Below are 72,089 nucleotides of genomic sequence, written 5' to 3' on the forward strand. Positions count from 1 at the left end.
GCTTATATTTGGAGAAGTGAGATCAGGTGAGAAAACATCACTGTTCACGAAAATCATTGAAAATTAAGAAAAGCTTTCTTCGACCTGTTTTCTATCACGTGATTTTGGTTGAGATTGTACATTCATTCTGTATTTCAGTGTCTCCATCGCGTTTATACAACATGTTTTTTGCATCTGCTTAGACTTAGACTTACAGTGTGGAAACAGGCCCTTCGGCCCAACAAGTCCACACCGACCCGCCGAAGCGCAACCCACCCATACATTTACCCCTTACCTATCACTACGGGCAATTTAGCTTGGCCAATTCACCTGACCCGCACATCTTTGGACTGTGGGAGGAAACCGGAGCACCCGGAGGAAACCCACGCAGACACGGGGAGAACGTGCAAACTCCACACAGTCAGTCGCCTGAGTCGGGAATTGAACCCAGGTCTACAGGCGCTGTGAGGCAGCAGTGCTAACCACTGTGCCACCGTGCCGACCACCTTGCTGTGGTCTCTCAACATTTTTGAAGGTTTGTTTTAACAATTTGTGCAACAGTGGGCTTTTATTCTCAGAATTTACTTCCAATTCAAACGAGATATGAGAATATAATTTCATCTTCTGAACTTTGTCTAGAATGTGCCATCTAATTGAATCTTTATCCTCATCACACTCGTTCAGTCAACAAACAATGAATGAGCCTGTGTCCATCTTGACAATGACAAATTTCTTCAGCTCTGACTACTGCAGCAAAATTGACAAACAATTTGTATGTAAAGTACAAATATCGAATTGCAAGGTGCCAAACCCCAGTCCATCCTAAATTATTTACAAGCTTAATGAATACAACATGCAGTGGGGCACAGTGTAAAAGGTGAATTCAGCTCAATGTTAGAAATGCTATTTGTGGCTCCCTTATAAATGACCTTAACTACTCACTCTGTAAATTCACCAAAATAAGAACAGCAAGAGACTGGAATTCTTAATTCTTCTTCTGTGAATAACAGCTGGAGAACAGGAAGGAAATAAAGGCATGCTTGTGATGTTCATAAATGAAGATATTGATAATGTGCAAGAGGGGGACAGTAGAATGATAAATCATGCTGTAGATGCCACAATGATCAGCCGGTGGATCGCAGTGAGGAGGGAAGTGTTAGCTTACAGGACCGAACAAACCGATTATTCATATAGCCAGATCAATGACCAATAAAATATAACGCTGATAAATGTCAGATGATGCACGGCAGAAGTAACAAGACAAGACAGTACTCAAACTATGAAGGGGAGGAGAGTTTGCTTGGCTTTTCTTTGCAATAGGGAAGGCTGAGGAGGTGTACTAAAGCAGAAGGTCTAGGGATGGGCTGGACAGACAACAGCTGCTTCCTTTAGTCGAAGGGTTAATAACAAAGGAACACAGATTTAAAGAAAGAGGGATGAGATTGAGAGAGAACATGTGGAACTTCTTTGGAACCGGGAGGGTGGTATGTGTCTCGAATGCACTGCCTTGGAGTACGGTTGAGGCAGCTACTTCACAAACTTTTCAATGCCTTTGGATATGCACTTGTTGGTGCAGACTCAATAGGCCTCTTTTTACATTGTATGATTCTATATAGTTTCAGCCATGAACATTCTGGTACATTCTGAAGAAATAACCAATGACGCTTGCTGGTTTGTTCCGTTGACTGCAATCAATCAGAGACTATGTTACAAACTAGCATAAACTCATGAAGCATCAGTATTTACTCAATCTCTGGGAATATCCAGGATAATTCACATGTTCAGTGCAAATATCGACCAACAACAGGACTAACATTATTCCAGATGTTTCCCCCCATTATTTTCACAACAGCAATTTCATGGATGCAGCATTTCCTTCATTATAATCGGATTTCCAAATTTAACATTGTTATTTCTTTGAATCAAAACAAATCCCTTCCCAGGCATTTGCTTCGACAAGCAGGATGTTTTCCTGTGTCTTCCTGTTCATCACAGCATTCACTACCCCACTCCACCTCAAATCCAAGACCAAATCATTTTGCGAACTGTTTCTTTCATCCACTTCTACGTTTCTGTTACTTGAAAGTGTGATTCCAAATAGAATGTTAGAATTTGTGACAGACCATATTGAGACAGAAGCGAAATACTAGTGTCCCAATTGAACCCAAACCTATTCTTCAGCACCATATTACAGTCCTCAGGTACTGCAGCAGGCTGTGTCCCTATTCTGAAATATGTGGACATGATATAGATTTTGCTGATGACCAGCAAACAAGAATAGCTCTTTAATTTGGCCAGGCAGTAAAATCTTTCAAAGAGAAGAGAATCCAAAAGCCTTCCTTTGTAATCAGTGGCATAAACAAACTCCAACAATAAATATCGTGTGTGTAACTATTGATCAGAAATTTAACTGAACCAGCTATGCACAAACAACATTTCAGGTGTTAGTAATTCTGTTGTGAGTAACTCACCTCCAAAAGACCCCCAAAATCTACCCATTATCTATGTGGCAACAGACAGGGAGAGAAAATAAAGACACCCTGGTACCTGGAAAAACTGTTATCGAGGAGAAAGCAGGCGGCTTGTTTAAAATTCCATTCATCACCAGTGATACTGACTCACTGCAACATTGACACACAAGATATACTGCTATGACTACATCTCAACAGCACTGTAGATTAACAATGCCAACTTAACTGGAACCTCTCTTGGGCCATTAATGCTGGTCTAGCTCTATTAAATTCCCAAATGCATGAAAAAGAAAACTCACTTTTCTAATAATTATTGAAGACTGCAGAGATAGTTCATTGATCTGATGAACCTGTCACTGTCTCCGAAGTTGTGTGATTTATTTGCAGAAACCATTTCGTGCAAAATTCAAAGGGAAGACCCGCTGACAACTCAGGTCACAGGTTCATGTTTCAACTGTACAAAGCTTTCGTGTGGCCGCACTTGGGATATTGTGTAGAGTTCTGATTGTTGCATTATAGGAAGAATGAGGAAGGTTCGGAATGGGTTCAGAGAAGATTTGCTAGGATGTTGTCTGATATGGAGGGAAGATCTTACGATTAAAAGCTGAGGGAACAGAGGCTATTTTCGTTTGGGACAATAAGTTGGAAAGGTAACTTAATTGAGACATATAATGTAAATTTTAATTTATTGAGGAGTGGCACGATGGCTTAGTGGTTAGCCCTGCTGCCTCACAACGCCAGGTACTCGCGTTCGATTCCTGTGTGGAGTTTGCAAGTTCTTCCCATGTCTGCGTGGGTTTCCTCTAGGTGCTCCAGTTTCGTCATTTCAGGTTATTTGCCCATAGTGTTAGATGCATTAGTGATGGGTAAATATAGGATAGGGGAATGAGTAGAGGTGGTTTACTCTGTGGAGCTACGGTGTGAATTTGTTGTGCTGAAGGGCATGTTTCCACACTGTAGAGAATCTAATCTGATGATTGGATAACGAGAGCCTTTTTCTTCAGATGATGATAATTAGCACGAGGGGTTATAACTTGGAATTGAGTGGCAATAGATATAACACAAATGTCAGAGATAGTTCCATAACTCAGAAGTAATTAAGGCATGGGAAGCCCTGTCTGTAATAGTCGTGAATCCACCAAATTTAACAGCATTTATATGGTCATTCGATAACTATATGAATGAGATTGGAATAGTGTAGTTTAGATGGGCTTCAGATTGGTTTCACAGGTCAGTGCAACACAAAGGGCCGAAGGGCCTGTACTGTTCTATGTTCTGTATTCTATAATACAAGGTAACAGAGCATTTAAGAAGCAGCTGAATAAGCAATTAAAATGCCAGTACTCCACTTCTCGAGGTAAGTGGGATGAATGTAGTTTGTTGGTTTTTGGCTGGAATAGATATGTTGGGCCTAATGTTATGCTATTTGACTCTATGACCTTCAATGTTAAAATTGAAAGATGTAGTCTCACTATTTCCATCGCTGTTAGCAGCAATGTTGAGGAATACAATCTCCATGATCACACAGCATCCTGGCTTGAATTGAGATAATTGTCCCCTCACTGTCACTTGTACAGAATCCTGTGCTGCTCTTTGAGACATATCTGTTAATGTCCCTGCACCACGAAGATCACCGCGATTCACCAGCATATTCTGAATGGAAATTAGACACAGGCAATAAATGCTAGTCTAGCTGATTGAATTTACAACACAAAAACAAAGGAAAATAATCTGCACTTTTAAAGTCATCCATTTGACCTGATCTGATTCTTAAAGCAGTTTTAATAAGGCTTTTACTTTGTCCTAAGTCTCTGACCTTCTGTAACACCATGAAACTTCCACAGGTGATTTCCTAGTGCTGTCTAAAAATCACATTTAGAAGTTGTGCTCATCATTCAGATAGGGAGAGTCATTGTGGCCAAGAGAATGCTTTCATTATTTGTTCGTATCTAACAACAATAGAAACGTAGAAACTAAGATCAGGAGTAAGTGATTGGACAACTTAAACTAAGTCCGCCGTGCAATAATATCGTCGAAGATCTGATTGTGGTCTCCATCACACGTTCCTGCCACGCCTTATAACGTTAGTGCATCATTCTTAGTCAATAAACTGTCTGCGTCTGTGGAAAGAATATTCAATATTCCCTCATTCTCTGGGAAGAGAGTTTTACAAAAGCACGACCCTTTGAGTGGGTTAAAACAATCACCATCTCCTTCACTGGGATATTCTCCAGTTTCACAGTCCATCCATTTCTGGAAATCTCTTGCACGAATTGAAATATTGTTTCAGCATTCAACTTGAAAATACTGCTTAGAATATTATGGATTTCAAAGGGATCATGTGCCATTTGTCTGAACTCCAATACCCTTATGTTTGTAAAATAGTTTGTAAATTATCTCCACTTGTCCCTTTCACAATGTCCTGTTCACCCAATGAATTGACTGCTTTCCATTTCACAGATGCTCTCCCATACGGCATTATACACAGTGATGCTTCCTGAGCAAGTACAGTTCTCAATATCCTTTGCATCATGGAAGACATCAATGCTTTCATGATGAAGGGCTTATGCACAAAATGTTGACTCTCCCGCTCCTCGCAAGCTGCCTGACCTGCTGTGCTTTTCCAGGGTCAGAGTTTTCTCATCTGACTCTCCACCAACTGCAGTCCTCACATTCTCCATGACTGAGGGGTGAGTCAAAGTGAGCTGTGCTGGAAAAGCTTAGCCGGTGAGGCAGGACCTGAAGAAGAGGAGAATCAGCATTTTGAGCATAAGCCCTTTATCAGGAATGAGGCATGAGACCCATGGGGGCTGAGAGATAAATGGGAGGGGTATGGGGCTGGGCTAAGGTAGTTGGGAATATGATAGATTGATGAATATCGGTGTGAATGTGATAGGTCGGAGAGGAGGGTGGAGTGCAGAGGTAAGAAGGAAGCTGAGCATTTCAAGAGGGCATTGTGTAGATGGAAGTTTGGAAATGAGGAATCTGGTGAAACCTGCAATTATCCCGTGTTGCAGGAGAGCCCCAGGGCGGGCGTTGAGGCATTTTTCTTCCAGGCATTGCATAGTTGGGGTTTTGAGGTGAAGCAGGCACAGGACTTGCATGTCCTTGGCGGAGCGCGAAGGGGGTTTAAAGTGTTCGGTCACGGAGCGGTGCGATTGTTTCATGTTTATGTCCCCCAGGTGTTCTCTGAAATGTTCTACAAAATTGGCGTTCGGTCTTACCAGGGTAGAAGAGACCACACTGGGAGCAACAGACACTGTTAATGACGTGTGTGGAACTACAGCTAACTCTTTGTCGGATGAGGAAAGATCATTTGCTGGCTTGGATGCAGGTGAGGGAGGAGGTCTGGGAGCAAATTTTGCACTTCCTGCATTGGCCGGCAAAGGTGTCAGGAATGGAGGGTGGGTTGATCGGTGGTGTGGACCTAACAAGGGAGTCGTAGAGGCAATAGTCTCTCTGGAACATAGATAGGGTTGGGAAAGGACAGTAAGGCCCAGAAATATAATGATGTTCAATTAAGTAATGCAAAGAGGAGATATATTAAAAAAAAAGGAAAATTCAAAGAAATGCAAATATTATTTAAACATAGAAGGCCGAGTAGTGGGATCCGTTTGTAATTGGCAGAAGTGGTGGAAGACTTTGTAATGACGCTAAAGTTATGTTGGGTGGAAATGAGTACCAGTGGGGTTTTATCTTTGTTGTGATTGGGGGGCTGGAGTTCAAGCGCAGAGGTGCGGGACGTGGAAGAGTTGAGCAGAAGTGGACCATCGACCATGTGGGATGGTAACTTGCAGTCTTTAAAGAAACAGGTTATCTGGGATATTCTGTGGTGGAATTGGTCCTGCTGGGAGCAGGTGCTGCAGAGGCTGTGGAATTGGGAATTAGGGATAGAGTTTTGATAGGAGGCAGGATGTGAGGAGATGTAGTCCAGGTTGTTGTGGAAATTGGTGAGTTTGTAGTCCATGAATATTCGATCACTGGAGATGGAGATTAAGAGGGCTGGAAAGGGGTAGGAGGTGCCCAAGATGGTCCTGATGAACTCAGGTTCGGGTGAAAGGTGTAAGTGAAGTTAATGAACTGTTCAATATCCTCTTGGGAGCACGGGGCGCTCCCAATACAATCATTGACGTAGCGGATGACAGGGTGGGGAATGGTAGCTGTGCAGCTTTGAGCTTCCTGAAAGACAGCAACTGCCCCTCCTCCATGGTCGATTACGCCTTTCAGCGCATCTCTTCCATTTACTGCACATCCACGCTTGAACCCCACCCGTCCAATCACAAGGACAGAAACAGCTTGTCCACACATTCCACCCGACCAACCTCCCCCTCCGCCATTTCCACCAGCTACAAACCAACCCCACCACCAGAGATATATTTCCCTCCCCAATCCTATCTGCATTCTGCAGAAACCATTCTCTCTGCGCCTCCCTTGTCAGGTCGACATAACCCCATTAAACCATCTCCATTCCCAGCACCTTCCCATGCCAACACAAGAAATGCAAAACCTGCGCCCACACCTCCACAATTACCTTTGTACAAGGCGCTGAAGGAACCTTCCTCATTCCAACCACCCACCTCTCCGACCTATCTCCTTCAACACCACCTTCAACTATGTATCTCATTCCTACCTCACACATCCCTCTAATGTATGTCACAGCCCCCTTGGGGTACGAGCCACATTCCTGTTGAAAGCTTTATGCTTGAATCATGGATTCTCCTGTTCCTCGGGTGCTGCCTCACCGGCTCTGCTCTTCCAGCACCACACATTTCGGGTCTGATCTCCAGCATCTGCAGTCCTCACTTTCTCCTCCACTAGTGGTGTTTGGCACAGTGGCTCAGTGGTTAGCACAGCTGCCTCATAGCCCACGGGACCCGGCTCCGAATTTCAGCCTCGAATAAATGTTTGAATTTGTATATTGTCCCTGTGTCTGTGAGGGTTTCCTTGTATAATCGAAAGATCTGCAGGTTAGGTGGATTGGCCATGTTAAAATTGCCGGTATGTTGGGTGCATTAGTCAGGGTAAACGTAGAGAAGTAAGGGAATGGGCCAGGCTGGCGTACTCTTCGGAGCGTTGTTGTGGACTCTCTGGGTCAAAGTACCTGTTTCTGGACTACAGTGTTTCTAAGTAGTTTTGGCTGTCGCTGTTGCATACTGAGTGGAGAATTAATCACCAGAAATTTATGGTATATTGAGGTGATAGCTCAGTTCTGGAAAGTTACATTTGATGAACACGTTGCTTTAATAAAAGGAATTAGAATTCAACAAATTTTCATTCAGTCTTAGATTACAGTTTTGGTTCATGGATTGAACACCCTGATAACAAACAGAGAATGTGTGTTGAACTCCGAGGTACAGAGATTCGGGGTGCTATATGCCAGGCTGGATGCCCTTTACCTTAATGTCGGGAGTATTATTAGGCAGACAGATGTGGTAAGGGAATGAGTTTACATGTCAAACTGTGACATTATTGCCATCACAGAGATGTGGTTGAGGGACGTCAGGCCTGAAAACTCTATATTCTGTTGTGCAGGAGCAATTGGCAGGACATGAGAGGGTATAAAAGAGGACATGGTGTTGTTTTATTAATTATGGAGTAAGTGACTAGTAAGAACAAAAGATATCTGGGAAGGGTCTCAATATGAGGCTTTGTGGGTGGAGTGTAGGATCAATACAATGACAGACACACTGCTCTGGATATATTATCGAACTCGAGATACAAGAAAATACAGGAGCACACATACAAGCCATTTACAGAGATGTGTAAAAATAGGATAATTATATTCAGGCAGTTCAATTAGACATTCATTGGGGTAGTGATGACTTCCTAAGAAGGGACAGAGAGTTTGAAATGTATTCCAGACAGCTTCTTTTATTAACATGTCGAAGATGCAACAAGGGGCGATGGAAAGCTTTGCCCTCTTTGTGGAGAATGAAGCCAGCTGGTGTTCCAGGCAGTATTGGGGGAACATTTTTGGTCCAGTGCCAGTGACTCATTCATTTTAATTTTGGTAAGGAAAAGACAAAATTAAGGATTGAAAAATAAAATGTTTTGAATTGGGGAGGCACATTTTATTGAAATTTAGACAGGGTCTCACCAAAGTACAGTTCCTTCTCGGTAAAACTGTAGCAAACATCGTGGGTGGGATCACATCATCAAAATGGAAATATTGAGAGTGTCAGCCCAACATGATATGCCGAGGATGAAATTTAGGGAAACAAGTCCAGAGAACCTTGGATGTCGACAATTATTCGGAACTGAATTAAAAACGGAAGAGAAGCTTGAAGCAGGTAGAGAGTGAGTAGGTCAATTGCATCCCTTTCAGAATATAGAATGTGTAGGAATAAAGTTTAAAAAATAAGTAAAAGAACGAAAAGGGATGTGATAAAAGATTAGCAAGAATACAATATATATCATCGGTTTATTAAGGGAAAGAGGATAACAAGGGAAAGCATGCTGAGTGCTCCAGACCAAGAAAGCAATCTGTGCACGGACTAGAGATTATGTTAAAGACGTACTACATATCGATTTTCACTTTGGAAAAGCAGTTCCGGGATTAAGGCAGAGTGACCGTTTAATCCTTGAGCAGATTGACAGAGAAGTTGAGGACGAATTGTAAGTTCATGCTGGAGAAACAGTGGGCAATTCCCAGATCCGGATGAGCTGTATCTTAGGCTGGTGTGGAAGACGAGGGAGAAGCTTACAGGCTCTGAAACATGGTTTCTTAGCGAGCAAACCTACACCCTAAACCTCAACCTGAGCTTCAAATCTTCACAAACCATGCAAAAACATGGTTTATTTTTGTTTTGCCTCTGGCCACAGAGAGTTGCGATAGGACAGGATAAAATCTAATGTAGGTTCAACTTTCACAAAGAGTGTTAGAAATAAGACAAGCATTAAAGACCATCAAATCTCACATTATTAGCAGGGGGACAGTTGTAGAAAATTCTGAAGGCTTTTTCCATTGGATCATTAAATGCCTTGAAGGCTGAGATAGACAGTGTTTTAAAGAAGGGTAACCTGGAAATCGCAGACAAAATGGAATAGAGGACTAGAAGAATAAAGATAATTTGATTGAAAGGAAAAGCAGTTTCATTGAGCAGATGGACATTGTGTTGCTCCTGTGTCGTATGGTATTCACTGGAACATCAACCTGTCTCCCTGTGGAGTGAGGCACAGAAGTTCGTGGGACTAACTATTTCAGAGTGTGGCTGCTGTCAAGTTTTGAACATCGTGATGTTCAGCACAGGGTCACACACATTGAGGTGGTGAAAGTTCATTCAGAGCCTGGAGCTCTGTCTCAATCAACTAGTGGACTCCACAGAGATAAGTAAATTATCATAGAGTCACAGATTCTTAAAGCATGGAGACAGGCCCTTCATCCCAATCTGGACCATGCAGACCAAAATGTTCATCCACTCTAATCCCATTTCCCTGCCCTTAGCCCATGCCATTCTAAACCTTTCCGATTTGTCGAAATGTGAAAACATGTAACAAGGGAAAACACATGTTATATTTGATACTATCAATCTTTTGTTTTGGAAATAATGAATGTTGGTCTATAACACTCAGGTTTTAATGCAATCACCTTTTATTCTTTTTAGCAATACGGATTAAACACTCATTTCCTTCACACTCTCCTCATGTTACCATCACCAAAGGGATAAGTTCGATCAAACTCCTTCACATTGTCTCTCTATTGGACAGAAGTTATGTACACAGTGCCCCAAGTACTATCTCAACAACAGTCTACCACTGCAGGAAGGTGTCTTCACTCCTCTACTTGAATCATTTTGCAATGAAGCACAGCATGCACTTCACTGTGCTGATTACTTCTGTCCGTGAATCATGACCAAGGAAATCCAGCTCCATTTCTCCAAGAGCACTTCCCACCATCTCACCTTCTAATATCTATAAATTAAGAAGGATGGTATGCTTTGCTCAGTCATTTCTTTGCTTGTGAACAGCTATACTTCAAGCACAGCCTCACTAACAGCAATGCCAGTATTGCCAGTAGAGACGCGTGGAGATGTTGGGGGGTGGGGTGGCGATGGTCCTGCGGTGTTAATCCAGATACTTAAGTAATGACCGAGAGCCCAGATTCGAATCCCACCATGACAAATGTTGGAATTTGAGTTCCAAAAATGTATAATGAATTAAGATTAGATTACTTACAGTGTGGAAATAGGCCCTTCGGCCCAACAAGTCCACACAGACCCACCGAAGCGCAACCCACCCACACCCCTACATTTACCCCTTACCTAACACTATCAGCACTTTAGCATGACCAATTCACCTGACCCGCACATTTTTGGACTGTGGGAGGCAACTGGAGCACCCGGAGGAAACCCACGCAGACACGGGGAGAACGTGCAAACTCCACACAGAGAGTCACCTGAGGCAGGAATTGAACCCAGGTCTCTGGTGCTGTGAGGCAGCAGTGCTAACCACTGTGTCACCGTGCGGCCCGATCGAATAAAACTACGAAACAGTTTTGGATTGTCAGGATTTGGAGATGCCAGTGTTGGACTGGTGTGTACAAAGTTAAAAATCACACAACACCAGGTTATAGTCCAACGGGTTTAATTGGAAGCACACCAGCTTTCGGAGCGACGCTCCTTCATCAGGTGATTGTCCATAATCACCTGATAAAGGAGCGTCGCTCTGAAAGCTAGTGTGCTTCCAATTAAACCCATTGGACTATAACCTGGTGTTGTGTGATTTTTAACTTTGGATTGTCAGAAAATCCTTCCTGGCCCGCATTCTCATGCCCTTCACAGGAAGAAACTGGCATCTTCACCGAGTAGAACTTACATTTGACTCCAGAGCCACAGCAATGTGTTTGACATTCACTTGCCCTTTGAACTGGCCAAGCCGGCCACTCAGTTATATCAATCATTACAAAGTCTCAAAGAAAGGAACCCAGACAGACCTAAGCACTGACTACTGGCAGCCCACGGACTGCAGTGGGTCCGGAAGGCAACTCAACAACACCTTCTCAAGGACAATGAGGGAAGGGAATTAAGAGCTGGCCCAGAATCCCGTGAAGGAAGTAAAGAATATCATCACACTCAGGGAAGAAAGATAAAGGGACATAACTCAATTTAAACAGGAACTTTGATGTATACCCGGCATAATATTCAGGAATATGGGGACAAGAGAAAAATAAATAACACTAATTTTGTTTTCTATTTCCATTCCACCTGATCATCAACAATCATCTTGTTTGCTTTTTTTCTATCTTTCTCTTTCTTTATCTGTTCAACTCATCTCTTCTTCCCTCCACAATAGACGTTCCTGTCAACAGCATCAATCTCACTATCCCTCAGCTGTGTTCAGTTCTAACATCTGGACAGTCGACTCGAAATGCCAACTATGTTTCTCTCTCGAGCTGATGCTGCCTAAACTCCTCAGTTTCTCTGGTACTTCCTCGTGCTTTTTATTTTTGATCTCTACATCATTATTTGTTTTACTTAACCTTTAATTTTGTCATTACATAGGGCGCCTGCATCCCTGGCAAGGACATTCATTTGTTGTGCTCACGAAACGCACATTACTGAGGCCTCTCCTTAAGGTAGCACAGAGGAAAGCATGTTGCTGTTGTTCTGAAGTCACTCTTAATCCAGACCAGGTAATAATGTTAGATTTCTTTACCAAAGGACATCAGTGAAATAGAAAAACTTATAAACAAAATGCTGTTAGTGCTATCGTTGCCATTGGAGAAATTTGCTTTTATTTCCATTTCCTGTCAATTGAATTTAAGTTCTGAGATCATCTGTGGTCACACTTGATGCATGGCCTTTCGTATAATAAGTTTAAAAATGGTTTGAAAGGTTCTGCATGACATTTCCAGCAACATTATTACTCTGACACAGTGCCCCTGTCATGAAAATACTTTAGAGACAAGAATAAGGATAGTGACCGAAATATTTGCAACTGAAAAAGTGCTTAGAAGAGAGTTGGAACCGTAACGTCTGAATTTTACCAAGGCGTAGATAGTCGTTTATTTTGCAACAACACGGGCACAGAGGTCGAGACTGGGGAAGTTATGAATCCGGTAGTGGAGAGGTTTGGCAATGGAAGGAGTATTGAGACATAAACCAATTCAGGGCGAAAAGTGATTTCGGGATTGTGAACATTCTTGTTGTCAGATGTTTGTCTGGTGGAGGTGGAGGTCTTAAATATGTAGGTAATGAATGAGTTTGTAGTTGAAACTGAAATCAATAGTTTCCGTCTTTACAAATGCAATAGAAATAGCAATGAAGTTCACCATGGTTTATTGGATTAATAAATGGATAGCGACAGAGAGACTTACCAGGAACACCAACAATAGCGAGGATGGGATAATAGCCCGCCTGAATAATCAGCAGTAAACTGTATATTTGCCATGGCAGTGTTGCCCAAGGCGCAGAAATCCAGGAAAGACCCAAGAATAAACTCCTGTCCATTGTTGTGAAGTTTCACTCTAATGTTCTCAGATTTTGACCATTCCTCCACTTGTCTCTGCAGCTGCTGATTCCTGTTAGTTTTGAAGGTGATGCATCTGCTGTGACAATTGGATAACACATTGCAAGAATCCCCTTATTAATAAGAGAGGGAAAATCTCCAGTGACACAATTCGAATCCACGGAGACTGATGTTAATCACAGTCAATGAACAAACAATTCCTACGAACTCCTTCCAGCATGGACTTTCAGTTCACACTAATAACTGGATTGGATTGGATGTTGACATCTCTGGTGATTGGTCTCATCTCCCATCATCAATTATCTTGTGAATTTAATTGTAAGGGGGAATGATGCATGTTTTCTTACCGCAGGCTAGATTATTGCGCTGTGTTGTCCATGTACAATGCTGTAACACGCCTGAACCCTCACTTACCCCAAAAATAACACAATCAAGATGTTCTTATTGTGCTGATCTCTTCTCAGAACAGGCGCTCATTAACAGATTACGAGTGGGCATATTTCTCTTGAACTGACAAAGGAAGTATGGATTTATCTAGACATTCCTCTTGTTGTTTTAATAAGGTAATTATGCATCTTCAACACACAATGCGCTTCGTCATTTTTTATATGAATTTCGAATATGTTAATACAACTTATTGGCTTTAAAGCAGTGAGACTTCCATTTATTTGACTTCAGTCCAAAACCAAATGTGATGTAGACGATAACCTGATTCATTAAAATCCATTGATTAATGACTCAGTAACAGAATGAATATGACATTGTCTAGGACACAGAAAATAGCGATGCCAATACCTGTTGAGACTTGAGGGGAGAATAGTAATATCTCGCAGTCATGATTTAACTATCACACTTTCAGATAAACAGAATGAATTGTAATGCAGACCAAGGGAACAGATGACATTTGGGAGATGGATTCTGAGAGTCAATGTGGATTGAACAGGGCAATTTTAAAGGTCATTCAGGGAATTGTGTTTTACAGACTGTTTAATGACAGGTGATACAGGTTGATAGGTTTGTTTACATCTGGACAGGATATTCAGAATTAAAAAAAGACACAGATAAGAAAATGTGTAGGGGTACAAGGAATTACATTAACCATTGGGTTATAGCTCTTTCTGATCTGGTACACAGATGATGGACTTTGCGACCAACATCTTTGGCTGCAATTATTCTGAAAGAAATGTATTAAAAAGTTTTCAGAGCCTGAGTGGACAAGCGTATTCAGAAAGGACATAGACAATTTCATCATCAATAGTCCATTCTTGTTGTTTCACAAAGCGTAGCTGTCTCTAAAATGCCTTTTAAATCAAAATGAATTTGCTGAGATTCACGTATTAAAGAAGATATTGGGAAAAAGATATTTTTTGAACTTCAAGAAGAAACAGACTCCAGTGCAACACAAATGTCACCAGTACATGTCATGGGAACAGGAATGGAGCATATTGTCCAAATATAACCAGGTTCAACATCTAGCCCCGCCACGAAAGGCAAAATATTAGAGATAATGGAAATTTGAAATACACGCTCAAAATAGTGAAGACTTTCAACAGGTGAGGCAAGATCTGAAGAAAGAAAAACAATGTTAACATATTGAGCCTGATATGAAACTTTTCTGAACAAGTCATATTGGACTCCGAAAAGTTAGTTCCATTCCTCTCTGCTCCGCTGCTGTCAGAACTGCCGAATTTCTCTCCAGCATTTTCAATTGGCTTATAGGCAGGAGTCAGAGAGTTATGGTGAAGTGTTGCTTTTCGGTCTGGAGGTCCGTGACCAGAAGTGCTCCACAGACATTTTTCCAAGGTTATCAAATAAATGATTTGGATGAGAATATAGAAGAGAGGTAAGTAATTTTGCAAATGACACCAAAATTGTTGGCACAGTCGACAGTGAAGAAGGTTTTCGAAGATTGTAAAATGCTCTTGATCAAAAGGGTCAATGATCTGACAAATGCAATTTCGAGTTCAATCTGGATAAATGCCAAGTACAGTCAATAGGGTATGTTTGGCACTGTCTGATGCAAAGGAAAAGGAAGATTTGTTCATCGTCCCCTGGTGTTCAACACAAAGATGTTATCCTTGATCTTTAAGAGATCTTAACCTCTCCTTTGGTGCTCTATTGCTCTTCAATGAGTTGTAGAATCACTTTGGATAATACTTAGCCTTATCTATCAATGTTATCCCATATCCACTTTTTGCCTTCCTGATTTCCCTCTTATGAATGGACCAAACTCTTTTTTTGATGAAGAGATTTAATTGAAACAAATTGTCTATATCCAGAATAAGATTCTCTTGTTTTTGAATAGAAGCTCACGAACTTTATTCATCAATTGTTTCTTAATTTGCCAGACTCACCCTTCACTCTACCAGGAAATCTATCCCCCCTAAACTCTTGTCGGCACACTGTTGAACACCACCTACTTGTCATATTGTTAACTGTCTACTCCAACCAAAAGTTGAAAGTCTTTGTCTCATACCATTAAAATTGTTCACCCATATTTACTTCAATCACCTAACCTGTCTATTGCATAAAGGAAGTTCTAAATTTGCTCCTTCTCTTGTAGGGACAAGCAGCATTGATTGCAAAGAAATTCTTTAACACATTTGACAAATTCTTCACCAACCAAACCTTCAACACTATGGTAGTCCAGGTCAATGTTTGAAATATTAAAATTGCACGTTATTCCAATATTATTACGCTTACAAATATCTGAGAAATCCTGACATAATTTGTTTCCCAATTTCTTTCTTGCCATTGGACAGTATATAGTACAGTCCCATCAAAGTGATCTTTCTTTATTTTTAATTCCTACCAATATATTTTCACTGAACGATTTTTTTCAGAATTACCTTTCTTAGTTACAGTTAATTTATTTCTTCATAAAAAATGCAAGGATCCAACCCCATATCTCATTTTCCATCCTTGCTACAACACCTAACAATGGAATGTTGAATTGCTAGTCTTGAGCATCTCTCAACCACGTTTCTGGAGCAGCCAGGATGTTGGAATCGCACGTTCACAAATATGCTGAGTTCATCAGCTTTCCAAGTAAGACACATCGCATTGAAATGAATACAATTCAGAATTATTGTATACTCTGACTCTCTTGTCTTTCTTTTCGAACTGATGTGCTTCATCACATTCATAACCTTTTCCATCCATCCTACCATTTACACTGCTACTTAGGATACCCCCACTTCCCACCTCAAACAATATAATGTCTCCCTACATCGAGTGAGCCAATCTCCCTGCCGAGATATTGGTCACCTTTCGCTTTAGATTAGACCAGTACTTTGTGAACAGGTATTTTTTATCCAAAACACATTCCAATTTCCTGAAAACTTAAATCTCTGACCAATACACCAGCTCTTCAGCCATTGATTTTTCTCCTTTAACCTTTTTTTCTACCCCAGTTGAGTTTGGCATTCGGAATACAACCGAAATTACTATTTCTAGTGTTTATTGTTTCGTCTTCTGCCTCACCTTTTAAATTCAGTCTGTACTGCTTTAACCCTTTCCCTGGAAATACCATTCCCTACCAACATTACAGTAATTTGTGGCTTCTCAATCTCACCTTTTAACAACATGCTTGAAACGTTTCGAAATGTTCAGTTCTTAATCCTCGCACTAGAGAAGTCACATACCAGCCTGAGTTTAACCTCACTGCCACAGAGTCTCCTGGTTATGGTACTGACAGGAGAGTTCCTGTACCAATAAGTATACTAAATCTTGTCAAATGCTGACTAATATAAGAAGCATTCCAAGTACCCAAGAACTGACTACTCTTCCATTTCCGACGGAGACTCTAACCCTTTCAACAGTTCCAGGAATTGAACATTTGTTTGATTTACAAATAGCCACCTGAGACTTTTGAACTACTTTCTTATCTTTCATGACAGTCACCCATCAATCGAACTGATTTTGCTGAATAAGACATTTTTATAAATATTCTAGCCTTCGCTGTCTAGATAGAGCCTTCATAAAGTTATGCACAAAGGCACAACACGATTTGTTGGCTTTCATTACCTACAGAGAATAATGTTCAAATGGAAAAATATTAATACATGTAAGTGTACATACCAAACATATAAAATTAAACAAAATCAGGCATTTAGTGAATTAAATGATGAAAAGGTTCTTCTTCGGTAAATAACGCAAAGAAAAATAGTTTCTTCACTGCTGAACACACGTAGGACGCTCCAGAATTAAAGCACAGCTTTTTACATAAAATAATTGATTGGTTTTTCGAAACTAAAAGCTTTTGCAGTGTCAAGAAAAAGAAATCTTTAAAAATATATATAGTACAGACTTTTCTAAATTCTTTGCAGACCACCCTTAGAAAGCTCGATAAAAAACAAATTGTTTGAAAATAAATATCAACTTTTTTCGCTTGAATGGCTTTTTCTGTTTTGTTTTTGAATGTTAATAAAACAACATGGAAAAATAATCTTATATTAATAAACTACAATGACTATATTAACTGTAATAAATACGACTATAATAAATCTTTAACTATGCCTGCTATCTGAGGAGCTGCTGTAAGATCCATAATGGTCTCAGAATACTTTTAATACATCTTCTTATACAATATGGACAACAGTGGGAGTATATTCTCATAATTTGCTTCAAAATTCAAGGTAGACTTGACGATAGCGATTGATCTCTTATCCTGTGTCTGTAATGTAGAATTTAACAGAATCTTTATCCTTGTAACTCTAGCTCTTTCAATCAAACTTATAAGTCTATGTGCATCCCCGCTCACGAAAGATTCCGTCAGCTCTAACAATTGCAGGGAATATTACAAAGAACAATATTCAGGTGCACGTAAATTTCAAATGTTGCAGTGCAAGGCACCTAAACCTAGTCCAATATTAATTGCACACAAGCCATTTGAATAAAGCATACAGAAGGGCAAAGTATAAAAAGGGAATTCAGCTCCATGTCCAATATAGAATTTGTGGCTCCCTCAGAAAAAGACCTCAACTACATCACGCTGTAAATTCACCAACACATGAAGAACAAGAAACATGAATTCTCGATTCCTCTTCTGTGAATAACATCTGAAGCAGAGGAAGAAAATCAAGGCTTATTTATGAGCTTCAGAAATGATGATGATGCGAACATGACTGATGGAGTTTGGTGGTATTGATAAACAATGGTACGGTTGACACAAAGATTTGCTGTGTGGCTCATTGTGAGGGGGCAAGTGCTCAGTTAGAGGAGGGTATAAACTGTTTTTCTGGGTGGCCACATCAATGCCTGATTAAATTGAACATTGTCAAATGCGAGGTGATATTTTTGAGAAGTAACAAGACAAGAGAGTGCTCAAACTGAGTAGAAGCTCGATTTGATTTTGAAACAGAGGAGGTTGAGACGGCCTCCCGTTCAAGAGCACGAGGGGCATCGACAGGGTGAACAAAGCGCATCTATTCCAATTACTCGAAGGTTCAATAACAAGGAGATATACTTTTAAAGTGAAAGTGGTCTCATCATCAATCTGTAAAACTTCGAAATAACTTATCTACTTCAAAATGTATTCGGTTTAAACATAGTTCAACATTTATGTTGCCTCCCAAAAAGCTTGTCGTTCATGCAGTTTGTTTTGGTGACCCGGGTGCCCGTGGGCGGCACGGTGGCACAGTGGTTAGCACTGCTGCCTCACAGCGCCTGAGACCCGGGTTCAATTCCCGACTCAGGCGACTGACTGTGTGGAGTTTGCACGTTCTCCCCGTGTCTGTGTGGGTTTCCTCCGGGTGCTCCGGTTTCCTCCCACAGTCCAAAGATGTGCGGGTCAGGTGAATTGGCCATCCTAAATTGCCCGTAGTGTTAGGTAAGGGGTAAATGTAGGGGTATGGGTGGGTTGTGCTTCGGCGGGTCGGTGTGGACTTGTTGGGCCGAAGGGCCTGTTTCCACACTGTAAGTAATCTAAGTAATTCCTTCTGCCTCAGTTTCGCAATCTATCCATTGAAATATTACACTGCTTTTCCATTCAACTTGTCAACGTGCTCTAACACAGGCATATTTTCCCAACTTTGACCCACCTATAGAATCATACCACTTTGTATTTTCCATTTCTAACCTTTCTGAAGTTTGCATTGTTCCACAACACAGTCAAGATATTTTTCCAAAGATATAGATTATGGCCACATTCCAATTGAATTGATAACGTGATATTTTGTACTCAGTATCAAATCTATCAAGTTGCTACAATGTTGAAGTCTTTAGGAGTTCCGTAACCCATTTCCCAGCCTACAGTTGCAGAAAATAATCACTAAATCTCAAAAGAATGGCCAAATATTTACTTCTTATCAAAATGATCATTTATCCCTTTATTATGAAATCAGCATATTAGTTATGGATTATCTGTATGACTGTAGCATTTTGATTTGGTTTAGTCATGGCAACTAAATATCAGGAATTAAGAACAGGGATAGTCCATCCATTTGTCAGACCTTCTCTGGCAATCGGCAAGGGCTGACTGTGGTGTTTTGTCCACATTAATGTCTTTTCCCCGACACACAGAGCAACCTGCACTTCCGTCAACCAAACCCCTTTGCTCTTGACATCCCAACAACCAATGTTAAATAAAATCCCAAGAACTACATTAGTAACAACACCAGAGCAAAATGAAAAATAGCAGTGGGAATAGGAAAATCATCTCTTCGACTCTCTGCAAAGTCTAATGTGATCATGGCCAATCTAACCCTGGTCTGATTTGCCTGCTTGTGCCCACAGCCCTAATCCTGATCGTCATCAGAAAAATATCTATTTCGGTCTTGAATCTGATGATTGATTCTACCTCCATGACACTCTGGTGTAATGAGTTCCACAGATGTACAGTACTCTGAGAGTAGTTTCACCTCATCTGAACTTTAAGCCTACCTACTCTCACTTTATATCCATGTCTATTTATTCGAGAACTGTCTCACAAGGGGCACCTTTCCAATATCAATCTGATGAATCCCCTTCATACTTTCTTTGTGTCAATCAGACTCTTCCTCAGCCTTCTTCACTCCAGCTAGTACAAGCAGAAGCCAAGTAACTGCTCCTCGTATGACAGACATTTCAATCCTGGAATCAACCGAATGAGCTTCATCAGATGTGTCTCCAATGCCAGCAAATCCTTCCTGAAGTAAGTTGAACAAAACTGGGCATAATACTTGAGACGTGGAATGAAGATCTTATCTAATTTTAAAAAGTTAAAAATCACAAAACACCAGTTATAGTCCAACAGGTTCAGTTTAAGCACAGGCTTTCGGTAGCTTCCTGACAAAGGAGTAGTGGTCCAGAAACTTGTATTTTGAAATAAGACTGTTGGACTATTATCTGGTGTTGTGTGATTTTTTAAAATCTTTTTCCACCCTAGTCCAACACCGGTTCATCCACATCATGGCAATACAATTGTAGTAAAACTACTTTGAATTCAGTTTCTCTTTTGCCATTATTGTCAGGCTTTTATTTCCATTTCTTAATATATGTTGCATTTGCATACCGACTTTCTGCAAGTTATGCAAAAATATGCCTAGAACCTACATGGCTGACGTTTGCTATTTAATTGATCATTTGCACTTTAACTTTTTTTTCCCGCCAAAGCAGATAAACTTGCACTTTTCCAAGTTAATCTTCATCTGTCTGGTGCTGTCCCAAACTCCCAGCCCATCAATATTCATCTGTAACCTCCTTGTCTCCTCATCACAACCTGTTTTAACACCTATTTTAGTGTCATCTGCAAATGTTGTTGCTACACTCTGTCTCTCCTTCCAGGTCATTTGTATAGATTGCACATAGTTTAAGTCTGAGAGGTAAACCCTGCAGCACCTCACTCGTTTTAGTTCACCAGAGAAGGACCATGTAACCAGATGCTCGGCTTTCTGGCATTCAGCCAATCCTCTCAATAATTCAATACTCTACCCATAATCCCTTGGGATCTAACTTTCCAGATCAGCCCTTTGTGTGACACCTTGTCAAATGCCTCTTGGTTCTATACTACATCAATACTACGACTGGATCTTCGTTATCCACTTTGCTGGTTACATTCGCAGTGAACTCCAATAGGTTTGCCAAGTATAACCTGTCCATCATGAAACCATGCTGATACTGGTGAATCCATGTTTGTGCTTCCAAGTGTTCAGTTATTTCCTACTTTACGATTGACAGAGCGACTTCCCCACTACAGTGGTCAAACTCACTGGTCTATGGTTACCCACTTTTAGCTACCTTCTGTTTTGAATCAGAGTGCCAGATTACTAATTTTCCAATACATTGGCAACGTTCCAGAATCCAAGGGTTTTTTTTGAATATCCTTACTGACACATCCACTATCTCTGCTGTCATGTCCTTTAATACCACAGAGTGCAGGCTATCTGGCCAGAGGGCCTTACCTGTCTTTAATCCAATCAATGTACTTCATACCTCCTTCCTCGGCATCGTACGTCCATGAAGATCCTTTGCAGTCGCTCAAAATTTTGGGAAGAACTTATTTTCCAATGTGAAAAAAAGCAAGTACTGGTTATGGCTCTGCCAGTTCTGAGGTCCCCTTTATTACTTCGCCAGTTTCATCCTCTAAAAAGCCAATATTGTTTTCTCCATTTTTTTTTCGATCTTATATACTCGGCACAGCATTTGGTATCAATTTTATGCTTTCTACTCGTTTTATTTAACAGCTTTTTTGATTTTGTTTAGGGTAACATTTTGCTTACATTCATTCACAGGATAAGGGCATGGCTGGGTTAAACAGCACTTATTGTCCATCCTTGATTGCCCAGATGGCAGTTAAGTGTGGGTCTGGAGTCACACGTCGGCCAGACCAGGTCAGGACAGCGGTTTCCTTCCTTGAAGGACGTTAGAGAATCACATGTTTTTTTCAAAAATGAGCAGTGGATTCATTATCAATATTATGTTCTTAATTCCAGATTTCTATAAAATTTAATTTCCATCATCAGCCCTGGCGGCATTTGAGCCCAGATCCCCAGAACATTTCTTGGATACCCGGATTAGCAGTCAGTGACAATACACCAGGCCATCAGTCTCACGTTATCATTGACTCCCATCTTAAAACATGAATGACCTTTTACTGTTTAACAATTCCTGTTCCATTCAGGATTATACTTTAATTGAGGGACTTTTACTATATCCCTCAGTATATGCCACTGTTCTTCAACTGAACTGTCAGTTAATGTTTTTGCCAACCCATTCCACAGGCCTTATAATTATCATTACCCAACACTAATACTTGCGTCTTTGACTCCGTCTTCACTCTTTCAACCCGAATGTAAAAGTCAGCATGCTGCAGTCACTATTTCCTGTACTACAATATCATTTATCACTCCTTCGTCATTACATAATACTAAACCTAACAAAACCAGTTGCATGGTTGGTTCCATGACATGTTGCTTTAAGAAACAATCCCTTGTACATTCAATGAAGCATTCTTTGAGGCTACCCTTCCCAAATCGATTAATCCAGTCACTATGCACATTCCAATTATGCATAATTACTTTGGTGCCCTCCTCTCTCAAACCATCGATATTCCGTGGTTCATGCTATTCCCTACTTAGAAAGCAATTTTGGAGGGGAGGGGAGGGGCTGGGCTGTTGGCTGGAATTACACCGATCATTGGGTTTCTTTCCATGTGCGTTATTTTGTCCCAGACTGATTAATCGTTTTGGTCCCTCATGTTACAATCATTTCCGCCATAGCCTTGATATCATACTTAACCAACATAGCAAGTCCACCTGCTGTTCTTTCTTTTCAGAATACTGAGGAACCTCGGATATTTAAATCCACACTCCTGACCTTCCTGTAACCATGTTTCAGTAATTCCTATCGGGCTATCTTTTTGTCTCTGTTTGAGCTGTCAGCTCATTAATATTATTCCAAATATTGCAAGCATTTAGGTACATAGTATTTAAATATGTTCTCTTGATCTGTCTTTCCAATTTAATACTTTATGTGCACTACACTTTCCACACTCTCCATCATTATTTATCGATCCTGAAAGTACTGAACCTCTCATTTACTCCAACTTCCAACTCACATTTTTAAATTGTTGTGATTCCTTCCCTCTGATGGTCGTTAGACTGGCTGTGCCTGTTTAAACTATTAATCTCTACTTTTTGTTCATTTTCTGTCCTGCTGTTTTGTTTCCCAGCCTGTTACTTTATTAGTTTAAATCCATCCGAGTTGCACTATCAACCCTCCCTACCATGATGTTGGTGCCCCTACAGTTAAGGTGCAACCTGTCCTATTTTTACTAGTCCCACCTATTCTGGAAGAGATCTCAATGATCCAAAAATATGAAACTCTCTTCACGCACCAACTCTTTAGCCACATTTTAAACTGTACTGTTTTCCTCTTCCTTGTCTCACTTCCACGTGGCACATGGCATAATGCAAGATTACAACGCTGGTGATTCTACTTTTCAACTTAGGCCGAGCTCCCTGCACTTTCCTTGCAGGACCATGTCATTCTTCCTCCCTTTGTCATTGTTACTAATGTTAACCACAGCCTCTGACTGACCACCCTCCATATTCACTGTGCCCTGAGCATACTTAGTGACATCCGTGAACCTGGCAACAAAGACCATTCTTATGTAGAACTCACACAATCACAGAAACTGTACGGTGTGGAAACAGGCCATTTGGCCCAACAAGTTCTCACCGATCCACCGAAGAGTAACCACCCGGACCCATTCCCCTCCAGTATTACTCCGGATTTACCCCTGACTAATGCACCTAACCTACATATCCCTGAACACTATGATCAAAGTAACCCACTCAGACGCATTCCCCATACCGATTACTCTGCATTTATTTCTGACTAATGCACCTCACCCAAGCATCACTGAACACTATGATCAAAGAGTATCCCATTCAGATGCATTCCCCCAATCTATTACTCCAAATTTACCCCAATTAATGCAGCTAACCTGCATATCCTTGAATGCTATTTGTGGACATTTGTTCATTTTCCCAAATGATGAATAAAAGAGATTCTTACATCTTGTTGACATCAAACAGCTTGGAAGCGTTGTACATTTTCTGAAAAAATATGGGAATGTAATGACATCTCAATTTTTCACTTCAGTGCAATTACAGGGGATTGTTCACAACAAATAAATATACAGTAACACACCCAAAGTCACAAACAAAAGCACAAATATATAGAATCATAACAATGAAGAATACCAGTAACTTTATAAGTAATTAGAATGATTACTGCAATGAAGGATTTAGACAAGGAAGAATGAGAGAAATTGGAAATTTTTTTTCTTGAAAAGTCTAACACAATACTGGGTTGAAGATCAACACGTTCATTTGGAAGCACCAGCTTTCGGAGTGCTGCTCCTGCATCGGGTAGGTGTGGAGTGAAAGATCATAAGACACAAAATTTATAGCAAAACGTATTGTGGCTGATGCAGTGTCATGCAACGAAATGATTCACTGAATAAACATGGATTGTTAAATCTTTGAGTTTGAGAATGGGTTGCAGTTTTTGGTACATTAATATGTAACTCCCAAAACTCTTGTAAGTCACCTTCTCGGATAACTTAATAGTTTATAACTAAAGGTGACATCCCAGCTCAGATAATGTGTTAAAATGTGAGTTTCGAGTCTGTCTGCATCCCATGCTTGACTCGGACTGTTTCTATTTCCAAAGTAGAATTTGCAACTTCTTACATATTGACTGCTTCTATTGACTGCCTGCAGACTGTATATTTTTGAGCAAAATAGAACGTAGCTGCAAACATAATTCTACAAATATAATTATATTTGAACTGATGTGGTGAGTTATGCAGATTTCAATTCTCCAATGCTTCTTGGCAGTATACAGTCCAACGAAATTTCGTGTTCTTCTTTATAAATCTATTGGAGATGTCACCATGCTGCTGAAGTTTGCAACAAATTTCCTGTAGAATCCGTTCTGTACCAAAAATTGTGACACCTATTTCATCGAGTATGACCGTGGAAATCCCTCAAGGGCTTTTATCGACCCGTTCCTTGGAGTCATCCATCCATTTCCAAAGTGTGCCCAAAGAACGTCACCTTTTCCTTCATGAATTCCGTTCCCTTTAAGTTTATTTCTAGTTTTGCTTTTACAAATCTTTCAAAGACCTTTCCCACGGTATCCTGTGATATTTTAAAAAATAACTAAAGATCACCAATCATCAGGATAAACTACACGATTTCTTAAGCCAATTACCACTCTGTTTGTGAGACTTTCGAATGTGGCTGGTGTGTTTTCTGCCAACAACATATCTAAGGCCATTCTATTTTGGACTGCCATCAATGAGGTCCCTGCCAGTTGTTCAGAGAGTCCCGCCACGGCATCTCTAGTTCTATTGGCTAGCCTGAGTACATTGTAACGTACATAATTAATTCGATCAACGTTTTTATTCGGCGTAACTGGGAATAAAGCACTAATAATTGGGAGATTTTCAAATCCTGTTGCTACCTGGTCTACCGACTTATATTCATTAGGTACGCCGCGGGGAACCCCTATTACAAAATGAAAGCTTCTGTCATCAATTCCTCAGTAAATCTGTACCTTTTCAGAACCAGGATTAATGTCGAATCTTGTCAGGGTTAACAAGAGTGGATTTTTTAGCTCTGAGGAATGATCAAGTTGCCCCTTTGTCAGGCTCACATGGTCTCTAACCTCCCATCAATTATCCGAGGGTGACGACTTCTTAGATGTCCATTATACCCCAGTCCATGTTACTACATTATCCCACGACGGGCATGGGTCATAGTAAATAGCGTAGATACAAAGATATATATCATACTCCCTCCAGCTCCCTGTATCTTGGCCACAGTCAATTACTTGACATAAGTCAAATTGGTATATTGTATCACACTTTTTTATCATGTCTAATGTGTACCCGGCTCCCTTAACATTTGTCCATCTCTTGTCCTGTTCATCTCTTATTCCTGGGACACTCTACTTTGTCTCTGTGTTTGTCCCTCGTGGTTGATGCCCTTATTAACAGTATCATAACACTTCTACATAAAATAGTAAAAACTCGCAACCTTAACGGCCTAAGATAATGTGGGCTAGTTACTAAAATAAACATGATATTCATTACACAAAAATTAAAAGTTTAAGACCCTTCTACTCTTTTTCTGTTCTTATTTGTTCTGGAGTTCTCGTTGGTGGGTCTTTGGCTGCACACTGGCTCCAATGGTACCAAGTGTCTCCTTTCCCTTGTAGTCGAACCGCATGAGATGTCCTTTCCACCACCTTGTAAGGTCCTGTCTACCGTGGCTCCGACCACTTCCGCTTGATCACCTTCAGCAGGACCCACTCTGTGGTGGATGGCGCCTGGCTCTGTAGGTCCCCCTTTTCCGATTCAACTTGTTTAGAAAAAGGTGAGACCAAAGCTGTTAGTTGGTCATAATAAGGTTTGTACCTTGTAGAGGGTCCTCCCTCTAACATCTGTATTCCAGCTCCTGGTCCCGGGAACTGCTGCCCTGTGGTTAACCCGTACAGGGTAAGCCCTGTAATAGAGTTTACTGAGCTTCTAATGGACATTAAGGCTAAAGGTAGGGCATCCACCCAGTTTAACTTCGTTTGTGCACACACTTTTCCTATTTTCCCCTTTATGGACTGGTTCATTCTCTCCACTTTTCCCTGTGACTGAGGATGGTACACCGTTCCAAACGCATGTTTCAATCCTCAAGCTGCTTCAACTTCTTGCAGGTCTTTATTCTTAAAATGTGTGTCATTATCTGACCTGACTTTCTTTGGAAACCCATGCGTTGGAATATATTGGTTTATCAAAAATTTGATCACTGTCTTTGCATCTTCCTTTTTCGCAGGTATCGCTTCTGGCCAACCAGTGTATGCATCCACTGGTACCAAAAGGTCCCTGCATCCGTTTACTCTCACTACCAGCTGCTGTTTCAGTATCTGATTAAACACCCCAGGTGACAAAATGAACCCTTGAGGGACCCTTGTATAACGAAGTTGTTGGCCTTTATAGGTGAACGAAAAAATGTCCCTTAAATGATCAACTGGAGGCAAACAACACGTTGGCCAGATCAATGCACGAGAACGACTTATGGTCAGGGGTCAGCACAGACATCGCAGTATAGGGGTTTGGGACTGGAACTGTCAGAGTAGAAACGACACTATTGATCCATCTAAGATCATGCGCCATCCTGTATTTGCCTGATTTCTGCTTCTCTACAGGTAAGAAAGGAGTATTCCAGGCTGACTGGGAGGGTTCTAGCACCGCTGCTCCTACCAATCCTTCAACTGTGTCAGCAATACCGGCTTCAGCCTCTGGTTTGTATGGGTATTGTCTCTGCCAAATCGGAGTGTGGTCTATTAAATCGAATGTGATTGGTGTGACGTGTTCGCAGTAACCAATGTCCGTCGAACCTGCTGACCACAAGGCATCCGGTAGTGCATCAAGCATCGCTGCAGCCTGTGGATGGTCAGTCTTTTCCCTGCCATGAAACCTTTCAATCTGCCTGTGTTCCAGCAACACCTTGTCAGTTGTTCTGTGCATAAGTCTATAAGCTTCAACTGAGGGTGAATATTGCAAGTCGGGTAACTGAGTCCAAACCCAATCAGTTAGCTCCATCAAGCGTTTGGACATAGGTCCCAGATCCTTGGCCTGATATTCAGCATGCACTGCCAATGTGACATGCGGTATAGCTTCTTCAGACATCTCATACCATTCCAACTGTTCCAGAGTTAGTTCCACAACACCCACCACACCTTCTATCCCTAACAGAATGCAACTGGAGGAAATATCCCATTGAGGTCCTTCTCGGTGTTGATAGAATGCATGCTGATAGATTTTATTGTCATCTGTCGTAATATAGGGTCACATGAAGGGGATGTGCAGGAGGAGCATAGGGATGCAGCATCTGAACCCAGGGTTACCATTGGTTGTATAAAGACTATATGCCGTTATTCTGCCCTTCCTCAGATTCAAGGAGTCCCCAGTATATATCTGCCCACTGCCCTTCTGCCCTTAGTGTGTGTCTGGTGATAATATCTTTTGGGGTCCAGAGTGAATCATCACCATCGAACAATTAACAGAATAACCATTTGGAAAGGTCACTACGAGTCCATCTGGTCCGCACAGAACTGAGACCCCGCATCTCACTAGCAAGTCACGTCCCATCAAATTCACAGGGCATGCAGGTGATGAAATATATTGATGATGAAAAGTCTGTCTGGCCACTAATGTGATCAGTGGCGATATCAAAGGCAGATTAGGAGGTTGATTTAAGGGGACATACTGTCCTCGGATCAATCCCTGGCGTCCCTGGGGCCCGCACAGCAGGGGACAATTTCTTCTCCAATGCCCAGGTTGGCCACATTCAAAACAATTGTTCGCTGGCTGACCTCTGACTCCTCCACGGCCCCTTCCTCTACCACGTATTCATCCTGGAACACCTCTTGGCCTGCCCCCATAAAGGGGGTAGTATGGCATCGAATCAGGTGTTGGGTCTAGACTCGGCCGATTGTTTTGTGGTGACGGCTGCTGAACCATCTGATTAGTCGTCTTTTGGGAGGCCTTCTTTGTCTCATTAACCTTCCATCTAGCCTCATCAAGCTATAACTTCAGCAACTGCACTTGAGCTGACTCATTGCTCTGTTTATCTTCGTTCTGTTTTGTCCTATATCGCTTCATGTGATTCATCAAATGTTTTTCCCACTGTTCTGTAGAACACCCTGGGATATCAGGATTACTCTCCATTGCCTCTTTTACTTCCTTAGGCATCCCTGCCATAACAGCATTCCTAAATAACGTGGTCTGTAGCTGACCTGACCCTGGATGGCTCCCCTCAGTATCTGTCCACGTGCCTTTACATTTCGCCAGAAAGGCAGGCATCTCCTCGCCCTCCTTCATTGTGAAGGTGAGCGAGTGTATCGCTCCCGGTGGAATCGGGAATCTATCCCTCATTACCCTTCCCACACAGGTGTCATGCTGCACAAACGGGTCCGACTCAGGTACAAAGGTGGTCCCCGCAAACACTTCAATCTGCTGTACCTCCCACATACTCAATTGTCTGCCCAATAATGCTCTCCAATCGCCCAGGGCCAACTTGAAGCCTAGTGTGTATTGGCAAAATTTAGTCATCCAGGGTCCACCTCCCTCCATGGGTGGGGGCATTTTATCCAAAATACAATTCATATCCGTATAGATAAAGAGCTGATACACATCCCCCGTAGAAGAGCCTTTATAAACTAGAGGCAGTTGGTGCTGATATTTTATGGGCTGCCGCAATATCTCCTTCCGTCTCAAATCATAACTGTTTTCAAACGGAGGCTGTACTCCTAATGGGCCCTGTTCAGTATGCGTGGTAAGCGAGCCTTTTAAAGTGACAGGGTACGTGTTTGGACCGCCCCCTGGGCGGGACTCATCGTCTTCACTATCTGTGCTACTCCTTGACTCCTCTTCTCTTCTTTCTCTTTGCCTTCTTTTGTCCACTTTCTTCTAACCAATATTGACCCTATCTTTCCCTTTACATGCTCTTCTACTTCTAATCTAACCTGCTCTTCTGCTTTTCCCAAAAACGGTGACAATTTCTTCTAACCAATATTGACCCTATCTTTCCCTTCACATGCTCTTCTACTTCTAATCTAACCTGCTCTTCTGCTTTTCCCAAAAACGGTGACTTTGCCCTGCTTTTATAAAACTTCCAAATCTTATCATATTTCTCCATCATTATTATTTGTTTGTTCTTTGCAAGCCCACTAATTAACTGACTTCTAACTTTACCCCACTGCTGTTTTACGGACAACATTAAATCAGAAGAATATCCTCCGTTTTCTTCACACTCTTTATCAAATTCCCTACCATTTTATGTATTTCTGTTTTTTTTTAATCCTCCTGTCCAATAACCAATCAGTTTATATTTAATATAACCGAACAACCAACCCAATCAAAAACAAATCCGGTTGCCAATCAATCTGTATAAAATACACCCGAACAACTGACCCTTACAGTTAAAGTTATCAGCAGTTTTTTTTATCACCTTTAAGTTTCTACAGCCTACTCTTTCTCACTGAGACACCACCGTCTTTGTCTCAGAGACATCAATGGCTTTTCTACTACCCTCCGTACATTCCCAATATAATTTTAAAACTTAAAACACATCAATCATCAACCAAAATTCGTGAGCGGTGCTTTTATGAGATCCTGGTCAAAGGACTTTAAGCTTTCTCACACTTACGTACCTTGGTGCTTTTATGAGAACTCTAACTCCATGGGACTTTAAACCCGTACGTATTAAATCAATACTTTATCCACTTACTATTACTAGGACACTTGTAGTCTAATGACAGCAATCAATTTAGTATCTCCAATTGCAGAACTTCGATATAAACAAGTGTCTGATTGGCCACTCGGGTGTTTTCCTATTTTTCCTGGTGGTGGATATTGAATAAAGATTTGTATACTTTGTGTCTCACTGTGTCTCACACCTGCACACACACAACATGGGTGCTGGGGAAAAAATAAGCACTACCGCAATTAGGCGGTAGTGTGGGGGTTTTTTAATAAGAAAAAAAGAAAAAAATATATAAACAGGGGATTACACAACAAAAAAAACAAAAAAAGAAAAAATACTATAAAAAAACAGGTGTCTGCTCACCTTTTTTTTATGCGGCGCCGCTTGTTGTCGTCATCAGACGTCAGTTGTCCGTTGTTTCTATTTTTCTGTCGTTTACGTCACTTCTTTGTCTGTGTCACGTCAGGCTCACCAATCTGTTGGACTTAGGCTCAATCTACCAAGTTACTTTCTTCTATGTGTGAACCCAGTCCTGCGTGCTCTTTAAATAAAGCAATAGGAGAAGATATTCAATCTTACACTTTTAGTTTTATTCTAGCAGTAAGTGGATAAAGTATACAGAGCTCTAGGTCTAAACCTTTCTGTCCCTGACAAACCACTAAGTAAGTCAGTTCACAAAGAACAAAGACATATTCCTGCCCTGACCCAGTCTTTTATGCCATACAAAACATCATACCATCACTCAAGTGAGATTGTCTTCTAATTGGCTGTTGATCTGACTCCATTCCCCGCCTCCTCGCATTCCCGGATGTCCGATCCCACGTGACCTTCTTTTGCCCCTGAAAAGGAGCACCACACGGCCTCTTTTTGGGCGCGAAACAGCCGACTCGCACACTTCCGGGGTGCGAAATGGCCAATCACGTGACCTCCCGGCACGCTTCCGGTGCGCGAAACAGGGAGACCATGTGACTGCGCCCACGTCTCGGAGCATCACGTGATCATCCTCTGCGCACGCATCAGAGGACCACGTGACCTCTGAACGCCGAGGATACGCCCACTCGCAGTCTAGAATCCATTCTACCGGTTAACCATATATATATATTTACAAAGGCTATTGTTTTATAGGAAGAGCATTCCCTACTTGAACCTCATGCACAATAGTATTAGTCCTTCTATTTTATTTCTGCACATGTCCTTATACTACAGCGTGAAACATTTCATCCTAGTTCTTTGCTCCTAGCCCATTGTTCAAGATTTTCCTTGTTATTTAAAGTAATTTGAGGTACATCAAAATCCTCAACATCTGGATGTGATTCCTCACACTTCAGATTGGAATCTAACATCTGTTTCGATAGTTCCATGTCTCCATAGACATAGGTTTCAAGATATTCACAAGGAATGCCCGATACGGTTTCTGTTCCATCCAGCATCTTTACCAGATAATTTACCCGAATCAACTTTTCTCAATTTGACAGGGATCACTAAACTTGCCTTTGAAGGGATCTGCTGTCACTGGCAACAATACTAATATGTCATCCCCACGTGAAAATGTCCGCATTTTAGAGTTTCGATATGGCAAACGCTTCTTTCTATGCTGTGCCCTCTTCAGTTGCTGTTTAGCTAATTCATCTATCTGATTTAATCTTTCCTCACCTCTGATATATATTCCAAATGCAATATTTCTGATTTCGGTCCAATCAGTTTTTCATGAATTAGTTTCAACGACCCTGTCTAAATATTTATCTGTCTAAATATTAACACGAAGGGAGTAAAATGAGTAGATTCGTTTGGGGCATCTTTATTGGCAAAAGTACAATTGAGCTACCATGATTTGGCTTTGTAACAGACAATTTAATAAAACAAATCATTTATTAAGATTAATACTCAAAGTGTATATCGAATTATTGTTATTTCTAAATTATTTGGAAATAGCTAAAACTTGTACATTTCAGTAAGAAATTAAGTTGGTTAATTAAATATAAATTCAAAAGAATGCTAACTCTATTTTACTGTTCAATCGTTTGTTAACTGTGAATATGTAATGGTTTAGAGAATAACAACTTTTGAATTGTTAGAATGCCAATGTATTCACTTGAATACTGACATTGGATATGTAATTGTGACCACCACGCCAATGAGACAACATATTCCCTATTCGGGATAAGATAACATGCATATGCTTTATTTTTATATCATAGAGTGCTGTCCTGAGTTTATATTTTATTTCCATAATGTAACAACAATCTTGGCAATTGTTTTAAATGCTGAACAATTATTGGGGCAGTCATGTGTTTTTAAGAGGGGACAAATATGTTGCATAATATTGCTGAGAGCTTTTCATGTCAACATGTAGAAGATACAACTAGGGACGGTGCAGTGCTGGGCCTCACAATTTTCTAAATGCAGCCGAACCAACGTTCAATTTTAACATGACTTCAATTGAGGCTTTGTAAAATAGTGATTGGAAATAAAAGATGACAGATACATTGCTAGTATCATATGATAGAGTCGCAATTAGAAGAAAGTGCAGGAGAGGATATGGAACCAATGACTATAGTGTATAAGAACGACAAGAGGGTAATTCTATTTTGGCTTTTAATGCCGAACAATTATTGGGCAGTCGTGTGTTTTTAAGAGGGGACAAATATGTTGCATAATATTGCTGAGAGCTTTTTATGTCAATATGTAGAAGATACAATTAGGAACGGTGCAGTGCTGGGCCTCATAATGGGGAATGAAGTCAGACCGGAGTTCCAGGCAGGATTGGGATCGCTTTTTAGGACCAGTGACCCTGACACATACGTTTCAATTTGGGAAGTAAAATGCAAGAAAAGTTCTTCAACGTAAATGGTTTTTGGACATGGCAGCCTGAGTTTATTACAAATAAGGCATGATCTGACCAAAGTAATCTGTGTACAAAAAACAAAGAATATGGAAAATTTACAGCTCAGGAACAGGCCCTGCGGCCCTCCAATCCTGACCCGATCCAAATGTACTGTCTAAACCTGTCAGTCAATTCCTAAGCATTTGTATTCCTTTCTCCCCACCTTCACATGCATCTGTCCAAACGCATCTTAAATGAATCTACCGTGCCTGCCTCTACCACCTTGGCTGGCAATGTGTTCCAAACGCCCACCACCCTCTGTGTGAAGTACTTGCCACCTTTTCACTTCTCACCGTGAAAGCATGAACTCTCGTTATTGAATCCTTCACCCTTATAAAAAGCTTGTCTCTATCCACCCTGTCTATACCTTTCATGATTTTGTAAATCTCAATCAGGTCACCCCTCAGTCTCTTTTTTTCTAGTGAAAATAAGCCTAACCTACTCATCCTTGCTTCACAGCTAGCACCTTCCATACCATACTCGCAAACCTTCTCTGCACCCTCTCCAAAGCGTCCACGTCTTTTTAGTAATGTGGCGACCAGAACTGTACACATTATTCTAAATGCGGCTGAACCCAATGTCTTGTACAATTTTAACATGACTTGCCAGCTCTCATACTCAATACCCTGTCCAATGAAGGCAAGCCTACTATAAGACTTCTTGACCACTCTATTTGACTGTGCAGCAACCTTCAGGGTACAATGGACCTGCACTCCCAGATCTCTCTGCCCATCAACTTTTCCCAAGTCTTTTCCATTCATTGTATAATTCACTCTAGAACTAGACTTGCCTAAATTCATCACCTCATATTTGTCTGACTTGAAAGCCATCTGTCACTTTTTCACCCAACTCTCCAGTCTATCTGTATCCTCCTGTATTCTCTGACAGTCCCTTATGCTTTCTGCTAATTCACCAATCCATGTGTCATCTGCAAACTTGCTAATCATACCAATAGTGCCCTCTTCTAGATCATAGATGTATATTATAAACAACAGTGGCCCCAATACTGACCTCTGTGGAACACTACTGATCAACCTTCTGCATTTCAAGAAACTCCCTTCAACTACTACTTTCTGACTCCTGTTGCTCAACCAATTCTTTATCCACCTAACTAGAAAACCCTGCACACCATGTGACATTAATTTATCTATTAGTCTACCATGGGGAACATTATCAAACACCTTACTAAAGTCCATATATATGACATCAACAGCCCTTCCTTCATCTAACAACTTGCTCACTTCCTTGAGGAACTCTATTAAGTTGGTAGATTTACTTCTTGGTAAAGTTATAGGAGAACAGTGTGGAATGTGGCGAGGGAGTGATGCTAATACCCAAAATGGAATTCATGAGCGTATGGGCCCAACATGTTACAAGTTTTGGAAAATAAGCCCAGAGAACCTTCGACGTCAAAAATATTTGGAACAGAATAACAAAGTAAAGAGAAGCTTAAAGCCGGTATAAAGTGAGTAGATCAATGAAAGTCCTTGAAGAGTTCAGGAAGTACAGCGCAGAAGTTAAGAAAGTCAGTAGAAAAGCAAAAGGGGTCATGATAAAACATTAGTTGATACGATTACTAAGAAGCCCAAGATTTTCTACTGGTATATCAAAGAAAAGAGGAGAAAATGGGAAAGAATGGGACCTATTAGGTTCCAAGGAGACAGTCTGTGCACGGAGACAGAGAATATGCTAAACAGGTACTTTATGTCATTCTTCACTTTGGAGAATCAGTTGTTGTATTCCAAGATTGACAGTGTGATCCATAAGCAGATTGATGCAGAAAGTGAGGACAAATCGAAAGTTTTGGCTGAGTAAAGAGTGGACACATCCCCAGATCTGGATAACCTGTAGCTTACCTGATATGGGAGAAGAGGGAGGAAATTACTAGATATAATATTTTTCTCTTATTTCCTTTTGGCCACAGACAAGGTCCAATAGGAGAGGACACAATCGATTGTAGATCCAACAAAGTGCGCTAGAAATAAATGAAGAAATTGAAGACTGCCCAGTCTCACATCAGTGAGAGGGAAACAATTATGGAAGATTCTGCATGGTAGAGAGCTTGGGCCATTCAGTACCTACAAGGCTGAGAGATACCTTTTCAATCAGTCAGTGAATGAAATGCTGCAGGGAAAATGCAGAAAAATGGAGCTGAGGATTATTAGAACAAATATAATTGAACGAAAACACTCTTGAGTTTTATTTACATCTGGACTTTGCAACATTTTACGATTTAAGAAAAATACTGCACATCAGATTCTCCAACAAATTGGATAATTTCACATTTCCGCATGATATGAAATTTTCCCTGAGCTTGCCCATGTGGAGGCCTGTTCAGTATTCAAAAATCTTTCCATCTACCTCGCAGCACACACCTCCAAACAAGAATGACGTTTTAAATCCTTCACTCTGTTTATGGTCTTTTCATCAATAATTAATCCATACGAGAACATTCATATTGATAAAATTATTCGGGCCCAGAAGTCCCATAGTGGTTTCACTGGTCGTTGAAATGAGCATCATCACCTCCACCCAATATGTTGCCTTTCCTCCGTACTCTCCAGGACTCTATCTGAACACAACCTTCATCTTTTATTTCCTATTTTGAAAACCACTATAACTACCTTGGTTGAAGAACATTCTCATCTGAGTAAATATTCTCAACAGAATCAAAGGCAATGAATGAAGTACATTACCTTATAATTCAAACTGGCCCTTGACAGACTTCTGTACTCAACACTGAATTGACAAGGTTTATGCTGTGCACGCTACATCATCTTCTTCCCTGTTCTTGTTGTTATTGTTTAGTTCCTTATTTAATACCTGAGATAGGAACACTTTTGCTAAGAAAAGGTCCTGACAGATTCGGGCAGATATACGGACTTAGGCAACAAATCAGCTGCAATATTCTTAGATTTTTGAACTGGCTCAGGGGATTCAATGACTTGTCCTGTTCTCATAGTTTTGTGTTCCACGTTGCAACGGCATGGGAACCATGCGGCCACTTACAACTCATTTCTGCATAAACTTGTTTAATTAAATTACATGGAGTCATTGACTGTAACAAAATGAAGTTGTATTGCCTTTAAACAAGCTAAGGACATACCTGGCGCATTATGCTGTACATGCATAAGATTAGATTAGATTACTTACAGTGTGGAAACCTTCCCTTCGGCCTAACAAGTCCACACCGACCCTCCAAAGAGCAATCCACCAATACTCATTCCATCAGGAAGGGTATACTTGTATAGCAGGTTGTTTGCCATCGCATCCAGAATTTTATGAGATTCCTCCATAAAATCTCAACGGAGAGTCTGTGTTCCAGCTCCAAGATACATTGCAGGAATTTATCAAATTATTTGCGACACCATTTAATTCCCGCCTCAGGCAACTGTCTGTGTGGAGTTTGCACATTCTCCCTGTGTCTGCGTGGGTTTCCTCTGCCTGCTCCGGTTTTCTATCACAGTCCAAAAATGTGCGGGTTAGGTGAATTGGCCATGCTAAATTGCCCGTAGTATTAGGTGAAGGGGTAAATGTAGGGAATGGGGCTGGGTGGGCTGCTCTTCGGAGGGTTGGCATGGACTTGTTGGCCCGAAGGTCATGTTTCCACACTGTAAGTCATCTAATCTAATCTAATCTAATCTAATCTAGCCCTTTCTAGGCCATGACCATCTGGAATGGCAAGGACAACAGAGCCATGCGAACGCCATCTCCTGCAGGTCTCACGTAAAGCGATTTGACCATTTTGACAGGGAAATATATCTCTGTTGCACAGGTGTCGCTTGAGTAAAGTTCTGGCTTTCAGTCACTCACATTATTATGGATGTACCTGCACCAAACTCACTGCAATAATTCAAGCAGGCAGCGCACAACCAACTTGTCCAGAAAACTCTATTTGGGTACTAAATGATGGCCCAGCCAGCAATGTCTGGTGCCTATCAATGAATTATACTCGAACCTTTCACTGTTTGGTAATTGAGTTCCCCTTGCTGAGTTTGTGAATAAATTTGGTCTGTATCTTTGAGTTTCAGGAAATTGCTAAGTGATTTGATTTAAAAATAAAAGCTTCTCAGTGGCAAGACCTTTGTAGTGCAGACACTGGGAAATTATGTCTGAGTATCTGGGAATCCAAAACACAATGGTAGAATTTCAGGGTAAGGGGCAACTTATTTGGCACTGAGATGATGTCAGACAATTTCAGTCAATGTATTTATATTCACCATCCCAAAGAGGATGCACTGTCAATGAATACAGTGAAAATTTACAGAGCTATGGAGGAGCTTAAGGATGGAGGAGCTTACAGTGACAGTGAGGTATTGGTGCAGGAGGGTATTGCAGATTTGGGAAAACTGCTATTGTACAGAGAAATCACCACGATAAGGAAAGGTATATGTGCTGAAAGACATTACAAAATTGGATAAAGCTGGAGGAGTTGGAAGAGTTTACTATGAGAGGGAGGATTAGAGAAGTTTCAGGAGTCTATAGCAACAGGTTGGTAGTCATTGCTAGAGTGGGGTTCCAGAGATATGGCGGGATATACACTCTGGAGGCATCCACAGTGATATGAAGGGTTGAAGATGCTGAAGGAGATTACAGCAATAGGGAGGAGTGGAGGGTCTGGAGGTAGTTACAGAGGTAGGAGTGGTGTAGTGGCTGGAGGAGGTTATGGTGCTAGGGAGGTTTCTGGGGACTGGAGGAGGCTACAGAGATAGCGAGGGTTGTAGGGACTGGAGGATGTAACAGATACAGGGAGGTTCCTAGGGACTGGAGGAGGCTACAGTGATTGGGAAATGCGTAGGTTCTGTGAGAGATTATAAAGATAGCCAGAGATATATTGGTTGGAATATGTTGCAGAGATAGGGAGAGAACTAGGGACTGGGGGATGTCTGAGAAATAGGAATGCATTAGCTGGAGAAGCTTACAGAGATAGGAAGACAACAAGGGACTGGAGGACGTTACAAAGAAAAGAAGGGGTATAGGGTTTAGAGAATGTCACAGAGATGGGAGGGGTGCAAGGTCTGGAGCTCATTGTAGAGGTAGGGAGGGTTGGACAAGCTGGTGGAATTTACAGAGCGAAGAAGTTGTGTAGGAACTGGAGAAAGTTATGGATATAGGAATGGGTATATGTATTGGAGGAATTTATATGTATTAGGACAGGTATAGCTAGTGGAGGAGTTTACAGGTATAGTTATGGTGTTGTGGTAAAGAAGGCAAACGAGACAATTATTGGTATTAGGGCTGGAAGAGTTTAGAACGATAGAGGGGGAAATAGAGGCTGGAGATGATTACACCAACAGACAATGATGTAGATTCTGGACAAGCTGACTAATATAGGGATGGGATATGCTGTGAAAGCTATGACCGATGCAGGAATGAGTGTAGGTGCTGGAGCAAGATATAGAATTAGGAAAGAGTGTATGGACTAAAGAAAGTTATAGCCAGAGGGAGAGATGGAGATGCTGGAGGAGATGATAGAGAGGACGATGAGAGTATGTTTAGGCAAAGGTACATACTCTCTTTGTAGGATATGTACAAAGAGAGGGAAAGGGAGGAGAATGGGATCTGGAGAAGTTTACATCAACATTAAGGACTGACTGACTGGTGGAGATTAAAGGGATAAGAAGGATTTTTGGAGCTGAAAGAAGTTGTGGAGGTATTGAACAGTACAACACAGTATAGGCCCTTCAGCCCTCATTATTGTGTCTACCTTTTATTCTACTCCAAAATCAAACTGGCCTACATACCCTTAATTTTACCATTATTTTTGTCCCTATCCATGAAGTGCTTAAATATCTCTAATGTATCTCTGCCACTGCTGGCAGTGCATACCATACATGCATCAACCTGTACAACTGACACCTCCCCTAATCCTTTCTCCTTGTGATAGACATATCTATCCTGGGGAAAACATTCACTGGCTTATAGCTCTGTCTATGCCTCCCATCATCATGTACACCTCGATCAAGTCACCTTTCACTCTTCTTCACCCTTCTTCCCTCCAATGAGAAAAGCCATTAGCCTACTCAACCTTTCTTCCGAAAACATGCCTTCCAATCCAGGCAGCATGTAAATCTCCAGTTAATCTCTACTGCGCCCTCGGTAAGGCTTCCACATTCTTCCTATAATGAGGCAACCGAAACTCAAAGCTATATTCCAAGTGAGGTCTAACCAAGGCTTTATAAAGCTGCAGCATAATCTCAACGGTTCTTAAACTCAATTCTCCTGGTAATGTAAGCCAACACAACATATGGCATCTTAACAATCCTATCGATTTGGGTTACAACTTTGAGAGATCAGAGTACGTGGATTCTAATATCCCTCGGTTCGTACACGCTGCCAAGAATCCTGCCCTTAAACCTGAATTATGGAATCAAATTCAAACTTGCAAAATAAATCACTTCACGCTTTTCCATTTTGAACTCCATCTGTCACTTATCAGCCCAGTTCTGCATTCTGTCAATGTCCCATTACAATCTAAAACAGCCCTCTACACTGTGCACAACCCCACCAAGCTTCATGTCATCAGTAAACTTACTAGCGCACCCTTCCACTTCCTCACCCAAGTTTATAAAAATGACAAAGAGAAGAGGTCCCAGCACGGATCCCTTTGGAACACCACAGAACAAGCTCCAGGTTGAATACTTTCCATCTACCACCAACCTCTCTGTTCCATGGGCCAGTCAATTCTGTATCCAGTCAGCCAAATTTCACTGTATCACATGTATCCTTACTCTCTGAAAGAACCTAAAATGAAAAACGTTATCAACCAATTGCTAAAGTATATCTACACCACATCCACTGCTCGAACTTTTTCAATGTGTTTGTCACATCTTCAAATAATTCAATAAAGCGAATGAGGCATAACCTGCACTCACAAAGTCCTGCTGACCATCTCTTATCAAACTATGGTTTTCCAAGTAATTATATATCCTGGGTCTCCAAAAATTCTCCAATAATTTGCCCACCACTGACATAATAATTCCTAGGATTATTCTGATTCCTCTTCTTGAAGAAGGGCAGAACATTTAGCAATCTCAAATCACCATAGCCTTACTCCAGTGGACAGTGAACATGTAAAGAGCATCGCCAAAAGCGCAGCAATCTCTTCCCTCTGTTCCCGCAGGCACCCTTGAGTATAATGCATCTGACCGGGGGGGGAGGGTGGGGGTGGGGGGGGGTATATATCATCATGTGTTTCAACATTTCCATCGCATCTGCCTTCTCCATGTCAATCTGTTCGAGCATATCAGCCTGTTTCACGCAGTCCTCACAAAGGACAAGTTTTCACCCACAAGTGAAAACTTGTGCAAAATGTTTGTAAATTATTTACCGTGCCTCCTCCGACTTCAGGCATAAGGTACCTCCACTATCCCTGATCGGCCGTACCCTTACTCTAGCGATCCTCTTATTCATCATATATGTATAGAATGCCTTGGGATTTTTCTTAATTCTACACACTTTTTCATGCCTGTTTCTAGCTCTCTTAAGTCTATTCTTCAGTTCCTTCCTAGCTACCTTGTTACCCCACCTACTCCGCCCGCCACGACCCCGAGTCCTGTCTGATTCTTGCTTCCTCAACCTTCAATAAACTTCCTTCTTCCTCTTAACCAGATGTTCCTCATCTCTTGTCAACATAGAACAGATAGAACATAGAACATTACAGTGCAGTACAGGCCCTTCGGCGATGTTGCGCTGACCAGTCATACCAATCTGAAGCCCACCTAATCTACACTATTCCATATAGGTCCATGTGCTTGCCTAATGACCACTTAAATGTGCTTAAAGTTGGTGAATCTAATGCCTTTGCAGGCAAAGCATTACTCTCTGAGTAATGAAAATACCTCTGACATCTGTCTTATATCTATCGCCCCTCAATTTAAACCTATGCCCCTCGTGCTCGCCATCACCATACTTGGAAAAAGTCTCTCCCTGTCCACCCTATCTAACCAGTCCAATTATCTTATATGTCTCTATTAAGTCATCTCTCAACCTTCTTCTCTCCAACGAAAACAGCCTCAAGTCCCTCAGCCTTTCCTCGTAAGACCTTCCCTCCATACCAGGCAGCATCCTTGTAAATCTCCTCTGCACCCTTTCCAAAGCTTCCACATCCTTCTTATAATGTGGTGACCAGAACTGTATACAATACTCCCAAGTGCGGCCGCACCAGAGTGCTGTGCAGCTGTAGCATAACCTCATGGTTCCAGAACTCGATCCCACTATTAATAAAAGCTAAAACACTGCATGCCTTCTTAACAACCCTGTCAGCCTGGGTGCAACTTTCAAGGATCTGTGTACCTAGATACCGAGATCTCTCTGCTCTACCAAGAATCTTACCACTGGCCCAGTGCTTTGCATTCCGGTTACTCCGACCAAAGTGAATCACCTCAGACTTGTCCACATTAAACTCCATTTGCCAATTCTCAGACCAGCTCTGCATATTTTCTATGTTTCTCTGTAAACTACAAAATCCTTCGTCACTATCCACAACTCCACCGACCTTAGTGTCATCTGCAAATTTACTAACCCACCCTTCTACGCCCTCATCCAGGTCATTTATAAAAATGATGAACAGCGGTGGACCCAACACCGACCCTGCGGTACACCACAAGTAACTGGACTCCAGGATGAACATTTCCCATCAACCACCACCCTCTGTCTTCTTTCAGCAAGCCAATTACTGATCCAAACTGCTATATCTCCCACAATCCCATTCCTCCGCATTTTGTACAATAACCGACTGTGGGTACCTTATTGAACGCCTTGCTGGAATCCATACACACCACATCTACCAGTTTGTTCTCATCTAACTGTTTGGTCACCTTCTCAAAGAACTCAATAAAGTTTGCGAGGCACTACCTACCCTTCACAAAACTATGCTGACCAGCCATAATCAAATTATTCATTTCTAGATGATTATCAATCCTATCTCTAATAACCTTTTCCAACACTTTAACAACAACTGAAGTAAGGCTCACTGGTCTATAATTACCAGAGCTGTCTCTACTCCACTTCTTGAACAGGGGAACCACATTTACTATTTTCCAGTCTTCTGGCACTATTCCTGTAGACAATGATGATTTAAAGATCAATTCCAAAGGCACGACAATCTCCTCCCTGGCTTTGTGGGAAGCAAAAATTCTACAAGAGAGACAGTTTTCACCTTAATAGGTTAGGGACCAGCATTGTGGCAGGCAGGTTTTCTACTGCAACACAGCTACATTTAAACTAAGTCGCGGGGGGAGGGGACAAACTGGATGTATAAAAAGGAAATTGAAGGGAAAGTTAGAACAAGAGAAGTCAAGAAAGACAACTGTATCAATGAGGCAGAAAACTCGGTAAGGGATCGTGCTGTAAGGTTGAGTGAAATAGGGATTGATGGGAAGGGTGAGAGCAGTAACAAATTAAAAATACTGTATATGAATGCACGAAGCATTAGATATAAGATGGATGAGCTTGAGGCTCTTTTGGAAATTGGCAGATACGATATTGTGGGGATAACTGAGACGTGGCTTCAAGTGGACAGGGCCCGGGAAATGAATATTCAAGGCTACACGTGCTATCGTAAGGACAGACTGACGGACAGAGGGGGTGGAGTGGTCTTGTTGGTAAGGGAGGATATTCAGTCCCTTGTGCGGAGGGACCTAGAGTCAGGGGCTGTAGAGTCAGTGTGGATAGAGCTGCGAAATACTAAGGGTAAAAAGACCCTTTTGGGAGTCATCTACAGGCCCCCAAACAGTAGTCTAGATGTCGGATATAAGTTGAATCAGGAGCTGAAATTGGCCTGTGGTAAAGATGTTACTACAGTTGTTATGGGGGATTTTAACATGCAGGTAGACTGGGAGAATCAGGATGGTATTGGACCTAAAGAAAGAGACTTTGTGGAGTGCCTCAGAGATGGATTCTTAGAGCAGCTGGTGCTGGAGCCGATCAGGGAGAAGGCAATTCTGGATCTAGTATTGTGTAACGAACCAGAATTGGTCAGAGATCTCGAAGTGAAGGAGCCATTGGGAAGTAGTGACCATAATACAATAAGCTTCAATCTGCAAGTTGAGACGGAGAGGCTACAGTCGGAAGTGACAGTACTTCTGTTGAATAAAGGGAACTATGGAGCTACGAGGGAGGAGCTACCAAAGTTCAATGGTGCAATACCTTAGCAGGGATGACTGGAGGAACAATGGCGGATATTTCTGTGTATAATGCAGAAGTTGCAGGATCAATTCATTGCTTAAAGGAAGAAAGATCCCAGGAGGAGGCATGGGTGGCCGTGGCTGACGAGGGAAGTTAAGAAACATATAAAGTTAAAAGAGAAAAAGTATAACATAGCAAAGATAAGTGGGAAAACTGAGGACTGGGAAGTTTTTAAAGAACAACAGAGGATTACTAAGAAGGAAATACGCAGTGGGAAAATGAGGTACAAAGGTAAACTGTCCAATAATATAAAGGAGGATAGTAAAAGCTTTTTTAAGTATGTTCAAGGCAAAAAAAAATGGTTAGGACTAAAATTGGGCCCTTGAAGACAGAAACAGGGGAATATATTACGGGGAACAAAGAAATGGCAGAAGAATTAAATGGGTACATCAGATCTGTGTTCACTGGGGAAGACACAAGCAATCTCCCTGAGGTAACAGTGGCTGAAGGACCTGAACTGAAGGGAATCTATATTTGCCAGGATTTGGTGTTGGAGAGACTGTTAGGTCCAAAGGTTGATAAGTCTCCGGGGCCTGATGGTCTACATCCCAGGGTACTGAAGGAGGTGGCTCGGGAAATCGTGGATGCATTGGTGATTATTTTCCAGAGTTCGATAGATTCGGGATCGGTTCCTGAGGATTGGAGGGTGGTAAATGTTATACCACTTTTGAAGAAAGGTGGGAGAGAGAAAGCAGGAAATTATAGACCAGTTAGTCTGACCTCAGTGATGGAAAAGATGCTGGAGTCTATTATAAAGGACGAAATTACAACACATCTGGATAGTAGTAACAGGATAGGACAGAGTCAGCATGGATTTATGAAGGGGAAATCGTGCTTGACTAATCTTCTGGAATTTTTTGAGGATGTAACTCTGAAGATGGACAAGGGAGATCCAGTAGATGTAGTGTACCTGGACTTTCAGAAAGCTTTTGATAAAGTCCCACATAGGAGGTTAGTGAGTAAACTTAGGGCGCATGGTATTGGGGGCAAAGTAATAGATTGGATTGAAAATTGGTTGGCTGATAGGAAACAAAGGGTAGTGATAAATGGCTCCATTTCGGAATGGCAGGCAGTGACCAGTGGGGTACTGCAGGGATCCGTGCTGGGACCGCAGCTTTTTACAATATATGTTAATGATATAGAAGATTGTATCAGCAATAATATTAGCAAATTTGCTGATGATACAAAGCTGGGTGGCAGGGTGAAATGTGATGAGGATGTTAGGAGATTACAGGGTGACCTGGACAAGTTAAGTGAGTGGGCAGATGCATGGCAGATGCAGTTTAATGTGGATAAATGTATGGTTATCCACTTTGGTGGCAAGAATAGGAAAGCAGATTACTACCTCAATGGAATTAATTTAGGTAAAGGGGCAGTACAGAGAGATCTGGGTGTTCTTGTACACCAGTCAATGAAGGCAAGCATGCAGGTACAGCAGGTAGTGAAGAAGGCTAATAGTATGCTGGCCTTCATAACAAGATGAATTGAGTATAGAAGCAAACAGGTGCTTCTGCAGCTGTACAGGGCCCTGGTGAGACCACACCTGGAGTACTGTGTTCAGTTCTGGTCTCCAAATTTGAGGAAAGACATTCTGGCTATTGAGGGAGTGCAGCATAGGTTCACAAGGTCAATTCCTGGAATGGAGGGATTACCTTACACTGAAAGACTGAAGCGACTGGGCTTGTATACCCTTGAGTTTAGAAGACTGAGAGGGAATCTAATTGAGACATATAAGATTATGAAAGGATTGGACACTCTGGCAGCAGGAAACATGTTTCCGCTGATGGGTGAGTGCCAAACCAGAGGACACAGCTTAAAAATACGGGGTAGACCATTTAGGACGGAGATGAGGAGAAACGTCTTCACCCAGAGAGTGGTGGCTGTGTGGAATGCTCTGCCCTAGAGGGCAGTGGAGGCCCAGTCTCTGGATTCATTTAAGAAAGAGTTGGATAGAGCTCTCAAAGATAGTGGAATCAAGGGTTATGGAGATAAGGCAGGAAGCGGATACTGATTAGGAATGATCAGCCATGATCACATTGAATGCGGTGCAGGCTCGAAGGGCTGAATGGCTTACTCCTGCACCTATTGTCTATTGTCTATTATCTATTGTCTTCCAAGAGGATCCTAGGATAAATCCCACCTGGCCCAGGGACTATCTATTTTCACATTCTACAGGATTTCTAATACCTCTTCCTTATGAACCTCAATCCCACCTAGTTTAGTAGCCTGTATCTCAGTATTCTCCTTGACAACATTGTCGTTTTCCAGAGTGAATACTGTCAAAAAATATTCATTTTCTCATCAGAATTTCTTTCACCCTAACTTCCCTTCTTTGCCTCTCTGGGACAAACCTATCCAGCTTTCGTAGCAACTGCTTTCTAAGTAACCTTCACATGTCTGTTCTGCATTTCCTTGAGAATTTATGCTCCATGTTCCAGCCTAATCACATTGTAATTCTGTGCCCCAATTAAACATTTTCCCATTCGAGCTCCTCCTATGTCTCTCCATTAGTGGAAAAAAAGGTTACAAAGTTGTGATCATTATCACTGAAGTGCTCTCCTGTCGAGAGACCGACCAACTGCCATGGTTTGTTGCCAATCACCAAATCCAACATGACCTCCCGCCCAGTCAGCCTACCTGCATATTGTGTCAGGAATCCTTCCTGGGCACACCTAGAAAAATCTGCTCTTTCAAAACTGTGGGGGAGCACTGAGGAATTTCCCATCAATATTAGGGAACTTGAAATCTCCCATGACAGCAACTCAGTTACTTGTGCATCTTTCCAAAATTTGCTTCCCAACCTGATCCTTTGTGACTCTTTCTCTGACATTGCCTCTGTAGAGAAATCCACCTGAATGATCTTCTTTTCTTCAACAATGATATATCCCTTATTCCCCCATTTCTTTTGCTTCCCTCCCTATTCCTCTTGACACATATAAACGTCGGAACATCCAATAAATATTCCTGATCCTGCGATATTCAAATCTGCGTAATGGCCATAATATCGTATGGCCTTTCATCGTCCTTATTCCTAACACTCCTAGCATTAAAATAGACACACTTCAATCCATCACACGAACTGCACCTTCGTCCTATCAATTGGTATATCTTTCCTCATAGACTCTGTGCACGCAGTATCTGCTTGTTCACCAGCTACCCCACCCTATGAGCTGTCGCTTTGGTTCCCATCCCCCTGTCAAATTCGTTTAAATTCTCCCAAAGCTCTAGCAAACCTCCCGCCCAGGATATTGGTGCCCGTCCAGTTCAGGTGCAACCCATCATCCTTGTACAGATTCCATATTTCCCTGAATGTATCCCAATGATATACATATCTGAAGCCCTCCAACCTACACGAGCTCTGCAGCCATGTGTTCATCTGCACTTAGTATCTGTTTGGAGCCTCACTAACATGTGGCACCATTAGCAATCCTGAGGTCACTGATCTGCTCGTCCTGCCTTGTAGCTTCCAAAATAATTCCCTACATTTACATTTCTCCTCCTCCTACCATTCCCCAGCTGTGTGATTAGTACCAATTTGAACTACGATTTCTGGCTGCTCACTCTCCCAAAATCCTGTGGACTCGCTTCGAGACATCCTTGACACTGTCACCTGGGAGGCACCATACCTTCCTGGAGATTCACTCGCAAACACAGAATCTACTGCCTGTTTGCCTCACCGTTGAATCTTCTTTCATTATTGCGCTCCTATTCTCTCCTCTTTCCTTTTGACCCATGGAGCTGTTGCTTTCCCCTGGTAGGTCATCCCCCGCAACATTGTCCAACGCTGTATACTTATTATTGAAGTAAATGGCCACGGGGACCCCTACACTGTCTGCTTATTCCCTTTCCCTCTTTCCAAACAGATAGTAAGTGCAGATGAACACATGGCTGCAGAGCTCGTGTAGGTTGGAGGGCTTCAGATATGTGTGTCATTGGGATACATTCAGAGAAATGGCCACGGGGACCCCTACACTGTCTGCTTATTCCCGGTCACTCACCTACTTTATCATGTAATTTAGGTGTGACTCTATCTCCCCCTCAGCCTCCCGAATGATCCAACATTCATCCATCTCCAGTTTCCAAACGTGGAATGTGAGGAGCTGGTACTTGGTGCACTTCTCGTGGGTAAAGCCAGCAGGGACGCGAGTGATGATACCACATTCTGCAAGAGGAACATGCAACTGGCATTTCCATTCCATCTCCTCTAAATTACTAAAAGAGTTCCTTTATATTAAACGAATTGAGCTTACCTACCTCCACAGTCTTTTTCTCTTTCCTTAGAATAAGAGGACGGGTGAGAGTCACTATCTGTGCACTGTTTCGGGTTTAGCTACTTGCCCGAATTCTTGAGCTCTTTCAACCAGCAATCCTCTTGTCCACTTCTGCTCCTGTTCACCCTTCCCTCAGCTGATTCAAGAGGTAAGTATTTTATATTCAAATTCATCTTCCCTCCCTCGGCTCACACACTTTTCACATTCACTGGTGAAATGGAGGCTGCTGATTCAAGAGGTACGTATTTTAGAATGTTGGGAACCACAGACTGGAGGAGATTCCAGCAATATGGAGGAGGGTGGGTGCTTGTACAGAACGCAATGTTAGCGAGTAGTGCAGGTGCTGGATGACAGCACATTGATAAGCTTGATGCAGATGCTGGAGACGGTTACTGTGATAGGGATGCAAATATGCTAGAGGTGATGATTGAGGTAGTGAGTAACATCAGTGCTAGAGAAGAATATAAAAATCAGAAGATGTGTACCGACTGGAAAAAGTGACATTTATATGGAGCGGTGTAGAAGCTCGTAGACACCAGAGAGTGTAAGTGCTGCAGGTGCTTACTGAGATAGTTAGGATACATTGGCTTGAAACGTTTATAGCGATAGGGAGAACTGTAGGTGCTGGAGTTGCTACCAGAGATATAGAGGGATTTAAGTGTTGGTGGAAACCACAATAAAATGGATCAGTGAAAATGCTGGTGGAAGCTACAAAGATAGCAGTGGTGTATGTACTAGAGCAAATTACAGAGATAAGGAGGTCTGGGCTAAGGAGCTGTTGGAAGTTACAGAGATAAGGAAGGGTATTGGGGCTGATGGGGGTTTGAGAGGTAGGAAAGGATGTAGTTGCTGGTGGAGGTTATAACAACAATGAGGCCTCTCATTTTTGGTGTGGGTCACAGAGATGAAGAGGGGAGAAGGGGCTAGAGGATGTTTCAGAGATGTGAATGTACCGCTGGCGGAAGTTGCACAGACCGGAGGGATGACTCGAACTTACAGAGATAAAGAAGAATGGAGAGTTGGAGCAGATTGCAGAGGTATAGTATCATGCATACTACAGGAGGCTACAGCGATCGGGAAGACTGGAATAGCAGAAGGAAAATTGTCAGGGCAGAAGCAAGTTCAAAGGATATGGAGTGGTGTTATGGCTAGAGGAGATGACAAAAACAGAAAGGAGTGTAGAAATGGAGGTGAGTGTGGAGGCTGGAGAAATTTATAGAAATATGGAGGGATCTACCTGTTTGAGGAGATTGCGCGGAAGCGAGGGTTTTGGGGTTTAGCAGGATGGTACAGAGATCAGGAGGTATGTAGAGGCTGGTGCATTTGGTGGAGATAGGGCAGTGGGACGGACATGGATGTAACAGAGGTAGTGTGGGATGTATATGTTGTAAGTGGTTATAGTGAAAGGAAATGTTGTCGTATGTGATGGATTTTACAGAATTAACGAGGGGTCTAGGGTATGGAGGCATAACAAAAATAGGGAAGTGTGTTTGGGCTGGCGGATGCTGCAAAGTTAGGGAAGGTTGTAGAAGCAGGAAGAGTTTTCTGGCATGGAGCGGATTGAAGGTGCTGGACGAGATTACAGAGATGAGAATGGGAGGAATGTATGCAGGTGACTAATGAGATATGAAAGTGTGTAAAAGATTGAGGAACTGACAGGTATTGAAGGGAGTAGTGTTGTAAGAGATTGGGAGGGCTGTCGGTTCTGGAGAAAATCACAGCGATGAAGAGGGATAGATTAGCTGGTGCAGGTCACAGAAATAGGGAAGGGTCTTGTAGCTGGAGAAGTTTACAGAGCAAGGAAAGGGTTTAGTAGCTCGAGGGTGTCACAGAATTAGGGAGGGCTGTAGGAGCTGGAGCAGGTTACAGAGGTAGGTGGGGTATAGTGTGTGGAGGAGATTACATAAATAGGGAATTGTGTAGTGCCACAGAATGCTACAGAGATGAGAGAAGTGTAGGAGTTGGAAGGTGTCACAGAAGTAGGGAGGGGTGTAGTATCTAAAGGAGGCCAGAGAGATTGGGAAAGCCATACAGTTGGCCATGATTACTACGATGGGGAGGAATGCAAGTGATTGTAGAATCTATGCAGGTACGAATGGTTGTAGGGTGCTGGAGAATATCAGTCGTTTAGGGAGTTATGTAGAGGTCGCAGGAGGTGACAGAGGTCAGGAGTGGTGGATTGACTGGAGGAGGTTCCTCAATTAGGGAAGAGTGCAATGGCTCGAGGAGGTTACAGATTTGGGATAAAAGGTTCTTTTTCGGAATGGCAGCCGGTGACAAGCGGTGTCCCGCAGGCTTCAGTGTTGGGACACAGCTGTTCACATTATATATATATTAATGAAGGGACTGGGGGCATTCTAGTGAAGTTTGTCGATGATACGAAGTTAGGTGGACAGGCAGGTAGTACTGAGGAAGGGGGAGGCTGCAGAAGGATCTAGACAGTTTGGAAGAGTGGTCCAGGAAATGGCTGATGGAAGTCAATATGAGCAAATGCGAGGTCTTGCACTTTGGAAAAACAAATACAAGCATGGACTACTTTCTGAACGGTTAGAAATTCGTAAAGCCAAAGTACAAAGGGATCTTGGAGTGCTAGTCGAGGATTCTCTAAAGGTAAACATGCAGGTTGAGTCCGTGATTAAGAAAGCGAATGCAATGTTGTCATTTATCTCAAGAGGGTTGGAATATAAAAGCACTGTTGTGCTACTGAGCCTTTATAAAGCTCTGGTTAGGCCCCATTTGGAGTACTGTGTCCAGTTTTGGTCCCCACACCTCAGGAAGGGCATACTGGCACTGGAGCGTGTCCAGCAGAGATTCACACGGATGATCCCTGGAATGGTAGGTCTAACATACGAGGAAGGGCTGAGGATCCTGGGATTGTATTCATTGGAGTTTAGAAGATTAAGAGGAGATCTAATAGAAACTTACAAGATAATACATGGCTTGGAAAGGATGGATGCTAGGAAATTGTTTCCGTTAGACGAGGAGACTAGGACCCGTGGACACAGCCTTAGAATTAGAGGGGATAAATTCAGAACAGAAATGCGGAGACATTTCTTCAGCCAGAGAGTGGTGGGCCTATGGAATTCATTGCCGCAGAGTGCAGTGGAGGCTGGGACGCTAAATGTCTTGAAGGCAAAGATTGATAAATTCTTGATGTCACAAGGAATTAAGGGCTACGGGGAGAATGCGGGTAAGTGGAGTTGAAATGCCCATCAGCCATGATTGAATGGCGGATCGATGGGCCGAATGGCCTTACTTCCACTCCTATGTCTTATGGTCTTGTGTGTGTGTGTGTGTGTTTGCACGTGGGGGTGGGGTGGGGAGGTGAGGCGCGGTTGTAGCGGCTGGATGTGGTTACAGCGATGCGGAAAGATAGAAATGTTTTGTATATAAGCATGGGCAAACATGCTGGAAGATACCAACATTATCGGGAGGAATGAAGATGTTGAAGGAGGTTACAGACATCAGGACAGTGTAGCCGTTCGATGAGGTTTATCAAAGTTGGAAGCAGCGGAGTGGCTGGAGGATATTATAAAGATTGGGAGGGGTGGAGGTGCTAGATTATCTTGCTGGGATTAGAATGGATGTCGATGCTGAAGGAGGTTAAAAAGATAGTGAAGAGTGTATACACTGGAGGATGTTGCAGCATTCAGGTGGATTTTATATTCAAAGGCAGATTAGAATGACATGTTGGGTTTGTAGGGACTAGAATTAGTCACAGAGATAGGGAATGGCGTAGGAGTTGGAGGAAGTTGCACATTCAGGGAGATGTGTCGCTGCTGGAGGGAGATAAAGTGGGATACACATGTTCGTCGAGGTTACAGAGTTAGAGAGTGTTGCCGGGGAAGACTATGTCAGAGAGATAGGGAAGACTTCAGGAAATGGCGGAGCAGGGTTATGAAAAAAAAGGAGGAATGCGGATCGTGAACAAAGTTACACAGACAGACAATTGCCGAAGCTGGAAGAGGGTACATAGATAGGGAGAATTGTTGGTGTTGGAGGAGGGTAGACAGGCAGAAGATGTAAGTGTAAGTGTTAGAGGATATTAGAGAGATCGGGAGAAGTGTAGGAGACGGAGGGAGCTACAGAGTGAAGGAGGGTTGGAATAACTGATGGGAGTCATGGTGACGAGGAAGGGTTTTAGGTCTCAATATAGCATTCCGATAGGCGGGCTGAAATATGTGGTGGAGATTACAGAGGTTAGGAGGTCTGTATAAGTTACAACAGATTGCAGAAATTAGTAGGGTTATACGGGCCTAAGGACGTTACAAAAGCAGATCAGAGTGGAGTGTGGAGGGTGTAACATACAAAAGAAGATTTTAGTCGCTGGAGGAGGATACAGAGAATAAAGAGGTGTGTACATGCTTGATCAAGTAAAAGAGATAGGGAAAGTTGTAGTTTGTGGAGGAGCATACAGAGGGAGGGAGGGCGGCCCTGGAGAACCTTACAGGGATAAAGAGGGATGTAGCTGATGGAGGAGGTTAAAGTATTATGGATGGTGGAAGGGTTTGGAGGTGATACAAAGTGGAGGAAAAGCTGGGTTTCCTGAGAGGGGGTTGGAACAGGGGAAGGAGGGCATTAGGAATTTTCAGAGCAGTGCAGATCCTGGACGATGTTAAAGAAATCGTGAGGAGCGAAATCTGGTGGAAATAATCTTAGTTTCATGGGCTGGAGGAAGTTACAGTAATAAGAAAGCAAGGCTGGAGACATTATAGAGGTAGCAAGGCTTGTGAATGCTGGAAAGGGCACACCTTATTTGTTCAGTTGCAGGATATAGGGAGTGATGTAGAACATAGAACATAGAAAATAGAAAAATACAGCGCAGTACAGGCCCTTCGGCCCTCGATGTTGCGCCGATCCAAGCCCACCTAACCTACACTAGCCCACTTTCCTCCATATGCCTATCCAATGCTCGTTTAAATGCCCATAAAGAGGGAGAGTCCACCACTGTTACTGACAGGGCATTCCATGAACTCACAACTCACTGAGTAAAGAATCTACCCCTAACATCTGTCCTAAACCTACCACCCCTTAATTTAAAGCTATGCCCCTCGTAATATCTGACTCCATATGTGGAAAAAGGTTCTCACATGGTCAACCCTATCTAAACCCCTAATCATCTTGTACACCTCTATCAAGTCACCCCTAAACCTTCTTTTCTCCAATGAAAACAGCCCCAAGTGCCTCAGCCTTTCCTCATACGATCTTCCTACCATACCAGGCAACATCCTGGTAAACCTCCTCTGCACCCATTCCAGTGCCTCCACATCCTTCCTATAGTATGGCGACCAAAACTGCACACAATACTCCAGATGCGGCTGCACCAGAGTCTTATACAACTGCAACATGACCTCAGGAATCCGGAACTCAATTCATCTACCAATAAAAGCCAGTACACCATAGGCCTTCTTCACAGCACTATTTACCTGGGTGGCAACTTTTAGAGATCTGTGTACATGGACACCAAGATTCCTCTGTTCATCCACACTACCAAGTATCTGACCATTAGCCCAGTACTCCATCTTCTTGTTACTCTTACCAAAGTGAATCACTTCACACTTACCTACATTGAACTCCATTTGCCACCTTTCTGCCCAGCCCTGCAGCTTATCTATATCCCGCTGTAACCTGCCACACCCTTCCTCACTGTCAACAACTCCACTGACTTTCGTATCATCCGTAAAATTGCTCACTCAACCTTCTAGCCCATCCTCCAGGTCATTTATAAAAATGACAAACAGCAATGGTCCCAAAACAGATCCTTGCGGAACACCGCTGGTAACTGCACTCCAAGATGAACCTTTACCATCAACTACTACCCTCTGTCTTCTTCCAGCCAGCCAATTCCTAATCCAAACCTCCAACTCCCCCTCAATGCCATACCTCCGTATTTTTTGCAGTAGCCTATCATGGCGAACCTTATCAAACGCCTTACTAAAATCCATATAAACCATGTAGCAGCTGGACGTTAGAGAGATGGGAGATGCGGAGGGTGGAGGTGGTCAGAGAGATAGGGCAGATGTAGGACTCGGAGATGGTTAGAGAGATGTTGGTGTTGGGAATGGATGTTGTTACAGAGGCAGGGGAAGCATTGTGGTTGGAGATGGTTAGCGAGATAGGAAGCGGTATGTGGACTGGAGGTAAAAACTCAAGGTGGTTTAGTAGATATGGAGGGGTGAAGGGGCTGGATGTGGTTAGAGCGATAGTGATGTGGGAGCTCGAGGTGGCAAGTCAGAAGGGAGGGGTGCGGGAACTGGAGTTGGATTGACATATAGGGAGGCGTGTGGGGGCTGGAGTTGATTGCAGAGATATGGAGCAGCGCAGGGACTGAGGGTGGTTCAAGAGATAGGTAGGGATGTGGGGCGGGAGGTGATTAGAGAGATGGGAACTGAATGTGGTTAGAGAGGTTGACGGGGTGAGCACGTGAGTCAAGGGCAGGGTGTGGGGGCTGGAGATGTTTAGAGATATAGAGAGGGGTCGGGTACTGGAGGTGGTTAGAGAGATAAGGAGATGTTTAGGGTCTGGAGGTTGGTCGAGAGATAGGGAAGGGTGTAAAGGCTGGATGTAGTTAGAGAGAGATATCGGCGTTTGGGAGCTGGAGTTGTTTGGAGACAAGGGTGGGATTTAGAGGTTGGAGATGTTTCGAGATAAATGCCATTTTTAAGGGCTTTTAAATGGTCATTAGATAAATATGTGGATGGAATTGGAATAGTGTATGTTAGATGGTCTTCAGATTTGTTCCACAGATTGGTGCAACATTGAGGGCCGAAGGACCTGCATGGCGCTGTGATGTTCTCTGTTCTGTGTTTTCACACAGGAGGGCCTGCCAAAAACAGCACTAGGCACACATGAAAATGATGTGAAGTTACCAAACATATCCACTTATTCACCAAATAGCATAAGCTGCAAGTAATCATAGATCTAAGTAAAAACATAACCAACAAATCAGAACTCATCTCTGCAATCCTATCACATGCAGTTTGGTGAATGGTGGTTGGACAAACAAACAGCTGACTGAAGGTAGCAGCAACACAAATAATACCCTTTAGCAATGATGGAAGAGTCCAGCATAACGATAGAAAGGAGAAGGCAGAAACATTCACAACAATGTTCAGGCAGAAGTGTTGGTGTGATGATCTATTTTAGGCTCCTTCAGTTGGCAGTCTTCAGCTAATTCGATTTATTTTGTATGGTATGTCCAAGGGACTGGAAGTATTGGGTAATGCAAAGTCTGTGGGCAATGATAAAATTTCATTCAAGGTGCTTCTGCTGGGCTACAGCATTGTCATCTACCTGACATTGTGGGAAACTCTCCGGGTGTGTCTTGTACATACAGAGACACAATACCAGTTAATGACTGCCCCTTTGTTCTAATCCCTACCATTAGTAGAGTGATGCAAGGTCTCGTCTGCCGTGGTATGAAGCAACACTTCCTCAGTTTGGGCTCTTGCCAGGGCCACTCAACCCTTGACCTCATTGAAGCTTTGGTTTAAAGATGGACAACAAAAAGTGACTGCACTTAACATCATCATAACTCCATTTGTCCAAATTTGGAGATGCCGGTTTTGGACTGGGCTGTACAAAGTTAAAAATCACACAACACCAGATTATAGTCCAACAGGTTTAATTGGAAGCACACTAGCTTTCGGAGTGACGCTCCTTCATCAGGTGATTTTGGAGGGCTCAATCGTAACACTGACTTTATAGCAAAAATTTGCAGTGTGATGTAACTGAACTTACACATTGAAAAATTGATTGTCTGTTAAGCCTTTCATCTGTTAGAATACAGTGATAGTTTCACTTCTTTCATGTGTAAATCACAAAACCCTTCTTTTTAAAGTTACATTCTCGGGTTAGCTGCTAACAATGGTGATAGCTAGACAATATGTCAAAGGTGTTGCCCCCCTGTGTTCTCTGTCTATGACCTGATGTTTAGATTGATTCTAATCAAATAAGAGAGATAACAGTGGTTCACATAAATTCATGCAGTTTTTGAGCTCAGAGTTCTACATGAATGCATGCAGTTTTTGAGCAAAGTGCAATGTAACTCTGCAATACAAATTCACCACACAAAATATATGTGTACATGTGGGTCTTTGTCTGTCTGTGTGTGTCTGTCTGTCTGGGGTGGGGGTTGTGAGTGTGAGAAAGTGTGTGTGTGAAGTCTGCGAAGGTGTGCATGTGTGAGCGTGGGAGTTTGTGTATCTATAAGGGTGTGTGTGGGTGTCTGTGTCCGCATCTGTATGTACCTGTGTCCATGTGCATGTGAGAGTGTGTGTGTGTAGGAATATCTACACATGCAGAGCGGACCCGGAAGCTGGTGTAGCGCAAGCTTACCTGGGTAAGTTGCTTTCTTCCCCCCAATAAAGGTGCGCAGTTTCAAGGCCTCAGCCTCACTGTCTCAGCAGAGCAGGTAAGGGCTGCTTGGCAGTGTTGCTTGAAGGCTCGGTGACGTTTGTTTAACGGTTTAAACTTGAATTTTTTTTTAAAAACGCGCGGAGCGGTCCCGGAAGCTGGTGTCGCGCAAGCTTACCTGGGTAAGTTGTTTTCCTATAAAGGTGCGCAGGAAAGGAACCCGAGGCACTACAGGGGTAGAGCCTCTCACCCGTCCTCCTCCTCTAACGTAATAATAAGACCCGTTGTGGTAAGAAGGTAAGTGCTGCATTTTGCTTATTCTCGTGTTTAGACCTAGTGTTTTTTTAAAGGTTACTTTTAGAGGGATGGCAGTGAGGGCAGTGCAATGTTCCTCTTGCAACATGTATGAGGTGAGGGAAGCCATTAGCGTCCCTGCTGATTACACTTGCAGGAAGTGCACCCATCTCCAGCTCCTCCAAGACCGTGTTAGGGAACTGGAGCTGGAGTTGGATGAACTTAGGATCATTCGGGAGGCAGAGGAGGTCATAGATCGGAGCTTTAGGCAAGTAGTAACTCCAAAGATTGCAGACAGATGGGTGACAGTGAGGGGGACTGGGAGGAAGCAGCCAGTGCAGAGACCCCTTGCGGCCATTCCCCTCAAGAACAAGTATACCGTTTTGAATACTTGTCGGGGGGGAACGACTTACCGGGGTAAGCAATGGGGTTCAGGCCTCTGGCACAGAGCCTATCCCCGTTGCTCAAAAGGGAAGGGTGGAGAAGAGTAGAGCAATAGTTATTGGAGACTCGATAGTTCAGGGCACAGATAGGCGGTTTTGTGGGGGAGAGAGAGACTCACGTTTGGTATGTTGCCTCCCAGGTGCAAGGGTACGTGATGTCTCTGATTGTGTTTCCCGGGTCCTTAAGGGGGAGGGGGAGCAGCCCGAAGTCGTGGTCCACATTGGCACCAACGACATAGGTAGGAAGAGGGATGAGGATGTTAGGCAGGCTTTCAGGGAGCTAGGTTGGAAGCTCAGAGTTAGAACAAACAGAGTTGTTGTCTCTGGTTTGTTACCCGTGCCACATGATAGAGAGTCGAGGAATAGGGAGAGAGAACAGTTAAATGCATGGCTACAGGAATGGTGCAGGAGGGAGGGATTCCAGTTTCTGGATAACTGGGGTTCTTTCTGGGGAAGGTGGGACCTCTATAAACATGATGGTCTACACCTGAACCTGAGGGGCACCAGTATCCTTGGAGGGAGGTTTGCTAGTGCTCTTTCGGGGGAGTTTAAACTAACTCTGCAGGGGCATGGGAATCTAGACTGTAGCTTTATGGTGCAGGACCTGGAGTGTAGGCAGGTTAGGAACATGGCATCAATCTTGAAGGAGGGTGCCTGCAAACAGGAAGGTGGCTTGAAGTGTGTATACTTCAATGCGAGAAGTATACGAAATAAGGTAGGTGAACTTGCAGCGTGTGTTGGTACTTGGGAGTTCGATGTAGCTATTACGGAGACATGGGTAGAACAGGGACAAGATTGGTTGTTGCAGGTTCAAGGGTTTAAATGTTTTAGTAGGGTCAGAGGTGGGGGTAAAAGAGGGGGAAGTATGGCATTGCTTGTCAAAGATAGTATTACAGCGGTAGAAAGGACAATGGATGAAGACTCGCCATCTGAGGTAGTTTGGGCTGAGCTTAGAAATAGGAAAGGTGAGGTCACCATGTTAGGAGTTTTCTACAGGCCTCCTAATAGTCCTAGAGACGTAGAAGAAAGGATTGCGAGGATGATTCAGGAGAATAGTGAAAGTAATAGGGTGGTTGTTATGGGGGACTTTAACTTTCCAGATATTGACTGGGAAAACTATAGCTCGAGTACGTTAGATGGGTCGGAGTTTGTCCAATGTGTGCAGGAGGGTTTCCTGACACAACATGTAGACAGGCCAACAAGAGGTGAGGCCATACTGGATTTGGTTCTGGGTAACGAACCAGGCCAGGTGTTAGAATTAGAGGTAGGTGAGCACTTTGGGGACAGTGACCACAATTTGATGACTTTTACTCTAGTGATGGAGAGAGATAAGTGTGCACTACAGGGCAAGAGTTATAGCTGGGGTCAGGGAAATTATGATGCGGTGAGGCATGACTTAGGATGCGTGGCTTGGAAAAGCAGGCTTCAAGGGAAGGGCACAATCGATATGTGGACCTTGTTCAAGGAGCAACTACTGTGTGTCCTTGATAAGCATGTACCTGTCAGGCAGGGAGGAAAGGGTCGTGTGAGGGAGCCGTGGTTTAATAAGGAATTGGAATCCCTTGTTAAAGGGAAGAGGGTAGGAATAGGTCCAGTCAAGGATAGTAGTGGGAAGTTGCGTGTGGAGGCTGAAGAAATTGGGGAGACACTGAATGAATACTTTTCATCAGTATTCACTCAGGAACAGGACATTGTTGCCGATGTGAATATTGACTCACAATTAATTAGAATGCATGGCTTTGAGATATGTAGGGAAGAGGTGTTGGAAATTCTGGAAAGGGTAAATGTAGATAAGTCCTCTGGGCCTGATGGCATTTATCCTAGGATTCTCTGGGAAGCAAGGGAGGAGATTGCAGAGCCATTGGCCTTGACTTTTATGTCCTCGTTGTCTATAGGAATAGTGCCAGAAGACTGGAGGATAGCAAATATGGTACCCTTGTTCAAGAAGGGGAGTAGGGATAACCCTAGTAACTATAGACCGGTGAGTCTTACCTCTGTTGTGGGCAAAGTCTTAGAGAGAATTGTAAGGGATAGGATTTATGAACATCTGGATAGGAATAATGTGATCAAGGATAGTCAGCATGGTTTTGTGAAGGGCAGGTCGTGCCTCATAAACCTTATTGAATTCTTTGAGAAGGTGACTAAGGAGATGGATGAGGGTAAAGCGGTAGATGTGGTGTATATGGATTTTAGTAAGGCATTTGATAAGGTTCCCCATGGTAGGCTCCTGCAAAAAATACGGAGGTATGGCATTGAGGGTGCCATTGAGAGTAACCCACCTCTCAACCTTCTCGTCCAAGTCATTTATGAAAACTACAAAGAGCAGAGGCCAAAGAACAGAGCCCTGCCGGACCCCACTCAACACTGACTCCCACACAGAATGCTTTCCATCTACAACCACTCTCTGCCTTCTGTCAGCCAGCCAATAATGAATCCAGATAGCCAAATCTCCCTGTATTCCTACTTCCTGACTTTGTTAATGACCCTACCATGGGGAACTTTATGCAATGTCTTGGTGAAGTCCATATTCACCACATCTACTGCTCGACTATCATCGACATGTCTTGGCACCTCCTCAATGAACTCAATAAGATTTGCAAGGTGAGACCTCCCCTCATAAAGCCATGCTGACTGTCTTTCATCACACTATGCTTTGTCAAATAGTCATACGGGGAGGTTCAGTGCTGCATCCGCCTGAGTCGAGAAAAGCCCTCCACAGATTGATTAGGAAACTTTCTTTGGACACATTTGACAAATTCACATCGTATGATCTGATCACACTCTGGATAGTGTGTTCAATGCATGGAAAATTAAAATCTCCAACCAATACTACTCTATTATTCCTATAGGCATCTGCAATCTCTTTACATATCTGCTCTCTTGTCCCACTTAGCTCTTTGGGGATATTTTATACAGTCCCAATAAAGTGACAGTCCACTTTTTGTTTCTAAGTTCCAACAATACGGTCTCATTTGATGAGCAGTTAAGAGTATCCTCTCCAAGCACTGTTGTTGTGTCCTCTCTTATCAAAGGGCAACTCCCCCTCCTCACTTACTTGTACTTCTGTTAAGAATGTAGCTTCTGTATCCTGGAACATTGAGTTTCCAGTTCTGCCCACCTCTCAGCCAACTTTATGTTATGGCTGCAGTGCTGCAGACCCCAGTGTCAATCCATACTCTGAGTTTGTCTGCCTTACCAGTCAGGTTTTTAGATTAGATTAGATTACTTACAGTGTGGAAACAGGCCCTTCGGTCCAACAAGTCCACACTGACCCTCCGAAGCGCAACCCACCCATACCCCTACATTTACCCCTTACCTAACACTACGGGCAATTTAGCATGGCCTATTCACCTGACCTGCACATCTTTGGACTGTGGGAGGAAACCGGAGCACCCGGAGGAAACCCACGCAGACACGGGGAGAACGTGCAAACTCCACACAGTGGGTCGCCTGAGTCGGGAATTGAACCCGGGTCTCAGGCGCTGTGAGGCAGCAGTGCTAACCACTGTGCCACCGTGCCGCCCACTACCACCGTGCATTGAAATAAATGCGCTTTCCACCAGAAGTCTTTTCTGTCCCTTTACTGTGCACCTTGATATCCTGAATAGTAATCTTGCTCTCGATGGCTGATATATTTTTCATTGACTGGTCAATGGGTCTCTCTCTTATTCAGACTCCCAATTACTTTCCAATCTAGTTTAAACTCCGGGGTAATACAAACAAATCTCCTCCAAAGGGATACTGGCGCAGGTCACTTCTACCATAAAAGAGATCCAAATGATCCAAGAACTGAAAACCCTGCCCCCAACATCATCTCCTCAGCCACGCATTCATCTGGCTATCTTCCTATTCTTATCCTCACTGGCACTTGGCCCTGGGAGTAATTTAGAGATCACCACCATTGAGGTCCAGCCTTTTAATTTTTTACCGAACTCCTTGTATGCATTTCACAGGACCCTACCATTTATCGATATCTGTCATGGGTATCGATGTACACAATGACCTCTGGTTGCTAACCATCCCATTTCAGAATGTTCTGCATCGCTCAGAGGCATTGTTGACCCTAGCACCCGGCAGGCAACACACCATGCTGGGGTCTCTTCGGCAACCACACAATCTCCTCTGTGTGCCCCTCACAAGTTCGTCTCCTATCAGTATTGTTTTCATAAGACAGGATATGGCAAACATAGACTCGGACAGACTACCTGCAGTTGGGTCTACATTCGGAAAGTCATTGAATTTTAAAATGATGTATTGAGAATACAGGGCCAGAAGAGTGAATAGTAAAGGCAGCATGTCCAGTGAATACTGATCAAATGGTATCGTGTGTTTGATAAAATAAATACAATGCAATAAAATAAGACAGGTGAAGCCCTTCACAATTACAGAGAGTGTAAGTTCGTTATTAAAAATGAGGGGCAAACAACGGTCGCGTAATATCATGGCAGACGCTACTAAGGAAAGGGCTCAAGATATTTTATGAGTATAGTTAGAGGAAGAGGATTCTCAGCTAAAGAATGGGGCCTGTTAGAAACTAAAGGGACAATCTGTGCCTGAAGCTAGAGGACTTAGGTAAGCTTGGAATTGAATACTTCCCCATCTGTATTCACACAGCAGAATGTCACTGTAGCGGGGGATTTCATTGTGTTGGAGAGATTCTCGAACATGTTAAGGTCAATATGAAGGAGGTATTAAATGTTTTCACAGACATGAGGTGAAGAAATCCCCAGTGCCCAATGAAATGATTCCAAGGCTGCTATGGGAGATATGGGCGGTGATTGTTGGGGTCCTGGCGGATATCTTGATTACATTGCTGGCCAGAGGTGAAGTGCTGAATAAGTGCAAGATAGCTAATGTGGTTCCTTTGTTCAAGAAGGGCAGCAAGGGAAAGACAGGTAATTATAAAGCAGATAGTAAGACATCAGTAAGAGGAAAATGATTGGAAACAATTCTGAGGGACAGGATGAATCAACACTTGGAAAGTTAGAGATCGATTTGTGATCGTCATCACGAATTTGATGGAGAAAGATTTGGTGGGGGGATATTTTTGTTTTGGAAATTCTTTCACCAGCGGGTGTAACACAGCGATCTATGCAGGAATCACTGCTGGTTATTACGCACGTTAATGACTTGGATGTGAAAGTAGGAAGTATTATTAGAAGGTTTGCAGATGACATGAAAGTTGAGAGTGTTGTCCACTGTGAGGCGGATGGTCTCAGGCTACAGTCTGATCTTTGACGCTGGGACAGAATTTCAAGAGAGAAATTTGAACAGACAAGGCAGGCAAGAGCACAGCAGACACTGAGGGAAAACTGATGAATTGAGATGCATTTATTTCGATTCAATATGCCTGACAGGTAAGGCAGATTAACTCATGACATATTTGGGAACATGGGAGCGGGTTATCACGGGAATTACAGATGAGGTAGGGACAGGACTGGAAGCTCAATGTTCCCGGGAACAGAGGCTACAGGAAGCATAGACAGAGAGGAAAGCGATGACGTGGAGTGGAGGTTTTAATCAGCGAAAACATCACTTCAACAAGAATGTATCATCAGTTTGATATGACTGTACTACAGGTCCTCAATAGTCAGCAGGAAATTAAGCAGTAAATATGTCGGGAGATCTCACATATCTGTAAGAATAATTGGGCTGTAATGCTCATGGGTGTTAACTTTCCAAACCGAGATTGGGACTGCCATAGTGTTCAGAGCATGGACTGGAGCAAATTCTTATGTATGTTCAAGAAAACTGTTTCCTTCAAACTGTGAATGAATCCACTGGAGGAAGCGGTAAAACCTGACCACCCCTTGGGAAACAAGGTAGGCAAAGGGACTGGGATGTTAGTGGGGAAGCACTTTTTCAAAGTGACCACAATTGCATTAGTTTGAAAACAATTATGAAAAAAGGACAGGTCTTGTCCACACGTTAAATATCAAAATTGCCCTTGTCCAATCCAGAAGGTATTAGTCAGGGCATTTAAAAATTTGATTCCTGGAGACTATTTGCAGGTAAAGGGACATCTGGAAAGTGGGAAGCTTTCAAAAGATAGGTACAACGAGAGTTCAGGCAAGCATACTCGTGTTAGTGTGAAGGCTAATACTGACACAAGTAGGATTCAGTGGACGAGTGGGGATATTGAGGCTCTGGTAAAGAAAAAGGGGACACATGTCACATGTAGCCAGCAGGATAAAATCAATCCTGTAAACAACATTGTGAGTGTACTAATGCACTTAAGAAGGAGATCAGGAAGACTCAAGCGGGACCTGAGTAAGAGTTGGCAGATAAGGTTCAGGAAAATCCAAAGATATTCTACCTCCATATTAACAACTAAAAATTAACTAGGGACAAAATATGGCCCCTTAAAGATCAATGAGGCCATATATATGTGGAACCAGAAGAGATGTTTGAGTTCGTAAACAAATCTTTCACGTATGTACTGACTGTGGAGAAAGTCTTGAGAAGTCAGGGAAATAAATAGTAATGTCTTCAGAAGAGTTCACATTACAGAACAGAAGGTGCTGGAAGTTTTAAAATGCATAAGAAAATAGCCAAGCCTCTGGCAATTAATCAAGTATATCCCAGGACATTGTTGGAAGCTCGGGAAGAAATTGCAGGGCCCTAAAAGCGATATTTATGTCATTGACATCCACAGATAATGAGCTGGAAACTTGGAGGGTGGCTAATGATGTTCCACTATTTACGAAAGACTGCAAGGGAAAGGCAAGGTTCTAAAGGCCAATTAGCTTGATGTCAGTGGGGCGTTATTGGAAGTGACTCTGTGGGACAGGAATAACATGCATATGGAAAGGCAAGGATTGATGAGGGTTAGTCGGCACAGCTTTGTCCATACAAAATAGTGACTCACAAACTTGACAGAGTTTGTTGAAGAGGTGACCAAGAAGATAGATGAAGGTTGAGCAGTAGATGTCGTCTATACTGACTTCAGCAAGGACCTTGACAGGGTTAATATGTTACAGTAGTAAGTAAGGTTTGATCACATGGGATCAGGGAGAGCTAACCAGGCGGCCCGAATTTGCCTTGACAGGAGGGGCAGAGGGTGGTGGGAGACCGTTGTTCTTCAGACTGGAGGCCTGTAACCAGCGGTGGATCCACTTTTGCGCATCATTTACTTGCACAATTTGGTTCAGAATATAGGAGCCATTGCTTATGCATTTGCCGATACGAAAATTAGTGTCATAGTGGGCAGTGAATATCAACTGGATCAGCGAGTCAAGGAGTGAAAGATGGAGTTTAATGTAAGTGATGGATATAGTTAAGATAAACCAGGGAGGACTAACACAGTCAATGATTTGGCCCTGGCAGTATGTTGAATAGAGAGAGACCAAGTGGTGCAGTTAAACTGTTTCTTGGAACTATCATCACAGGTGGACAGGGCGGGGAAAGCAGCGTTTTGCACATATGTCTTCATTGGTGAGATCAGAGAGTATAATAGTTTATATGTCATGTTGCGGCTGTACAAGACATTGTTGGGTCTACAGTTGGAGTACTGCATAGAATTCTGATCATCCTGCTTTCGGAAACATGTTCTGAAATTGCATTTGCAGCAAATATTGACAATGATGTCACTGATACTGAAGGTTTGACTTACAAGGGCAGGCTGAATAACCTGCAAAGTTAAATGCAGGGATGAGATAGCTTCGGCAGCTAATGTTAAGGAGAATCCAAAGAGATTCTACAAAACACAAGGATAAAAAAGCAACTAGAGAAACAGTAGGGCCACTGAAGATCAATGAGTTGGGCGAGACCTGAAATGAACGTACTGTGCACACAGACTATGAAAAAAAAGGGAAAGAAATTGTGTTGTGTTGAAAAAAAAAATCCCATTATAGAAGAGGTGTTGTTGGAGGTACACAATCACAAAGGTTGCGAAAGCCCTAAGTCCTGAACAAGTGTACCCAATAACATTGTGACAAAGTAGTGGTGAGAATCCGTGCAGAGATATTTGTATCATAGTCCTTCATATTTCAATTGTGCGTATGTGGCTGAGGGGTGAGCTTATAAAGGTTTATAAAATAAATAAACATTGTACACAAGGCAAATAGCTAAGGTCTCTACCCCAGGTTGGAGAGGCCATAATGAGAACGCAGAAATATGGGGCAAGAGAGGAAATACTTCATAGGGACCGAGGTGAACATTTTTCACACATGGCATTGTGCACATATTGAATGAGTTGTCGGGGAAATATTCGACAAAAGCACACTTACAACATGTACATAACATCTATGCATGTACATGGAGAGCTGAATGTTCAAGAGATATAGGTAAAATGCAGACAAATGCATCTCCTTCTAGAACTGTGTTCAACATGCACGAATTGGAACGATTTTGTTCTGTTTCCGTGCTGCATGACTGTGTCTCCTCTTCTTGGTGGTGGGCACTACTGAGATATAGCATGTTGTAGAGACTGAAGCAAGTTACAATGATAGGGACGTTAGTCTGGAACGCAATACGTTTCAAATAGGTGGAGGGCCTATTGGGAAAGGAGGAGATTACAGGGACAGGCTCTGTTATAGGGTTTAAAAATTATTAAAGACACTGTTCCACAAGACATGCCATAGATACAATGTCAGAGAAGGAACACAGAACAGAAAGGTCCCACGCAGCATTGGCACCCTCTCGTGGGAGACCTGCCTTCACCTCTGTTGTACTGATGTACAAAGACAGCGCAGGCCTGTGTTGATAACTGTGGGCACCCTGTGGTGTCTTAGTACAGCATAACTAAATGTAGGGGCGGTGATTGCCACATCTTGTTGAACGATGTTTGGAGCTCACTCATTGCTCTCTGCTCTGTGCCCTGTGGGTGATCTGACCTCTCGGCAGGATTTATTGAAGGATCCAGTCTCCCTGCCCTTTGTCTATCTTGCTGACCAAACATCTTCAATGAGATGATGGACAAGACACACAGCATTCGAGAAGTCTATAAAGTCATGAAAGTCTTGATAACCTACTGAAGACAAAGGAACAGATAGAATGGAAAATTAGACCGTTGTATTGAGGGTTGCATATGTAGCATAGTCCTGACTCCCATCGAGATCTGGAAAATCCCAGTCTCCATCCCTGGCCTGTGCTGTCTCGTCTCTCTAGAGTGGAGCATTCTGTTGGCTCAGGATCTGGAGGAACTGAAAGAAAGCGAGAGACACTGATAGAGGCAGACATTAAACACAGTGATGGATACCACATGGAAAGACACTGAGTGATATCACCAGGGATCAGGATGATTTTAGAATCAAACAATTGTGTAGGAAAAAAGCGTTTTTCTTCGTGGTGCAGTGGTATCAGTGTTCAGGAATAAGCATCTTGTGAGCAGGTGAAGTGATGGCTTAGTGGTATTATTGTTCAAGCATGTATTCAAAACATCAGCCATAGTTTGAATCACACCATCCAGAATGATGCAAATTGAAATCAATAATTGTAAAAAATAATAATTAACAATTCATAAAGAAGTATGAAGCCATTGCTGATGTACAAAAAAAAACAAACACTTTCCCTTCCGAGAAGGACACCTGCCATTCTCACGTGGTCTGCACGTCATAACCTCAGAAAAGTGTTTACCTCTCAGACCCCCTCAGAAATGGCCTACCGACCACTCAGTTCAAGGGCAGCTAGAGTTGACAAGGAACGTTGACCAGGCAGAGACATCCACATCACACGAGTGAAGAAAAACAATTCGACTGCACTGGGCCCCATGGAACCGTGCTGGGACAGGTTTCCTGGGCAATCATTTCGGTAAGTTTATAGACAGGGCTTTAAACTGTCAGCGAGTATGTAGGGACAGGGTTCAAGTGAAATGAACTTGCCAAATCCCATGAGAAACGGTGAAGCATGGGAACAGCATGGGAATGTGGCTGAAGACAAGCAGGAAGGAACAGGAAGGGACAGAGTTTAACCCGAAGTGTACATCAGCGAATGGGTTTGTGACAGAAAATTATGGTAAAGTGTAAATTACAATGTTTCTTTTTGGAATGGACAACATCTCTGCAATAAGAAGGATGTACTCGTGACAAAGAGATAAATGAGATTTAGTCATCAGGCAGACATGGTTACATGATGAATGAAAGGTGGAATATCAATACACGATGTGGCTCAACCGCGAGGTCTCAGGCAGAATGGGACAGCTGGTTGGGTAATCTTGACCTTAATCGATAAGTATTAACGAGAAAGCATTTGTTCTCAGATCATGAAGTAATGTCAGTATGAATGTAAATTGTGGCTGCTCCTTGCCAAAGACACAAGCAGCGGAATAGTTTTCCACCACCGAACAGCATTTCATTGATCATCACTGCATTCGTTGTAATTTGTAAAAAATGCGTTGTGATAATTTTAGGAAACTTCAATACTAGTATATTCTGGGACAATCACACTGGTAGGAGAGATGTTTGAAGAGGAGTTCAGAGAATGATTCTGTCACTGTTTCTTTCAATAATAGATTGTGCAACTGGCGAGGGACATAACTATCACGAATCGACGGTTGTGTGATGAAGCTGAGGGAATGGGTGATATCACATGGAGAGGTCCTCTGGGAAATTTTGATCAACTGCTGTATAATGTTTTCAAGTGAATCGCAGAAATGGTCACCTACTACTAGAAACAAGAATAGCCAATGACATGAGTTTGAGAGGAGAACTGACGAAGATAAACAGGGCAAACAGACTGAAATATGTGTCTCTAAACGAACACTGGAAAACATTTTCCGGAAGTCTAAAACACTCAACAATGGACATTCCATTGAAACAGACAAACCTCAGCAGAAAATTGCCACCCATCCCTTACTCAGGGCGAAATGGATCCGAGTAGAATATCAGGCTTAGAAAATCATCAAAAAGTATTAACATTTGTGAAGTGAGAGAGTGTTTAAAAAGTAAGTGTAAAAGGGATTGCGAATGGTCTCCTAGCAGGAGGTGGGCAGTGGGAAGGGGAATCATTGTCAGGATTTATTGACAAGACAGAAACTTAGAGAGTTGAAGATACTGTCGGTGGTGAGAGTTTTACAGAGGGTGGCCTGGGCCTGAAAGGTATTAGAAAGCCATTGCGAATTGATGGAGCTAGAGGTGTCTACAGTAGTAGGGAGGGAAGGCACGGACTTTTATTTATTCATTCATGGGATAAGGATGTCACTGATTGGAACAACATAATCTGGCCCACTGCACATCGCCTAGAGGGCAGTTCAGTGTCAGCCATATTGCTGTGGGTCGGGAATCACATTTTGCCAAATTAGTTTATAACGTCAGATGTTCTTCCCAAAAGGACATAAGTGAACCAGATGAGTTTTCTTGCTGAACAACAATGGCTTACGGTGGCCTCACCAATGCATTGTGCAGTCACAGCATGAAATCCCTATTCCTACTCTCAATGCTCTGACCAATGAAGGTAAGCACCACAAACATCTGCTTCACCATGCTGTCTCTGTGTGATGCCAATTTCAATGAACTGTGAACCTGTATCACTGGGTTTCTGATTGAGAACATTAACCAGGGCCTGAACACATACTGTACAATCCCTCCCTGGCTTGGTTTTACCAAAATGGAACACTGTGCAGTTATCTAATTCAATCCATCGGCTATTCTTCAGCCCACAGTTCCAACAATGCTGTTAATACTATTGCATTGTAGATAACAATTGTCACTGACCAATATATAAGCAATTTCAGTGTTACCGCAAACTTATTACCAGGTAACCAATATCTTCAGCCAAATCATTTATCCAAATGACAAACAACAGTGGACCAACTTTACTGCTCGTCACATGCGTGCAGTCATAAAAACAAAATATCTACCACCACCTTCTCTCTCCTACAATAAAGTCAATTCTATATCCAATTGACTAGCTCCTCCTGGATGCCGTATCCTTTTATTTTGACCTGAACTTATGACTCAGTGTACCATACGGAACGTAGAACAGGGAACAGTGTGGCATAATTATGAAAGGATTCAATCTTCCTCTCTCTTCACCTCAATGGCAGTGGGTCACAGACGAGGCTAACTCTCTCCCACTGTCAAGATGAGCCTGTAGTTGGCTGTGTGTGTGTGTGGGTGGGGGGGGGATGTCTATGTGAGAGGTGTCTGTGTGTGTGGGGGGGTACTGTGTGAGTGTGTGTGTTGGCTGTGTAGACCGATGTGGCTTCCACAGACTCTGATACACTTTGAGCAGAGGTAGGCCGTAGGAATTAATGGGTGGAGCTTTGGAGTGGCAAAGCACTCCTTGTGCTGTTTTCTCGTGGATTCCCCTTTGTTTCTTCAGCAGGTCTCGAGGGGATCAATATCTTGCCAATGCTCCTCCCCCTCTTTGGACAGTATTGACCTAGTAATTCCCAGTTGTCAGTGGAATGCTGCATGTCCCGAGTGAGGCCTTGTGGGTATCCCTGAAGCACTTCCTCTGTCCACGTGGGGCTCGCTGAACGTTTCAGAGCTGGGAGTAAATCACCTGATAGTGAGTCTCGTGTTGGTCATGGGGATGACGTCTCCAGCCCATCAAATCCAATTGGGAGTGGCGGGGGATGGAGTGCCTCGATGCTGGGGATGTTGGCCTGTTCAAGGACGCTGGTATTGATGGGTCTGTCTTCGCAGTGGATTCACTGAATGTTGCAGAGGCAGCCTTGATGGGACTGTTCGAACAACTTGATTTTCCTGGTTTAGATAGTTCACGTCTCAGAGCCATATCGGAGGATGGGAACCACTGCAGCTCTGTATACCATGAGCTTAGGATTGGATCAGATTTTGTTGTCCTCGAACAACCTTTCCTTCAGATGACTGAAGGCTGTGCTAGCATACTGGAAGCAGATCTGGGTCTCTTCATCAACATCTGATTTCGTCGACAGGACATTCCTGAGGTTTGGAAGGTCCAAGGCATCCTCGTGGACCTTGATGATCGGAGATTCGCTCTGCAGTGCTCGGCCAGATTGGTGGAGGGCTTTCATCTTATGCATGTCTAGGGTGAGATGTTCCGGCAGCATCCAAAGTGCAGCGAAATTGACGTTTCGGGCAAAAGCCCTTCATCAGGAATAAAAAGCAACATTAGGTCAAATCACAGTCACACAGGTGACTGTAGTTCTCATTTTCATTTCTTCTCAACGCGTGCTGAAGTTACACAGTGAGGAATCAATTAATATTGTCAGACATACATAAGGGGGCGCGTTAAATCTGAGGTTACGAAATAGGGCAGTTTTGATTAACATAGGCCAAAGACTGTTCAAATCTCAGGCTCATGAGATTGACAGAGAGCGATGTTGAGCGAAATAAAAGGTCTTGGCAAATGCCGATGTTATGAAGTTGTGGGTGTAATGTACTTGTAATGGTGCTGAAATGTCTGGCTAGCGCAAGGAGTCCAGAACAAGGTAACAACATAGCATTTGGTCGAAACAACTAAGAGCTGTGTTACATGGATACAAAAAAAAAATCGAATTCGGCCAATCAGTTTAAATTATGCCCCAGTCAAGTTTGAATTTGGTATTTTTACAATGTTAATACCAACGAAACGATCCGACGTTTTGTGGGACAAATATCGGACATTTTGAACAGTTACCCAGAGTGGCAAAGAACAACAAAGAGAGCAGCTAAAAGACCAACAGATGTAGGATGTTAGTAAAATCTCCAAGAGGTGCCTATCTGGAGAAATAGATTGCATAGAAAAAACGCATCAATACCGATCTGGATAAAAAATCTACAGAGGAAGATACAAAGAGAATATTCGACAACTGGCAGGTTTTTAAATTGAATTTTTTTGTAAATGTTAATGGGATCTATATTGGGGAAGGTATTGTAGAGCAGAAGGTTTGGAGAAAGAAGTTGTAAGTAGATTATTCTCTGTCAAATGCTAATAAAGACAATAAAGTCATTAATTTAACTTTAAATAGTGATTTTTGGGATAGGTCTTTGCCTCTTGAATTTTACTAGAATACAGCACAGGGCGAATCCTTTCTGTTTAGTTGGTTTACATTCGCAGAGGGGGTTTACCCCATTACGTAACACCAGTTTCTGTGGTGGATTTGTTGTTTCGCACATTTGTGCATTTTGCCTCATTAAAGATTTTGAAGTTGTCCCCTCTCCACAAAAGGTCCGTGCTTTTGCAGCATTGTACAAAAGGTACCGTGTGTCTAAGCGACAGGGCTCCCTTCAATAACATCCAACGCTGATTCAGTCTACCTATCCTGGTATTGACCCATGGAAACAGCACTACGCACTCTCCTCGAGTCTGGAAAACAATCCCTTCACAGATCATGTTACATCCTGCTCTCAAGGGACTTTTCATTACATCGCCTTCAATTCCCCACAGAATCCCATTCAACAGATTTTGTCACTGAGTCACCTCTTTGTTAGTCTTCAAATCCTGTGAGCAGAAGGTCAAAGTTGGAGCGTGCTGAGCACATAACCCAGAGGTCAGACCATGCTCAGCTGTTCATCATTTCACGTACAGCAGGTAGATGTATCTATGCTCTGCAAATTTTCCCGCCTGTTTTAAGAATCAAGATAAACATTTCCTGGTTCCTGATTTTGTTGTCACACAGGGCAAGATTGTAAGTGATGGAGACATGCACTGGTCAAGACGGTCTGCTCTCCGACACCCGTTTTCTTCCCATGGGTGTTAAGATGATGATCTGAAATGTTTTCTTCTGTTCTCTGTCACTCTGTGATGATGTGAGCTGTGACATCTATTCTCTGAACTCGGGGTAACGTGATAAAGCTTATAAATATCAGGTGCAGTATGCCTGAGCGACCGGACATGCTGCAGTAACATCCCATGCTGATTCAGACAACAGAGCCCTCGCTGTGACTTCGAGAAGGACACAGACACAGTTCCCGATGACTGGGAGAGATTCTCTCTTTCCCAGCAGTTCTGCACTTTTCCATCTGTTTCAGATGGCGTTGTTTGCACAAGGTTCCCAAAAGAAGATGACTTCCTGTGCATTCGCGATTAGATTTACAGTGTGGAAACAGGCCCTTCGGCCCAACAAGTCCACACCGACCCGCCGAAGCGCAACCCACCCATGCCCCTACATTTACCCCTTACCTAACACTATGGGCAATTTAGCATGGCCAATTCACCTGACCCGCACATCTTTGGAATGTAGGAGGAAACCGGAGCACCCGGAGGAAACCCACGCAGACATGGGGAGAACGTGCAAACTCCACACAGTCAGTCGCCTGAGTCGGGAATTGAACCCGGATCTACAGGCGCTGTGAGGCAGCAGTGCTAACCACTGTGCCACCGTGCCACCCGCGATCTCCCTTTTGCACTGATTTCCAGAATTTCCATAACACCCACTCCCTCTAGGCCCCTCCGCCACTCCACAAACCCGTGGTTGATAGGGAGCTGAAGAGCGGACACACATTGCTCTCCCATGGCACTGATTGCCAATAGAAGATCAGTTCGTCCAGCTGCCAATGGTGGGAGCCCGCTCGTGGGTGCAGTGGCTAGCACAGACTCTGGGAAACCGGAAGTCAGAATGGCAACGAACTGTTATTAAA

The sequence above is a fragment of the Hemiscyllium ocellatum genome, chromosome 19 (genome assembly GCF_020745735.1).
Source record: "Hemiscyllium ocellatum isolate sHemOce1 chromosome 19, sHemOce1.pat.X.cur, whole genome shotgun sequence".
Taxonomy (NCBI): Eukaryota; Metazoa; Chordata; class Chondrichthyes; order Orectolobiformes; family Hemiscylliidae; genus Hemiscyllium; species Hemiscyllium ocellatum.